This window comes from Arachis hypogaea, chromosome 12 (assembly GCF_003086295.3).
Source record: "Arachis hypogaea cultivar Tifrunner chromosome 12, arahy.Tifrunner.gnm2.J5K5, whole genome shotgun sequence".
Taxonomy (NCBI): domain Eukaryota; kingdom Viridiplantae; phylum Streptophyta; class Magnoliopsida; order Fabales; family Fabaceae; genus Arachis; species Arachis hypogaea.
Window position 1 is genome coordinate 106,033,482 of NC_092047.1, and position 62,421 is coordinate 106,095,902.

At 34.7% G+C, this 62,421-nt stretch overlaps 1 protein-coding gene, 1 long non-coding RNA gene and 1 pseudogene across 2 annotated transcripts; 2 read left to right on the top strand and 1 right to left on the bottom strand.

Annotated features, from left to right (window-relative positions):
* Positions 1 to 16,994: 16,994 nt before the first annotated feature.
* On the bottom strand, positions 16,995 to 17,590 carry LOC112729372 (uncharacterized). Its single transcript, XR_003166507.3, has 3 exons — positions 17,495 to 17,590; positions 17,338 to 17,411; positions 16,995 to 17,259 (listed from the first exon to the last, which is right to left on the bottom strand). It is a non-coding gene; the product is annotated as an uncharacterized lncRNA (long non-coding RNA).
* An 11,870-nt stretch (positions 17,591 to 29,460) lies between these two features.
* Positions 29,461 to 30,946, top strand: LOC112728059 (abscisic acid receptor PYL4). Its single transcript, XM_025778039.3, has one exon. The coding sequence runs from the start codon at positions 29,941 to 29,943 to the stop codon at positions 30,613 to 30,615; it is 675 nt and encodes a 224-aa protein (XP_025633824.1). The 5' UTR covers positions 29,461 to 29,940; the 3' UTR covers positions 30,616 to 30,946.
* An 18,113-nt stretch (positions 30,947 to 49,059) lies between these two features.
* LOC112730450 (tubulin-folding cofactor C-like) lies at positions 49,060 to 53,567 on the top strand (annotated as a pseudogene).
* The last annotated feature ends 8,854 nt before the right edge of the window (positions 53,568 to 62,421 follow it).

Sequence of the window (62,421 nt, forward strand, 5' to 3'; positions counted from 1 at the left end):
TCTTGTTTTAATTTTTTTTAAAAAAGCAACAGCAATCTCATCTAATTTCTGATTTTAATTAAAAAAAAGGAAATCTTACCTAATGATTTCTGATTTTATAATTTACCCTAATATTTTGGTAAAATTCCCAAAAATTCAATATTTTTATATTTCACAAAAAAAAAAAACTCTCATTATAAAAATTCAAGTTTGATCTATTTTTATAACTTTATTTGAATTCCATAAAAACTCGAGTTTGATTCATATTATATTATTTATACATAAAAGTTTTTTTAGTGGGTATTTATAAATACATGAGTAAGCCCTTAAAAGAGTCTAACAGATTTTTTTTTTCGATAAGGAAAAAAAGTCTAAAAGATAACCAATAGAAAAAGAAAAAATGAATTAAAAAATTTACTAATATACCACTATTATTTTTTACTAATATTTATTTCACGAAAACAAATTAAGAATTAAAAAGTAAAAATTTAGGAATAGTAAATGTCTTATTTAAGGACAAAAATAAAACAATAGCACAATCTACAATTTGTAATAATTTTTTATTTTAATTTTTGTCCTTCAAATTCTTCCTTTTCAATCAATTCAATTGGGGTAGGGGTAGGGGCATGGAATCAGTCTTCTTAATTAATGGCCCAATTGGCAATCACGTTTATTTTGCTGAGGCAGTCAAGCTCAGGACTCAAGTTGGCTACAACGATAGGAAGAGAATCAGAACTTTATTTTTTATATTTTAGGAATTTTTTTTTTCTTAAAAAAAAAAAAGGAAGAATACAACTATAACAATAAATAGTTCCACCCAATTGGGATTTAAAAGCATGCAAGTGGGATATAACTTATAAAGCCAACAATTAATATTCACATTTTTATAATCTTACAATTGTATGGACATACACATATGACTTATCAAACCTCTGTGATATCTAGAAGCCACTACCTCATTTTCTTTGAGACTTATTATATTAAATACCAATAAGTCTTTTATACACTATATTGATATATTTCTTCTTGTTATAATAACTATATCTTTTACTTTTTATATTTATCATTAATTTAATATATTTGGATACAATTTAACTCCAAATATAGTAAATTTCAGTTAATTAAAAAAGGAAAAAAAATTGTCATACAAAGAGAATATATTATATCATTTTGAATCAACTTAAAAATACTCAAGTACTTAATTAATTTGTCCTCTTAAATGAGACAAATTAAATCCTTAAATAAACACGTATTAGTTTTTAATCTATCGAAAGTAAAAGTACCATGCAAAATTAAAAAATCTTGAATTTCGACGACCTTCTTTGACATTTTAACTCTTTCTCCCCTTTTTTTTCCTATCACTTTTAAATTATTCTAAATATCTACATAAACACCTCAATTTTAAGAATGCAAATAACATAATCATTCTAGTTAACTAAAACAAAAAGATGAGATAGCTATTATCCAGTATCCACAATATTTTTTGTGAAAGCACTTAAATTGAGAATTATTACAAAAAGAGGATATCTAACAAATAATTAATAATAAAAGTTGAATACGAAATTTTATATATCTCTCTCAAACGATAATATACATATTGATATGGTAAGATCCCAAATTTTTTTAAAATTAAATTATGAGTTATTTAAAATTTATGATATTTATTTATGATTTTATTTTTTTAAAATTATTTTATAAAAAAATAATTAAAACAAACTTATGAGATTTTGAATTTAAAATTAATCAGAACTCATAATTTTTATAATAATAGAGTATTTTCTTAATTATAATTTAAAGCTTTCGTAATTGAAAAGTAATGAGAATTTTATATGGTTTAATGTGAATATTGAGATTTTGAATTTTATGTTGAATATAGAAAAAAATTTATTTGATTATCTCTAATTTTAAATTAGAGTATTTATTTAAAAATAATTTGTAAGTTGATGAATAAATAGTATTTTTATAGATAATTATTGTTGGATTAAATTTGGTTTTCAATTATTACATTATCCCTACTTTTATTAAAAATACCTACTCTATACCCTAATTTCAATAAAATTCTCAAATCGAAACTCTAATTTCATTATTACACACTCGCACTCACACTCGTACTCCCACACCCTCTTATCGCCGCCACCCCCTCACTCTCATCTTCCACTCATGTGCACACACGCCGGGAAAGAAAAGAAGAAAAGGAAGAACCAAGTAAGAAGAAGAAGATGGAAGGGAGAAGAGGAAGGAGAGGAAGACGGCACCTGTGAGCGTCACTGCCACCGTCGCTGCCATCGTGTCGTCATTGGGAGAGTCAGAACGCGAGGAGAGAGAGACGAGCTCGCGAGGGAGAGAGAGGAAGCAGCATTGCCGCCGCCGGAGGGGACCTGGATGCTCTCGTCGCTGCTAGCTCCGTCGTCGTCGCTACCATTGGAGTTGCGTGAAGCCGTCGTCGCCGTCGCATGCAATGGAGAGAAAGGACGTCGCGACAGTGGTGGATGTGCTGGAATTGTTGCTGTCGCCGCCGCTGCTGGGGCCAGCCATCGTCGCCGAATTACCGCCGCCGTTCTGCTCGCCGGAGGTTGCTGCTGGAACTGCGGCTGGAGGACTGGAGGGGAAGGCTTGCCAGTTCTGCCTCTGTTTCTGGTTTCTGTGACTTTCACCAAAGCTCTATTGCCATTCAACTCGCTGGAAATCATCACCGGAGCTACCACTGCTCCGTTCTCTCACTTATTCTTAATTACAGTAAGTTGTTCTTATTCCGAACCCTTATAATCACTGTTCTATTATATATTATTGAGGATTTTTCGATGTTAATGTTTCAGAGTTGAGTTATTGTGAGTGTATGCTGCGTTTGTTGCTGTCGCAGCATTATGGCGAAACTTCTGTGGACGTTGCAACTACCACTGCTATGAACTAAAAGGAGTTTATCGCGTAGTTGAGTCGCGATTAAGGTAGGGACTTTTTCTTCAAACATATTTTATATCAATGAATTGTTATAAATTGATATTGATGTGAAAAATGCATTTCTGTAATTGTGCGAGTCTTATGAATTAATCTGAACGGTTTGGATATATGCGATTGATTAAATATTTAAATAGCACGTGGCTGTATTGTGCGACTAATTGATAATGTTGAATTGTCTGTAGTTATGAACTGTGATTAATTCAATGCTTGATTTAGAAGGCTGGAGAATTTGATTTCTTTAACTGATCATGTTGAGTTAGTTGTGTCGAATGATAAATTGAATTATGATGAGATGATTATTGAAAATATATTGTTTGGATAATTGTTGATATAAGAGTTGATGAACGATTAAAGGAAAGATTATGGTTAATGAAAGGTTAAGTAAGAAATTAAAGAAAGTTAAATAATTAACTGAGAATCTTTTGTTTGATATTATTGAGAACAGATTGATTTGTAGCTATGAATAGTGCTTGAATTGATATCGTTGTGGTTGTGGCTGTGATTATGATTGGTTTCTTGATGGTATTGACAATTGATGAGAATTATAATTTTGCTGATTATGTTGAATGGCATGTTGAGAAGGATTGAGAAATGTTGGGTTGGATGGAACCCTCAAAGGGTGACAAAGTTCGAGTTTTAGAGGAGATGCTGTCAAAATTTTTATAAGTATTTGAGTGAAATTAAATAATAAGAATAATGGAAATTTGTGCTATTTACATAAAAACTAAAGGCTTTATTTTGAAATTTTGTTTAGTTAATTTCAATTAAAGAATTATGCCTCGAGAAGTTATAGTGAATTTAAAGTATTTAAATTTGATTGGTTAACAAAATTAATTTTACTTAATTAATTTAAATTAAAAACTATGTTTTTTTGGAGTGTGGTGAAACCTAAATAAATAAAATCTTTTGATTAATTAAAGAGAAGAGTATGTTTTGGGGTATTTTAGCAAATTTTAAAGTAATTATTAAAGAATAAGTGATTATGTTTAAATTGAGATTTATAATTGAGAAATAAAATGATTTTAAATCTTTTGGGGAAGAGTTTCAAAACATAAAAAAAATGAAGTTGAAGATGGTTTGAAAACTTGGTTACTTGAAAATATGATTACATAGAATTATGGATTTGATTATGTTTGATTGTGAATATGATTGAAATTGAGGATTATGGAAGTTTGGCTTGTTAGCCTACAAAGTGACTAATGAAAGAAAGATATAACGAGATTGAATGAGAACTTTGACTAAGTCGAGTGACTTGTAAGTGATTATGATTAATCATAAATAATTGTTATTGAGGACAAGATTTGATTCGATATTTATGACTGATGGTGCTTTGAATGACTGAATTGGCAAAGACGGTGGCGCTGTCCCACTTGTGTACTGATTTAGTATTTGTTTTGGGTAAGGATGTTGGTTTCATCCTGCTTGTTTGTGGTTGTTTGTTCCGAGCAAGGATGGTAGTCTCATCTCACTTATTCTTGGTTCCGAGCAAGGTTAGTGGTTTTATCCCGCTTGTTCGTGGTTGTGATGTAATGTGGAGACGGTGGTTTTATCCCACCCACGGTTTGAGGATAATTATCCTCGTGATAAATGCGAACATAATGAATTATGATTATGATGAGGTTTGATTGAGAAGTGATTATATAAAGTTGTAATTTTGCTTTTGATCTTGGTTGTGTATGATCTATTTCCCTTTTTATTGTATCGTACTCTCTCTGTTTGTGAAGTATGTCGAACACTATATCGCAAGACATAATTAGAAAATTGATTAATACAGACAGATTTACAGACAGATTTAGTCTTTATTACAGACGAATTTTTGGTTACCGACGAAATTACCGATGGATTTTGTCCCCCTGTAAAAGCCCGTGGAAATTATTTACCGACGGATTTTTTTCCGTCAGAAAATTACCGACGGATTTTTCCTCTGTAAATTCTCCATCCATTTCCCGCAGGCGACAAACTTTCCGATGGATTTTCCGTCTGTATTTACAGATGAATTTTCCGATATATTTTTTGTCTGTAATTTGAACTTTGGAAAATCATCTCAAACTTTGATTACAGACAGAAAATCCGTCTGTAAATCCGTCAGTAAGGTAAAATAGAATTTTTTTTTAAAATTTTTCCATTGCAAAATGAATACTTTAGGTTTGTTTTCTAAATTTACTCCATCAAACACTGTAAATTGAAAAAAGAAAGCCAAAAATCACATAAATAAACATAATATTCATTACTTGATACCTATAAAATTGGATGTTATTTTTCAACATCATTGGCCAATATCTCACTGTCTTAATAAAAAGATACCCAAAACAAATAAGATAACCATCCTAATGTTACATGAATGTCACAAATTACACTTAGCACTTAAAGATAGAATAATCTAAAATATTAATAGATAACTAAATTGCATCGGCAGCATCAACCTTCACATTGAAAGTTAATCTTGACATCTCCTGACTAAAATAGAATCAAAACCCGAATTGAAATTGGAGTGAATTGGAATGCTTGAATAAAAATATAGCATATTATTTAAAGCATTTTGCACTCCAGAAGTAGTCTCTTTTTGCATGAACAATTTTCTATAAAAGAATCAGTAAATAGAGAATCACATCTCTTCTTAGAAAGCAAGAACCATGAGCTTCTTAAAGGAGGATAAAGGAGGAACTGTAGTAAAATTTGAAGACATAATACCTCCACATAGTAGCTGAATGCAAGCTTGCTAAGTAGTAGCATTATCCAAAATAAAGTATACCTGCCATAACAAAGTACAATCATATACTTTAATACCAAAATATACGAAGAGCTAAACAAAAACTCTCAATTGAACCATTATCAAATAGTGGTTGTATACTTTAATGCCCCATTATCACTGTCAACTTCACTTCTCTATATTAAATGTACACGACAAATTTTGCTTCACTCATAAAGGTACCTCTAGAACAATTTATGCCAAAAAATTAAAACAGAGAAAAACAGAGATCAGAACAAAAATAAAATAATTAAAAAGTAAAAAAAAAACTGCAAAAAGTTTGAGAATAATATAATAATTATTAGTAACTAACACTTTGTATTTCTTATTAATAATATAATAATTATTATAAAGAGTGGATGAGTTTGAGAATTTTGACCCAAAAAAAAAATGGTTCATGTTTACCTTCTCTGTCGATAAGACTAGCAAATTTTAAGGCAAACCCTCTACTAGAATAAGCAAAAATGTGGATAAGACTAGCACATAGGTAGTGTTTGTTTGCAGAGACTAGAACTGATACTGGGAGACAGGGTCTCAGTATTGTATTTGTTGAGGTAGAGACTAGCACTGAAAATTGTGTCTCTGTCTTAATAATTTGAGTATTTCAGTGCTTCAAAAAATTGGGGACACTAGAGACTGGGACAGAGACAGAACTTCAACTAATTATTTTATCACTAAAATACCCCTAATGTAATTATCTAATTCCAACATTACCCTTTCCCAATCTGAAATTAGGGCTTGAGTTTATAACAGTCCCTCGATACATCTTCTCCTTCTTGCTTGAAGGAGGTCCTGCTCGGCGTCCATAGCCAAAGGTCCGTCCACCTCGCCGGCCTAACCAGTTGAAGGTAAGCGATTGGCACTTCCAACCTCCTCTTCCGAGGCCTCCATTTCTGACGTCTTCTCGCTTGCTCACAGATTTTGTGGTCCGACGAAGCTACAGGAGAGAACCTGCCGTGTCAGTGTGGAGGCCATCTGAGAGTTGTTGCGAGCACAGTTTCCGTTATCCAGGTTAGTAAAGCTCCCTTTCTGTGATCTGGGTTCTTGTGACTTCATTTGGTGTGGGATGCAGTTTGTATGAAGAGGTTTGGGTGTAATTTATTTTGTGGATTATGCTCTGTTTCTAGTTTACTGGGTTTGGGAAGTGGGAGAAGAAAGTTGAAGTGGAATGTATGCTTTAGTTACTGTTAAGGGGTACTGAAAAAAGCAGATTAAGAATTGAACATAGAAGATTATACATTCAAACAAGATGTGTAGAAGGTTAACCACGACAAATTGCATGGTCTATTCGAATTTATTCATTTGTTGATTATTTATTTAATTCATGAATGCAGCTGAAAGACAGTCTACTTTGTGAATTTGTTACAGTTCTATATGACAAACAGAATCCATTTTTTATGTTGTAATTAAGGTATTCATAGTTTGTGACAGTTGATGTAACTGAATCTGATACAATGTTTGTAGTTGTGTCTATGTTTATAATGTGTTTATTTTTTCTGAATCTGATACTATGTTTGTAGTTTGGTACGAAATGAAATTAATTGTTGAATTGACAATGTTACTAAGCTTGAGCTTAGGTTTTGTAATTGATACATACATATTTAGATGATGCCCTTGTTTCTGAATCCGCAAAGGGATTGCACGCTTGCATATTTTTGTTAACATTCTTGTCTTGTTATACTTTGCTACCGAAAATCAAATAACCACATCTTTAATTACTCTTTGACTCATTGTTAAATGATAACCTTACTTTTGAAAATGTCAAACTAAAATTTTCTTTTGTCACAGCTAAGTATAAGGATAAGCATAAGGTAAAGGGAGAAGGGAGTTAACCTAATTTAGAGACTGACACTGCTTTGTTGTTAACCTTGGTTTTCATAAAAATGCCAAAGTCCAAACTCCATACTCCCTTTAAAGTTTTGTGAGTTTCATATTTTTTAAGTTAATAAAAATATATGGTAAGCATTTTTTTGGATGAAATAACGTTATTAATAAATAAATTGTAATGAAAATTCTGAAGTTGTGTAAGAGTTCTTTGGAAAGTTTATGTTTTTTTTTTTTTTGAAACGATTTTGCTAGGAAGAAATGGAGCGGTCGGAAATTATTAAGTGATGCGTGTCTTTTTATGAAGAGATGAGATCCAACCATGAAGAAATAATGTTGTTCTTTGTGCTTACGCTGTTTATTTACTTTAGGGGTAGAACTAGTGGCCAACTATCGTTAGGCGGAAGAATGAATAGTAGAATTAGACGTGAGGCTTTAAAGCGTATTGTTGGTGAGGGTGATAGGAATTGTATCTGGGAGTTAAGAATGAACACAAATGCCTTTGCTAACTTGTGTGAGTTGCTCCAAGTTCAGGGTGGACTTACAGAGGATGGTCATGTAAGCTTGCCGGAGCAAGTTGCGACCTTCTTAATTATCTTAGCGCATCACAAGAAAAACCGTAGTCTACAGGTTAGGTTTTTTAGGTCCGGCGAGACAGTTAGTAAGTATTTTAATAAAGTTTTGAAGGCTGTAATACAGATTCAAGGGATGTTGTTCGCGAAGGCTACACCAGTTGCCGAGGACTGTGTTGACCCCACATGGCGAAGGTTTAAGGTAGAGCTTATTCGATGTTCTCTATGATTCATGTTTATCTGATGGATTCTCTATCTGAATATCATAGTTTTCTATGGATGGTAGGGTTGCTTGGGAGCATTAGATGGCACTTATATAGAGGTGACAGTCTCCGAGTCTGAGAAGGCAAGGTACCGCACAAGAAAGGGTAAAATCTGCATGAATGTCTTAGGAGTGTGTAACCGGGAGATGGGTTTTGTCTACGTACTCAGTGGATGGGAGGGTTCGGCATCTGATTCACGGGTACTTCGAGATGCAATAACTCGTCGTAATAGTCTTAAGATACCCCACGGTAATTCTGCCATCTCTAGAGTTAAGTATATACAACTAGATTGAGTTCATGATAGCCATCGTCTTACGTTGTTTGCGTTATTTGTGCATAGGTAATTACTATTTAGTTGATGCTGGCTACACAAATGGTTCGGGGTTTCTTGCACCGTATAGAGGGACTCGATATCATGTAAGAGAGTGGGCGCAGGGAGCACGTGCACCACGCAACTACCAAAAATATTTTAACCGGGTACACTCTTCTGCAAGGAATATCATTGAGCGATGCTTTGGTTTGCTGAAGAAGAGGTGGTCCATCTTAAGGAGCCCTAGCTTTTATCTCGTAAAGACACAATTTCAGATAATTATTGCCTGTTGTTTGCTGCAAAATTTCATTAGAAAGAGTATGGAGATGGATCCGGAGGAGGAAGGTAGCATATTGGATGAATTTACGCCCGATGGAGACGAGGAACAACATGGATTGATCGAGGTGGTCGAAAACACGAACGAGTAGAGTCACTGGCGTGACAACATATCAAATGAGATGTATGAAGAGTGGCGTGCAAGTCGTACGGAGTAGTGTTGTGTGGTTTAGGAATGTTGTAATGGCGGCAAGTTAATTTGTATGAATAGTAGAGTGTCGAGACATTGTAATAGCACATCATTTAATTTTCGGCTACTGCGTATTTGTGATATTGTTTGCTGTTTTATTTGCATTTGCCGTGGCAACGACCAGTGTTTTAACAATTGAACTACTTGACTATTTTTTCCTTATTTCATCTCTTATGGTAAAGACCAGTTTTACTAATTTTGTTTGTAGTGTAATTCTTTGCTACTCCATTCGTAATTTTTGATGACCTACTTTATTACCTTGGCTAATTCATGTTATTGTAACTTACATTATTAATGTAGGGTTTTTATTATCTTAATGTTGGTAGCAAGAAATGGAGAACAAGCGAATGTGGAGTGATGAAGAGACACTGGCCTTTGTTGGCTTCATGGAAGAGTTTGTCGTTGACGGTCAGAGGGCTGACTGTGGGCAGTTTAAACCGGGAACATTCGAGAAGCTGGCTTTGAAGATATTGGAGGCTTTCCCCAGTTGTACACTGACCGCGAAGCATTGCAAGAATAAGCACAAGCGGCTCAAGGAGAAGTACCAGTACACCGCTGATATGCTTGCTTGTAGCGGATTCGGATGGAACAACGAGAAAGAATGTGTAGAGGTTGACAGCAAAGACGTCCTTGATGCTTGGTTGAAGGTGCGTGTGTTTGAGGAATTCCATTGGGTGGTTGCCATTTTGTGCTACTTGATAAATCTGTTTTAAAAAATGCTTCTTGAGCAATAGCATTGACTACAAAATAATTAATTAAGGAAGTATTATATTCAATAAGAGATTACTATTTCACTTTTTACATTTAAGCTATGCATATAGCAATATTTCTTACATTCCGAATAGAATATAGGCAGTATGAAATTATTTATGCTAATAATAAGAAAATTCAATTTCGTCAATGATGTGAATTCATTCTAATCATTGCCAACTATAAAAAGTTTAAGCAGACTTTTATTATTTGCTAACTATTGTATTCTGCACAAATTTAACCAAAGACATTTCAAATATTTCTAATATAAATATTGGAAAAGCTTGATCTATTTAATTTGTGGCTGGTTAATCACTAACCATAGCTTTATAAAACTTCATGCCTCTAATTCCCACCTTGTACTACTATTTGAAAGTTTGTATACAAACACATGTAGTTCCATTCACTTTTGTGTTCTAGTAAAACTCTAAATAGGTTATGAAGCAAAGACTACTAATGACCACTAATACAGATTTTTTTATTCTAACTACTCATGTATTGAACCCCAAATCACCACTAATTCAGATTCGTTATTACTACGCATGTATTGTTTGACGAGTTTGATTATCTGGAATTGTGTTATTTTCTGAACATTACTGATTCTGTTGTACATGTTTCGCAGGCACATCCGACCAAGTTCTACACTCCTGGCAAGCCATTTCCTTTATTTCACCGGCTGGAAGGTATCTTTGGCAGGGATAGAGCCACGGGAGCCGGGGCCGTTAGTGGCTTCGATGTGGAGGAACAGGTTAACGAGGAGACAGACGACATTGCTGCTGGATTTGATCAGTCTGAGATGTCTCCACCTCCAGACCAAGAGGGAGTTGCAGCAATGCAAGGACAAGCATCACATTCTGAGGCCGGTGCGACCGCAGGAAGCACAAGGCTATGCGGGAGGAAGAGAAAACAAGTTGACGTACTCGAGAGGATGGCTGATCAGATTCAGTAATCATCGGCTGACCAGCAAAAAAATGCTCAGCTGATAGATGATGCCATTGTTGGTGTGAACGAGAAGTGGAAGGTTGGCGAGAAGCTCACACAGCTTGGATTCAGTGATGACGATGTGGTGAGAGCGATTCTGAAGTTTGCCCAGACTCCTAATGTGTATGCACATTTCTGGGGCTTGTCAGATTCACAAATGATTGCGCTTGTGCGTTCCATTATATGAAGTTCAAGACTAGTTAAATTTATTAAGATTGGGTTCTGGTATTAAGCTTGGTTAAGGGTGTTAACTTTTTGGAGGTTGGGTCTTAGGATTTAAGAACATTGTTATGTTTAACACGGTAAAACTTTGGTACCCTCTGTGTGTTGCTATGTTTTGGTTCCTTAACTATGGAATTTCCTTTGTTTTGATCTTTTTTGGATGAATACTTCGGTGGTTAATTATCAAGCTTAACAAGTTCCTCCATTTTCCGGTTATATTAATTTGTATTAGGATTTAACTTACAAAGATTTATTCCTAGTAAGTCTAATAATTCTGTTTCAATTCTTTTTAACAAAAATAGTGTTTTGTAACACACACATAGGCAACATGTTGATACATTTGGCAGCCAAATGACTTCATCAGAACTACATCATGAGTGTAAACATACATATCCACTTATACAAACAAAGGTGAAATTTCTCTCACAGGCAAAAATGGCCTTGAGACAATATTGGTTCAAAATATGAATTCCTTCCATCTTTTATACCAAATATGTGCTACTGTTATTCACATTTTGTTCAAAGGCCATACTACAACTTACACAACACAACAATGATCAACACAACACAAAAAATGGAGACAACAAGTTGACCGCACATTAGAAACTTCAGATACACAACATCAGCATGAAGTTTTTCCACTCGTTCGCTCGTCTTAAAATTAAAGTTAAGCTGAGAAGATCGATCATCTCCGGAGTCAGAAGGCTGGATATTTGGGCCTGCCCATCTAAACCATTCACATCGCCTTGTTGGACACGCGTAATACTTTCTACCCAGGTTGGCCACGCTATTCGAAACTTGTAACGGTGCTCTTAACCCATACTCACAAAAACGGTCTCCCGTTATGTTCCCGCTGCCGTACGTACCACTTGTTGATCTTTGACTTGAGGAAGCCATTGTTAACCACCCTACAAATTTAACAGTAACTCAAACAATTTTAATGTAGTACACACAACACATAAAAGAAGAAGAGGATTCATATATGAAACAACCAATGATGATTCAACCGAAACAAATGCAGAAATATAAAAAAAAATTTTGGTTGCAATCATGTCTCTGTACCAGTTCTTCTCATTTTTTTTAAAATAAAAGGAAAGTTTCTTAGAATAGTTTGAGCATCTAGACAAAGTATATCATCAAGACTGCTGTAGACTTGTATTGCAGGTTACACTGATTTAGAAATTGTTAACTCATTCGCCATTCACAAACAGGAGGTTACATTATAACAATATTATAAACGGTCAACTAGTTAGGATGAATATCAGATAAGAAGAAATGAACAATTTCTGTGTAGGAGGATATATCATTATTCCCCAAAAGATTTCCACTTTGCGCAATTACAACGTATATACATTTTGTATATATAATAGTTTGCATAAACCCTCTCAACCATATACAATAACAAATTAATACATAGGCAGACACAAAAAGCCTGTTTCTAACAACTGCACTAAAAACCATTGTTAGGAAGCAAAAGGGACAAATTCATTGAAACCACAAATTAGTTGATGCAGAGAGAAAATCAAGTGTGCTTAGTGCATTTGCTAGATAATCAAGTGTGCTTAGTGCATTTGCTAGGAACAAGTGTGCTTAGTGCATTTGCTAGCTAAATTAGTTGCTACTACACTTAGCAGTAGAGTATGGTCACAAAACAGCTCCTAATCTGAATTGCATTAAATTGCAAGACAATAAAATGAACCTAGAGAACCAACTATAGGATACATCTTAGGAGGATCTTTCAACTACAGCAAAACGGCCTTACAGCTAGTTTCGTGACAAACATCTCGCAAACAATTACCAGGAAAATTCTATGATAACTTGCATATCAAGTGTTAACTGTGTCACCTCTTACTTGGCAAAGTTCAAATAACAAAATTTGAGTACATATAAACACTTTATTATGAGTGATTAAAGCAGAAAGATGGTTAAGTGGACAAATAAATGGATAACTCAAATTGAACAGGTTATTTAACTGATAAAAGGTTAAATTTTAGATAGTTGCTGGAACAGATACCTGCTTAATTAAGCTCACTTCTCTTTTCAGCAGAGCAAATATTCGCCAGCAGAATTACAATTTCACAGTAGAACATACATAAACGAAATACCATTGGAAGACAAATATGAGCAAGTATTGACAGCAATTCCTAAGAAATGCCTTCACTCAATATTTTAAATTCTAAATTCAATACTATGTTCGGCAAACGGTTGAGAGGTCTGAACAGAGAAGCCGAAATTAAAGATGAACTAATTAAGGTTTTTGAGAAAGGAGCAAAACAAAAAAGACAGCAATGCAAACAAACGCTACCTCACAAACGGCGACGAACTGAGGCACAGATCCGGCACCGTCGCGACGCACACCCACAAAGATCGATTCCGCAGCGGCGTCACAAAACAGGGGTCACTAACGGGTCCACCAAGTCGAACCAGGGATCACTGCCGAGGGGCCTTCGTCGATCCGACCAAAAAAGGCTGAAAACCTGAGGTCCAAGCGGCCGCGGGTCAGGCTCCAGCCTACGTTGCCGGAAGAGGACAGCAGGAACGGTGGCTGAAAGGAGAAAGGGGGTGAGGGTTTGCCACTATCGAAAATGAAATTGTTTTTTGGGGGGGGGGGGGTTAGGGTTCTTTGCTGAAATTAAAGGGGAATTTTAGTAAGTTCATAAATTTAGTCTTCATCTTTTACTTCAAACCAAACACGATACTGAGACATAACTCAGTCTTGTACACTATCACACCAAACACAATACTATACTTATTTCTGTCTCTATCTCTTGGTCTCTGTCTCTCTGTCTCTGTCTCTTGGTCTCTGTCTCGCAAACAAACGCTACCATAGAGAACTTAATGACAACGAAGACTACTTAATTCAACTTAAGCTTCACTAATTGTTAAATTGAAGCATAACATATTTTAACTTTTAAATATATATAAAAAATATATACATCTTATATAAGCTACTTCAGTTATAGACAAAAGCAGACAATACCTGTCTGAAAATAAGGGATCGAGATCTCTTTCTTCTATGACTTCCTCAACTGCATCAAGGGTGGCTCTTACCTACGTGAAAGATGAAATTGAATGACAGAATAACTAGCAAATGAAAGAATTGGCATTTGGATATTTTGACAAAAAGGAGAAGCGAAGCTGTCGGGATTACCACCTAGACAGTTTCAGACCTTCCTGACGTTGCAAAGCGGTGGGTTTTGGCAGTGGTGTCACATGTCTTGAAAAAGATGAAAAAGCAAATGTTGTCTATAAAAGAATTTTCATGGGGAATGTTACCATTAACTGCAAAGAGAGACATAGTGATCCCTCAGGTCTCTTTGCACTCAAACAAGATCTGAGAACAACCCTATTTTAAAAAAAAAATGTCCAAACTCTATGACACTAAGCAAATATTAAAAAATCAAAAATTGACTTAAACTCTACATGAAATCATAAAATAAAACAAATACTGATCTTATTTGATGAAGTGTGCGCTGCTGCTGACCACCCTCATTACCATGAAATGGTGTAAAATCAAAATCAACAGTAACATTAATCATCCACTGCAATAAACCATACAAATACTGTAAGCAAGAAAGGAGCTATCATGAAAAAGTTTAGTTTTTTGTTCTCTTTTCTAAGCATCTAATTTATTATCCTTAAAAAAGTGAAAAAAATTGGCACCAATAAGAACTTTTCATTTTAAAAGTAAAACTTGTGTGTGAAAAGGGTAGCCATAGTACAGAGAAATGGCTAAGAATAGAAAGATAAACATTGTCTCGGTTTATTAACACAAAAGAGTTAATCTTTATAATTTTTCAATAGAGCTGCCTCAAGAAGATAAAAAAAGTATAATCTTAATTTAAACTATAATTTAAAAGGTTGTAAATGGCATAAATAATAAAAATATAAAGTTCATAAGAAAAAAAAGTTATGAATTAAGCCCTTGTTCTAATTTGTTAATCTTTTATTAAATGAATAAAAATATAAATAGATGAACAACCTGCTTAGTGTTTGCTCTAAAGAATTTGTTCTTTTCCCCCAATCTTCAGAACATTTCTTGGGAGTTTAAAAAAAGTGGCTTTATATTATAATATTAACTATTAACGAAAGATCTAACTAATCAAATTCACTCTTCACATTCATACATACAGAATCAGTACCCTCAATTAACATGTATTTTCCATATATAAAAGGATGTATCTAGTCAGAAGAGTAGTTTTATTTTTATGCAAGAGAAAGAGCAAATGGTGGTTGTGTAACCATGTACTGTTGTTAAAAAGGCTACATAATCAATTAAGAAAAAGTCACATGACCTTTTTATTTTGGTCATTCATGTATAAATTGGATAATACACTAGGAATATAAGGTTACATAATACCATATATTGATAAAACTTGTCACTTGTCCTACTTTCATCAATTAAGAAATAGGAATAACTAGAAATGGATACAAAAGGGATTATATGGAATCATTTACCTGTTCTCTCATTAAGTTGTCTTGCATCTGAGATCACCTAAAAAAAAGGTAAATTGGTAAGCTTTTAATCCACATGCATCAAAACCTATAATAAATTCATAAACAGTATAAAAATAGTACAGCAACAAGAATTAAAAACATTTGAACATTAAAAAAAATGTTGATTTATTTTATTATTTAAAATGAGAAGCACACTCATACCCTCACCTGCAGCCAATAATAGAAGCTTTAATTTTGCATCTTATCTTTGCTTACTAATACAGTAACAGAAGGAAGAGCAGCAAGGAGAATTTACCATGTAAACTGCATACAAGATGACCAGAAGCTATGCAAGGATTTGATTATGGCTATTCATGGGCCTGGGCTTTCATAACTACTACTAGCACTCAAAAACACTAGATTAAGGCTTTGTTTCTCTATAACAATTTCCTACTATAAATGAAAAATACATGATTGTCAATTCTCATAAACTGAATAAAAAGATTGGACTATGCTCCAACTCACTTCGAGCCTTCTCAGATTAAGAAACAAATAGATGCTGCAGCCCTTAAATGTTTTGTAATGCATCAACTCTATCATTTGTACATTAACTCCCCTTACCAAAAACCTATAGTTCTTAACCGTGATTAATCACATTCCCTTCAACTACAGACATATTAAAGTCACACTGAAGACACCACCATGATGTTGCATACAGCAGGTCTAAATCTGGAGGTTAGTAGCATAACAAAGAATAAAATCAAATGCAGCAGAAACCCACCATCATTATTGCTGCTTCATTGACAAGGTTTCTTATATCTGCTCCTGAGAATCCAACAATTCGGAAGACAAGTTGTTGATGTAAGAAATCAATGTATGAATTCAATGGAAAAGAGAGAAGTGAATTTGAATAGATAAGCAATATACCTTTTCAAAATCAACATCCTCTGGAAGTTGCTTTCCAGAACTATGCACACCAAAAATTTGGACTCTTTGCTTCGCATCAGGCAAACCAATGTACAGTCTTTAATCAATTAAACAATCAAGAACTGTCATTGAGTTGAGGAAGAGAAGAGGCTTCAATTCCCAACAATTATATGAATATGAAAATGCAGTGTCTGAAGAGAAAATAACTTAAATGAATAAATTAAATAAATAAAAAAGAAAACAGTAAGAATTGAAGTAGAAGATGATGATGGAAAAATAAAAATACCTCTTCCCTATGTGTTGCTCTCTCAACAGCATCAAGGTTCCTTCTTGAAGAAGCATTCTTCCTTGCCACCACACAATCTACAGAAGCAGAAGCATGATCTGATGCGAGTCCAATTCCAGGGCCACACCATACATCCTGAAAAGAAGAAGATTTTCCGTTTAATAAGTGACGCAGATGTGACAACCAAGTACCTAACGCTGTGGTCATTCACATATCTGTGGAGTCATAAGAAAATTATTGTGATTAAATAAGTGAAAAGGGGATAATACCAACCAATGATCAGCAATACCAGGAAAGGCAGAAGCAAGATAGATAAGAGTTGCGTGACTGCCAAGAAGAAAAGAACACGTCTAATTGAAGTTCAAATTCATGGAAATGATTGATCAAAATGAAATTGAAATAAGAAGGAAGTACCTCTCGAATAGCTTGAACCTTCCATCAACAATAGCAAGGAGTTTCTTGAAAGGGTTGATAGCTGATAGAGACGGATTATGGAGGTTTAATTAAAGAGGTAGATAAGTGTCTTCAGAAGCATAGTAATTGTAATGATTACCTGCAAATTCGGGAGATAACTGCTGTCTTTTGGAGATTTCAACTTTAATCTCGTCGAATTCTATTCCATTAACTCTATTGAGAAATTAAGCATTAGCAGTAGTAGTAGTAGCAGAATTCAAATTCCAGCAAAGAAATACAACGTTGAATTAAATTACTTGCAGAAGATAAGAACGACACGAGATGGTTGGGACATGCGGTCCGCATACACCTTCACCTTCAATATCTTTTTCTTTTTGCTTTCTTTCTATCTATGCCACAACACCAAAAATTGAAAAACCATGAGGAAAAAAGTTTCAACAACAAATTTTAAATCAAACTAATTACTAAAATCAGAAAAGAAACAAATCTAACTAAACCTAATCTAATCAAAACTTAAAAATCCACTAATCAGAAAACAAATCTATCTAAACTAATTACTAAAATCAAATTAACTAAACAAAATTAATTGAACTTAACAGAAATTAAAAGAATTTTGAAACCAAAACCTGGAAGCATTGACTGGAGGAGATGATGGTTGCGGCGCTGAAAAGATATGCGAGCCAGAACTGAGTGGGAATAAAAGGAGAGAGAGGCGTGGCGGTGGTGGGGACAGACACTGCTACAGGTGGCGCCGGCGCGCTGGAGCTCACCTGAGACGAAGAGAACAGGAGCTTGAGCTTGATTTGTTCTGCGAACGAGAAAGAACGAGAGAGACAGGGGATGTGTTCTACTGGTTCAGTGTTTAAAAGAGAGGAGAAGAAGGAGAAGGTAGCTGCGGTAGTTAGGGTGGCGGCGGTGGCACTATGAGTGAGGAAAGGAGAAGAAGAAGCTCGTGCGACGGAGAAGCTCGTTGAAGGAGAGAGGAACAACTCGTTTGATTGTGATTTTATGTATGTGAAAGGACGTCGATAGGGTAGGGATGAAGTTAGGTCTAAATTAAAATTTTTCGACGGAAAATTTTAAATTACAAACGGATTTTCTGTCTGTAATAAGTTAATAAAATGCAGCATTTTGTCTATTTAATTACAGACAGAAAATCGTCTGTAACCATTTTCCACGAAAAAAAATTAATTTTACCGACAGAATTATTGACGGATTCTATTTTCCGTCTGTAATTTATGTTAATTCATTTTTTTGTTTTCCGACAAAAAAATCCCTCTGAAATTCTGTCTGTATTTCCGTGGGATAAAATCCGTCGGAAATATCCGTCTGTAATAACTAGTTTTCTAGTAGTGAAGAGTGTGCCGAAAACTATATTCTAAGAGTGTGACAGACACTATATCCCAAGAATGTGGGAGCACTATATACAAAGAAGTATGTCGGACACTATATCTCAAGAGTGTGTCAGGCACTATATCCCAAGAGTGTGAGAGCATTATATACCGAAAAGTGTGGCAGACACTATATCCCAAGAGTGTGTCGGGCACTATATCCCAAAAGTGTGGGAGCATTATATCCCGGGAGTGTGGATGCATAACAGAGAGACAATATCTGGGTTAGCTACTAGATGTGTCGGGTTTTGACAATTTAACGGACACGTGAGCTCACGGAAAGTAGGACAGACATGCATCATACTGCATTTATTTGAAATTTCTTGGGTCTGCATAATTATTTTAGTTTTCCTAATTGATATTCTATTAACTGCTAATTATACTACTAGTTATAATTATTTGTTATGTGTGATTGTTTGATTTCTGTTGATTGCTTATGTTTGTGGCCTGTTGGTTCGGATTATGGTGGAGTGTGGTAGTTTGTAAGTGATTGATTATGTTTTGGGTTGGAGGCCGTGATTGATTATGTTTTAGGCCGGAGGCCATGGTTGATTATCTTTTGGGCTAGAGGTCATGATTAATTGACTTTATGATGGTTTGAATGCTGGATGCATTATGGGCCAGAGGCTGTATTTGATTTGAGTTGCATTTATTGATGAGTTGTGGTGATTTTTTGGGCCAGAGGCCGTGATTGTTTGGGCTGGAGACTGTGATTGTTGGGACGGAGGCCGTGATTGGATAAGTTATACGTGTTGGTAAGTTTGATAAAATTGTTTCTTTGATAGGTAGTGAAATACAAAATATTGTTGAGATTGGAGTTTTGATGATTTCTGATTTTGAATGGATAATCACATGACTTTGAAATAAAGATTGAGGTTTAGTGAATTAGTGAGTAAAGAATTTGATGTAATTAAGAATGAATGAAACTAAATTAGCAAGAATATTTATAAGATAAGTAATGATCACTACTGTAAGCGAATTTTGATTTTATAACAATTCTGAAATCTATCTAGTGAGACCATGTAATTAGGTTTTCACTTCCTACAACCTTATCTTTTTCAAAAAACAGATGAAAAGTCTATGAAGATTTGACCGAGCACTCGATTATATTTTAATTGTTTTATTTCCTTAGATATTTTCCTTCGCCTTTGTTATGGTTATTTACATTTTGTAAAGAGAGATAGGAATTGTGATTTTTATGATATGACTTTTATATATATATATATATATATGGTTCTATAATTATTCTGATTGTGGATGTAATAATATTATGATAATTTATATGTATGTTTGAATGTATGAAAAAGGAGAAAAATGTATTTTTTGGTTTTTAAAAAAAAATCGCTAAAATTTTTAGTTAAAAGTTCCTATTTTATTATTATTATATATAAAAATAATCGTAATATTCTCGCTATCAGAATGACACAGTTAAAAGCGTGACATTATGATAATAAGAATGTTACAGATAATCATTAGAATATATATATATATATATATATAGATTCCATTTATAAATACTACCCACATTTAACACACTTCTATCTAAGAAATAATTATATGAATTGTAGATCAATTCTCAAGATCATTAAATATATATCTATATATGAAAATCTATAAAACAAAAATATTGATATTTAATTTGATGCTTGTACATTTAGTTAGGAAAACTAGCATTATTTTGAAGGGACCCCCATATGGGTATAAGTGAATGTCAAAGTTCTAAATCAACCAATGATGGAAATTAAACGATATATATCTATCTACCCATACTTTGGTCCCAGCTTAAGGGTCATATTGGGCTAGTTTTGTGGCACATCACATATATTCACTTACCAACAACTACTCAACTAGTCATAGCATCAATTGCATAGATAAAAGGGAAACACATACATGAACACATGTTGATATTAATTTCCATGTCATGTGCACCAAATAAAATTGGACCCAAAGTTCATTTTGGTCTCTAGCACCAGATCAAATTCTCATCTCACTTTAAGAGTTTACATATAGTCAATTTAATTTTTACAATAATATATATAATATTGCATATAATTATATATTGATGTACATACACTAGCTTGAAGTCTGAAAAAAATTATAATGAAGATATTTTTTACAATAATAAAAAATTAAACATGTTGTTTTGAAAACTAGGGAGATATTTAATTAGCCACGAGTTTTATGCAATTAACCATGTTTAAAAAATAAACGAGATTTTTTTGCTTAGTTTTTTTTTTGGACTGATGTAGGGTTATTTAGCCATACCTGTGAACGGATTTTTTTACACATATTATATTATTCTTAATTATATAGACATAGCTTTTCTTGTTAAAATAGAAGAAAAATTGGCCTATAATTCCTCTATATAATTATTCCAATTTCCAAGTTTTGGGGCAGAAAATTGTTAACTAAATATTAATGTTACTGCAACGGCGCACCGAGTCACGTAGAATTTGAGAGTTGAGACACTTTGAACAAAGAAAAAGGGAAAAGCACAAAAAAGGGTGTGGCACATCACGTTAAAGCACCAAAAAAGTCATTTGCAAATTGGGATGAAATGAAATGTTATATCAATACACAGATAGCTTATGCGCCTGCTTTGCCTCCGTTTTCTACTCTGGAAAATTCGATGGAAATTGCCATATATAGGACTAAAATTTATTCTTAAATTTTAATTTTAATTTTTAATTAATAACAATGCTATACATATACATTTAATTTTGAACTACATATAGTCGCCATATAAACCTGTGAAAAAATGTTGTACTTAATATATTTAATCAGTTTATTGATGATGATATTTTTATAGACCTAAAAATGGTTGGTCAACCTTTCACTTGGTCTAATAGGCGACAAGGAGATGATCATATAAGAGAGAGGTTGGATAGATTTTTAGTAGGTACTCTATAGCTGAGGCAACACAGAGAGGTCCAGGACAGGTTCCTGAGACAGACCAGGTGCCAGATGTTCCTAACAGACGTAGAGTGGAGCGGAGACATCGTATTGGTACACGAGCCAGTGATCGTGAGTAGAGATGGATCGATGATGCGATTGACGCCATAGAGAAAAGGGGTCGAGGTCGTCGACGAGGTAGGAGGCGCAATCGAGAAGGAGGGAGGGGTGGACATATTAGGAGAGGCGGGGATGACAGTGGTGAAGGTGGAGATGACAGTGGTGGAAATGATGATGAGGGTCGAGCTGAAAGTGGTGGTGGAGGTGGAGAAGATTGTGGTGGTGGTGGTTGTGGTTTAGAGGGTGGATTTGATGTTAGTAGAGGTACTGGCGGAGGTGGAGATGGTGGCAGTAGAGGTAGAGGTGGAGGTGGCTTTTAGTGTGGTGCTTTAGGGTTAGGGGATGGTGGAGGGTTTGGAGGTGACGGAGGTTTTGGCAATTATTTTGTTGGTGTCCCTAGCAGTGATATGGCCCTACATGAGAGTCAGACATTCATGAGCTTGGGTGAGCTCCTTTAGGATTTGCTAGGCAGCGATGGCCTTGATAGTGACTTCGGAGAAAAAGATTAGCATCATTATCCAGGAGGATGAGGTATCCCGATGTGGACTGCAAGTCTCCGGACAGCAGACACCCCCTTGATGTGGACCTGAACGAGCCTCCGTCAGGGCCTTTGGACGAGACATTTGCATTGGGTGGCACTCCTCCCTCGGTAGTTGCAGCTGCACCCCCGATCGTGCAAGTCTATCTAGGCCACCCGAACTGACCGGAGACGAGGATGAGGTACCTCTTGCTCAGAGAGCGCAGAGGATCAGGCGCCCCCGTCGCTGCCTCACAGGATCACATCTATTCTGACTATTCGGATGACTGTTATGTTATGTGTTATTATGTTATCGTGCTATGTCATTAGTATTGGGTTGTTGTATTCAGAAATAGGTCATCATGCTATGTTATTATGGTTGTTATGTTATTATGTTATCATGTTAACATCTTAATATGTAATTATTCTTACCATGTTATCATGATATGTCATTATATAATACTTGAATGACTTTGGAAGGTATATATTAATGATGTTCTTAATCGATCTATGTTGAAAGTTCACGAGAAAAAAAGTGAAGGTAACACCGTGCTGAAAAAGAAAACACAATAACATCAATAACGACAGTTTGTTCGACAAGACAATAATAAAAACAACTAGAAACACGGAAAAGATAACACATCTCTCAACAAGCATTGCTAAACAAAAATAAAGCGTAATACAGTGGATATATGAAAAGGCAACACAATAAAAAAATACTAAACTCTGCCCACTGCTCCAGACCCCCCGGTGACTCCTCCCTGTGAACAATTCCGCCGAGTATGACCACGCTGTCTGTATAGCCTACACTGCTTTGGTCTATTCGGATCCGCTTCATCCATATTGGTGCGAATTCTTGTGCTCCTTGGATGATCCTGATATGCACGCCTCTTACTGGGATCAGGGATGACGGTTGGACCATCATATGGTGGCCATAAGCCTTCTGGAATCGGTAGATTGAATCCCATCTCGTAAACATTAAAATCCATTCTGAGGCGATATACCTCATGAAAATAAGTTGCCCAGCTCAGGTGGGAATATGCACAGCAAGCTACTGCATGTCGACATGGGTAATGAAGTGCCTGAATAAAGTACCCGCAATTGCAAGTCCGATCTCTCAACGAGACTCTGTAAGTACCAAGTGAGAAGTTACCTGTCGGAGTAGTCTCGGCCACATTGAACTCCAAATTATCCCTATCATATAGGGTCATTATGAAACACCTCGATGCCTTTAGATTAGCCTACATTGTCTTAACCAGTGACTGACTAAATTGTTGACATGTCCCCAGTTGTGCCTTAGCCTCTCGTCCCTTGTGAACAAAGAGCTCAGCCAATCTCTCATAGGTGGTCTTCACCAAGAAACAAACTGGAGGGTTCTTGACACCCTTGAGTACCGAGTTAACACACTCGAAAATATTTGTAGTCATATACCGAATCTATGACCTTCATCTCGGTGCTAAGTCCACTTGTCATACTCCATCCTATTATCTCATTCACATATTGCCAGGTCTTCAATCCGGAGGATGTCAAACCAATAATAAAACTCAGCCTCAGTCTTCGCATAAGTAGTGTTGACTAGAAACCTCCTCGCATTCTTTCCCTTGAAACTCAGCACGAAATTTGCTGCAACGTCCTTAACACAGAATGCATGATAAGCAGCAGGTGGAATACAGCCACCATCAGATGCCTCCAAGGCGGCATTGATACCGTTGTGCCTATCTGATATCACGAGAATGCCAGGCTGGGGAGTCACGTGTTGCCGTAAGTGAGATAAGAAAAATGGCTATGACTCCTAGTACAGATTTCGAAAACCACAAACTAACCGGCAAGTGCACCAGGTCGTACCAAGTAATACCTCAGGTGAGTGAGGGTCGATCCCATGAGAATTGATGGATTAAGCAACAATGGTTGAGTGATTAACTTAGTCAGACAAGCAAAAAGGAGTGTTTTAGGTTCCAATTATCATAAAGCAATAAATCAGAGAGTTAAGAAAGCAAGTAATGAATGGTTAGTGAAAACAGTATGAAGAGAATAGTTAAGGCTTTGGAGATGTTAAATTTCCAGAGTAATAGTTCCTACCACTCACTTTAATCATGCAAGGATTCAATTCATGGCAAACCCTAATTGATTAAACCTGAATTCCTTAGAAATTTAATCTCTTCTAACCAAACAAACCGCCAATTCCTTGGTCACTTAAATTAAGTTAGAAGTTTAAGTCTAATCCTAGTTTATGAGCCACATAAATCCTAGGTACCTAAAAATAAGATGATTATATGTCACATAATACATTAAGTTCAGGTAATTTGAGAATTGTGAGGAATTGATTTCAAACTGTTATTCAAGTAATTTAACTTTTCCAAGATTCAACAAGAATTCAGTTAGAAAAAAAGTTATCTTCCAATATACTCTAACTCCTAGGATGAAGAACGAAACCCATCCTTGAAAATAAACCAATGCATTGATTAAGAGAAGAGTGACAATAGTATTAATCCATTAAAGTAACAGAGCTCCTAACTTTAACAATAGAGGTTTAGTTGCTCATGGTGCGAAAAAATCCTAGCAGAAAAAAGTGTAAAGTGTGGAAGATGAGAAGAAGAGCTAGGTCAAAATATCTTCTCCTTTTATATCTAATCCTAATTTATGTAAAATATATTTTCTAAAACCTATAAATATCTTTTCTTAATTAAAAACTAAATAATAAATCAACTTAATTATTAAGATTTGGTGCAAATCACATGGAAGCCCTTCAATTTCAGTGTATTGGGGCCAATCTTGAGCTGGGTGAAGTTTGGCGCCACGTACTTGTAACGTTGCATGCATTCCCAAGCTTCCTGGTGCCAAACGCCGGGATGTGGCGTTTGGCGCCATTATGGCCGAAATAAATTGGAGCTTTATTGTGATCCTGGCGCCAAACTTGAGCTAAATAAAGTTTGGCGCCACCTCTTGCATATAATTGACTCATTTTTTTTTCTTTCTGAATTCCGCTAAATTCGTCCGAATACTACCTGAAATCAATTAAATTGCAAGACAACTCAAAGTAGCATTTATGGTGGCTTAAAAAACCTAAATTTTTAATTCAACAAATTCAAATGCAAATTCACTGAGAAACGATAAGAAAGATGCTCACGCATCAACTCCACATTTTCACCCTCCACTAGGGCAAAAGCAATAGGGACGATATTAGAATTCCCATCCTGAGCAATTGCAACCAGCAAAGTTCTCCCATATTTGCCGTACAAGTAGGTCCCGTCAATACTGACCAAAGGCTTACAATGCTTGAATGCCTCGATGCACGGTGAGAATGACCAAAAGAGTTGGTGGAAAAACGCATGTGACTCGTTAACCTGGCCTCCAACTTGCATAGGACTCGTCTTCAAAACCGCATACTGCTTGGCATCGTTATCTTCACACCTAACACCCATCTTGGAAACTCATTATAGGCCTCCTCCCAATCCCTATATATCTGCGCGATGGCCTTCTGCTTCGCCAACCAAATCCTCCTGTACGCCGGTCAAACCCAAATAAGCCTCCGTCATATTCTGCAGAACTTTGATGGATACAGCCGCATAAACTCGGATCATAGGAAGGATGAAAGCAGATATCACATCATAATCAAACTTCCTATGATCACTGGAGATTGAGATGGCCAAATATGTATGAGGTCTGTTATACCGTCTGACCTCCCAGATATCCTTCCACTGCCATAGAGTGATCCGATTCATCCATCTGCAGCTGTTTCTAAACTCCTTACACTTTTCGTAGTACGTACTTGGCATGGTTTGATTCAAGCACTTTGTACTCAACCCCCAGTGCTATAAGTCTTCACACATAAGACAACTTCCTCTTTATTTTAAAACTATTGACCGACTTGGAACTCAGCTAGACTTGCGGTGTCCTATGAATCTTTGGCCCCAAAACTGGATTCCACATCTGAGAAAAGTGCGGCGGGTACTACTAAGTTCTCGAGCTCGATGCTCCACCAGCCCCAACAGGAATACTCCTGCCTATATCATCATCACTCTCATCATCAATCATAGCGGGTTCGACCTCATCGTCATCCCCTAGCAAGTCTTCCACCGCATCTAGTACTCCAACCTTTCTAAGAATCAGAATCATAACAGGAGTATTCATGTTAGCACCTATTTTCGCATTCTCATCATGGTGTAGATCGACTGCGAAAGATGGAGATGCCACCAAATCTCCCACAGTTGTCATTACAGGTAGAGATGAAGACGCAACAACAGGGGTTGAACTGGAAGCTGCTGCCATTGGTATTGATTGATAATTCCGGTTCGATACTCCTGAGTTAGAGACCACATCCACAAGCTTAGCCAATAGTTCAGCCATTCTCACCTCGAAAAACTGGCAACGATAGTGAAGTAAAACTTGCAAATTTTTGTCACTGTCTATCACAAACGAGTCGTATTTCACCCCATCGCGAACTACAGAAATCGAAATTCTGAAATATAAATTCTCTATCTGTTTCATTCCCTGCAGTCTCAATTTCTGTAGTATAGTATTCTGAAAATCAACAAGACTCGTAGAAGCTCTAATAAAGACACTCAACGGATCATTATCAGTAAATTTTATACCCGATCGTATTTTTTTCTTTATCGTGCCTTTGTAGTGCACAAGAACTAGAAAACTCTCTTCACTAGCCATTGTGAATTTACTTCAATTCAACACTCTACGTTAATGCCCTATTTATATAGCATATGCTCTTTAATAAGTAAATCGAATGAAATCAATTCGATTTTATCGTATGCATTATTGCTTTGATAGTAATTAGCTTCGATTTACCATGATCTACTTCTTGTGTAAATCGAATCATATTTATTCGAATTACATGCATGAACATCCAACGTAAATCGAACCATATTAATTCAAATTGCATATATCAACCTTCTCCAATGTAAATCGAATCATATTGATTCAAATTGTATGATACCCTAATAAATCAATTTCATTATTTTGATTTACAAAAAAATCATACTAAATCAATTTAAATTGTTTCGATTTACATAAAATAAAAGTAAATCGAAATAAATTGATTCGATTTACATAGAATTAGAACATTCACATCCACTCTTCACATTTAGGATATTCACATAAATTTCAAACCCTAATAGTTTGTTTGTGATTTGCCTTAAATACACATACAAAATATTGCATGATGAAGAATTTTAATTTTAAATATGTTTCCAGAAGTTTGTTTATTCGGAAAAAATATTAGTACTATACTTAAAGTAAAGATGGAGGAACCGACTGAAATTTTTATTCCTGTACTTTGCATCTGCTGACTGTGGACTAGCTAGTATAGGGTTAAATTTATTTTTAATTTCTTAATTAGTTGTAATATTGAGGTTTGAGTGTAATGTGTATTTTTATTTTTTTTATTTTTTTTTAATTGTTCTTTTGCAAACTTTGTTCCTGAATTCTGATCTCATAGCTTACGATCTTGCTTGCAAGTTGATCGTCAAGTTGCATATAATGTGAGAGAAGTTAGGGCATTCTAGCCTCCATGTTTGCGAAAATTACGAAACTGCCATTCTTTTCTTTGTTGACAAATAAATGAATTAGGGCGTCCATCATGCATAAAGTCAAGAATATCCCACGGCACTTGTAAATTTAATCCTATTTTATATATTTTTGCTTCATTTAATTACTATTAGTGGATATTCTAAAAAAGATGTAAATTTTTTTATTTGTATTATCTTGCTAAACCACTAAAGATTGTACAAGTTTTTGTTATTATTTTTCTAATACTGAACAGGTCATAGTCTTCAAAAGTTGTAACACACTAATTATATAGGTCTCACCATGCAGGAAGATGTGTTTTTTTTTTTTAAATGGACAAAAATGTGTATATATATATATATATATATATATATTTGCTTTTGTTATATATAAAATAAGTTTACTATATGCAATAATGTGAAAAGCGAAATGTAAAGTAGAGAAATTCCAAATGAACTTACTTTGAAATTTTAATATTTGATATATATATGTAACCCTGCTCCATGACTATGCACATTACATGTGAAGGACGCATTAGTTTTGAGTTGAAGTTTTTAGCATTAAGCAAGACTCTCATTAATTACGACCTTAGTGGGATTTTTTTCTTTAATTTGGTTAACCATGGTATTTCTTAATTCAGTCGGAGGGTAATAATTAATTTATTGCGAATCAGAATTTTATTTAAAAATTTAGTATTAACTAATAAATTTTTGTATACAGAAATAAAAATTCTAAATACTTGATTAAATAGATAAATAAAATAATTATTCGACCAACTCAAATTTATTATTTTAGTAAAAATTTATAAGAAATGAATTATATGATAACTTAGTCGTAAACATCCCAACACATTATTGTTGCCTGCCATTATATATATGTGGCTTTAATTTATTCACAAATTAATTCATATTCCCTGGCCTTATAAAAATAAGGCAAGGACTTATGCAAACAAGTGAAATATTTCCTTCTTGAGTAGGAATATAGTTAAAAGAGATAATGATGGGAGTAAGGATACTCTTCGCTGGAAAAACATGTCCTAATGTCCAATAATATAATGTGTTGGTATAGCATGGGGAATCCATTATTTATTAAATTAATATAGATTTTAGATATTTTTACCCTGATATTTTTAAATGAAAGATATATTATCAATTCCATGTCGTTTTAATTTATTCCCTGCTTTTCATTATATTAAGCAGTTTTTTTTTTGAGTTTGTTTCATATTTATGGGCAATTGGGCATCTTACTTTTTGATATATGTAAATTAGGGCAGTGCATGTGTTATAATTTTTTATGGTAAAAAAATTACTTTTATAAAACACCAGCTTGAATTTCTAAAATATTCAAATTAAAAAATCTTTATTTTTTTACCAATTAAAATAAATAAAAACTAATTTATGAAGAGAGACATTTTAATATTTTCTAATTTTATAGAAAATTTTAAGTTTCAAAATCACCTGTTTAGAATTTGAAATAAATGCACCCTTTTGATTAAGAATCATTTTGTAATCTTATTATTATCTCTTCTCATTTTCCTTTTGCAGTCATTAATAATATAGTTATTAAAAAAAATTGTCTGCATTTTGACTAATATTACCTCAAATGCAAGATAGATAAAAAAAAAAGTACCATCTAACAATAAAAAAGTATAATTGAAACATAAAAACACATTGGTAACCCCTCAACTTTGCTTTCTTTGATCAATCCAATTGTTCATATATAAGACTATTGTTTGAATTATCAAATGTACCTCTAAATTGGTAAATATGTAAAATTCCTTTGTTCATGAAGAAAGAGCTAGTAGGATCATTCATGAGATTGCATAAAAGTTGCATATGTATTCACATGAACATAAATGAAAAGAGAGAAACCCATTTTGGTAAATTGAAGTAGACCAAGTTGGTCCCTATTTTAATACATGACCCCCACATGAACCTCATTTAACCCCTTTCATCTTTTGAAAAATCCAACCCCACACACCACACCACACCACACCCCCACACCCCTCTCCTCTCTCTCTCATCGCCCACAGACACCATATATAGGACCTACGATAAAAAAAATACTATATAACCCTAACATCAATACCAACCCAAAACCCCTCTTCCTCTCTTTCTCTCTTCATTCCTAAAACAAAATCTCTTTCAAAATATCAAAATCTCATTAAAACCCTAAATACTATTCCTCATATTACTCATTGATTAAATTTAGTTAAAGTTTAAAAACTTCTTGTATAACTATATAAGTCTCTTGTAATAGGCTAGTACTTTAAACAAATCGAAGTGACAAAAGCTGAACAGAAAAAATGCCTCCAAATCCACCGAAGTCTTCTATGCTAGTCCACCGGATCAACCACACCGCTACCACCGGTGGTGTGGCCACTGTCACCGGATGCAATCATCTTAAGAAGAATTCTTCACCGGCCGTCGTCATCCCTGACGCTGTGGCGAGATACCACACGCATGCTGTGGCGGCAAACCAGTGCTGCTCAGCGGTGGTGCAGGAGATCGCCGCGCCGGTTTCCGCCGTATGGTCCGTCGTCCGCCGCTTTGACAACCCTCAGGCCTACAAGCACTTCGTGAAGAGCTGCCACGTCATCGGCGGCGACGGCGCCGTAGGTACAGTCCGTGAGGTCCACGTCATCTCCGGCCTCCCCGCCGGCCGGAGCACCGAGAGACTCGAGATCCTCGACGAAGAAGAGCACGTCCTCAGCTTTAGCGTCGTCGGCGGCGACCACCGCCTCGCGAACTACCGATCCGTTACTACGCTTCATTCCTCCGGCGGCGGAGATTCCTCCGGCGCCGGCACGGTGGTTGTGGAATCCTACGTAGTGGATGTGCCTCCGGGGAACACAAAAGAAGACACGTGCGTTTTTGTGGACACAATCGTAAAATGCAACCTTCAATCTTTGGCGCATATCGCTGAGAATTTAACAAGACGAAACTGCATCAACAACAATAACACCAAGTTCTGTACCTAATTTTTTTTTTTCCCTTAATTTTTAATTTTTGCATTTTTAATTTATAGTAGTTCTATTATAACTAAGATATAAATATTTATGTGTCTATATATTATATATATTCGGAATTATTATTAGTTAAGTTTTTGGACTTAACACATTTTGCTTGGGTTAGTTAGGGGGTGGGATATTATTATTTCTTGTTACAGCTAAGTTAGTTGGTGACTCTCTAAAGTATAATCCCCTAACATTATTGCTACATGTAAAGTTGATGATCTACAAAATCAACCAATTTTGGGTTGGTGTAATTGTTGATTAAGTGATATGATGAAATATGAATATAATTTGTGAATATTGGTTTGATTGTCCTTTTTGATAATATGTATGTAGAATAATATATCATATATACATTGTTATTAAAGTAAGAAAATAGTATATGTAACAATTTGTAAGTGGAGTGAAAGGGTTAATGCGATTGGGAATCTATTTATTAATTAGTGGAAGGATGGTGATGAGATGAAGAGAATTGCACTAAGTACATTCATTGATAAATTAATTTGGTGATGAGCTTGTGTGAATTTAGTGCTATATTGAACATAAAAAAATTTGGGTAGTGTTTTGTTATGTCATGAATTGCAAGTTTCCACATGAAATAATATATTCTTGAGCATTTTAAATTTGAGCTCCCATTACTCCCATCACAAGCTAAGGCGAATCTATGGATGAAGATGGTGCTGTTTCCTTTTCCGGTATATGGATTATATTTTTGCCTTTCGCTTTTCCTATTGCATATAATTAACCATATATATAAATATAAATTAAATATATAAAGTTTAATTTTAATCTATTCTCAGTATAAGTTAAAAATATTTTATACATATATTCAATTATATATCACCGTATTATTAGTAAATAACTACTAATTATTTAAATGAATAAATGTAATTGAGTGATTATGTAAAATATTTTGTATTGTAAATCAATCAAAATTAAACTTTTATATATATATATATATATATATATATTGGTAAAAATTTATATGAGTGCATAGATATATACTTATTAAAATTATCATCATCCGGTAGATTTATGAGGTTATTTCAAATTAATTTGATATATCTCAGGTGCACATTAAGGACGATTAGTATAGCTTATTAAGTGCATCTTTTACTTTTCATTTTTGACATATATATATATATATATATGATCCACTGATTGCGGAGTATATATATTTCTTTTTCAATACAAGCATTTTATATCTTTCGAATTATATATGACTAGTAACATTTCTAGGAGAGGTCCTTTCGGGTACGACGACTTTGAATTATCTTTACATTTCTAGTCATACACAAAAATAAATAAATTTATGAATAAATAAGAATATTTTAAATGAGAAAGATAGTGAAAATATTAGTTTTTTTTTAAAAAAAAAAAACAAATGAAGCAAGGCATATTAAAAGGTATATACTACGATATATCTACCAAGCTGTCGTTAGCTGTAAACAAGATTATATAACTTCAATTTGAAATTATATATATATGTATTTATTCATTTATGTATTATTATTATTATTTATGAGGCAGAGAAGAGTAAAAGCATATGAAAGAACGATACATACATGCAAGTTGCATAATAATAATGGTACTATATAATGTGCAGACGTACTTTAGTGTTATTTTAATTGAACAAGTTGCATTGCATATTTTTCTATATTGAATTCAAGTTGGTGAGAGAGAGCGTGGAAAGAGAAAGAAATGAAATCAAAGGGGGGAAGCATTGAAGAAGGAAATGCTTAAAATAGAGAGAGAAAGATAAGAAAAGGGTGGCATCATGTTTGTTTGAGTGTGAATCATGAATAGTATTCATCGTCGCTTTCTGCAACTTGCCCATGCAAGTGGCACATATTTAATAATATTTTTTCTTTTTATTAAATCTACAAAATAGAAAAAATATGCACTTATTTTCAGAAACAAAAATAGTAGTCATTGAATCTATCATTCGAATAGAATAAATATTAAAATATAAAATATACATTAAAAATAAATTAAATATAATTTTTTATTTTAAAAAATAAATATTATACATTAAAAATAAATTAAACATAATTGAACACATATGGTCTTAATAATAATAATCCCTGTTCCTTGCACCATCCTTTTTGTTTGTCCACTTTTGGGGATGAGTTGAATATTGAATATTGAATTTTTGAATATTGAATATGAAGAATATTAATGGCTATCTTCAACTTAATTCCATTCACCTGTCACGCTACCTTCTCGAGTGTTTCTTAAGTTCTTTCACATTTTTTGTTAGGCTTTCTAAAGATAAGGTTTAAATTAAATTTTTGAATAATTTTATTCTTTATATAGAGTTAATAATATATAAAATTGAATTAGACATGCTAACTATATTAGAGCCCATTTTTATATAGTTGTTATAGAGACATCTCTGAAATGGTCCAATTTTATTTAAGCTTTAATTTATTAAAAATTAATATGTAAAACTTTAATTATTCTCTTTGAGCTGAAAATAAAGTTAATTGACAATTAATTCAATGGGCAAACCATAAAAAATTCTCTCTAAATGATTAAATAGTTGACTGGACTAATTTTTTAAATATGATAAAAATAAAAATATTCTCAAAATATTTTAAATTATAATAAAAAATAACAAAAAAATTAATTTCTTATAAGTAATAAATGAATTATATATTTAGCAAATCGCTTCTGTATTTGATTTGAAATTTTAATAAAAAAATTTGGATAACTATATATGTATAAAGTGCATGCAAAAAAAAATCAAAATCAAAATTCGATTTCTAGATTTTATTTTCATATTACAAATTAAAAAATATCTATTTATCTTAAAATTATTAAATTTTAAAAATAAAATATCTTATTTTTTTAATTATATTTATAATAAAAATCATATTAAAATTTAATTTTTAAAGTTTTTTTAAAATATATATTTAATAATTAAATACTCTTGTTATGTTTTAAAATATTTTGAGATTATTTTTATTGTTAATGTATTTGGAGGATATTTTGTAAGTAAATTAATAATTCAAAATCATTTTTGGTGGTTTGTTCTGATTCAATAGTAGATGGGTAAGTTTTTGTAATTTAAGTATAAATTTTTTCATCCATAAAATTTAAACTTAAACAATTATTTCAGCATAAATATTAAACTACTTATTACATTTACCATAGGTTAAGTAATCTTCTTTATTTTTAACTCCCATATGCTAAGAGGGAAAAAAAAAAATCTTTCTTGCTCTGGGAAAAATCTTGGATTCTTGGTATCCATTTCAAGTAAAACGATAAATAAAAAAGTTAACGATAAAAAATATTTTTCATTATTACTCCGAATGAATTTAATAGTTTTTAAAACTTTCACTGGAAAATTTTCCTACCCTCTATATATTATTCTGAAAATGACCTTACAACAAATCACTGACCGTATTATTCAATTCTTTTGCATTGTATCACTCATTTTGTCACTGCTGTGTCAAGTACAACTACTGTAAAGCCCCAACAAACGGGTAAGGTTCATAGATATTCAATTACTGGATTTCAATTAAGCTATATAATATAATTATTAGTCATATTTAATTTAGAATCAAGCAACATTAACAAGCATTGGATTAATAATACAGGGATACTACACATCCATGTAACCATGTAACTAAATTGGCTCAACACAAAAAAAACTTAGTATCATTAAATGAAACGTGAAATACACGCGTCCAACACACACGAAATCGCTCTTCTTCTTCTTCTTCTTCTTCTTCTTACGCTCGTTTGCGCACGGAGTGTCTTCTTCTTCTTCGCCCTCTTCTTCATGTTCCTCCTTCTCCTCCTTCTCCTCCTTTTTCGCATTCCTTCTTCTTCACGTGTTTTCTCCTTATCGTCATTCTTTTGTTCTTGTTGCTGCTGTATTTTTTTGTCTTTTCCTCCTTCTCTCTCTGGTGAAGAAGCAGTAGAAGGTGAGGAAGAAGAGTTTTGAATAGTGCAGAATGAACCGAACACAGTATTCATGGTGAACCGAACATAGTACTCATGGTGAACCGAACACAATACAATTGTATAGTACTGAGTGAACGAAACATAATCCATTATATAAAATCAAATTCAAACAGCTTTCTGCAGAATGAACCGAACACAATACTCATAGTGAACCGAACACAGTACTCATGGTGAAACAATTGTATAGTACTAAGTGAACGAAACATAATCCATTATATAAAATCAAATTCAAATAACTCTGCCTACAATTTACATATTATCAATTCAATTCAATTCAATTCAATTCAATTCAGTACACCTCCGTCCATTTAATTCAATTCAAATTAGCAATTGCATTCCATTCAATTCGATTCAAAATTGAATAATCCAAACTTTGTCAGTTTGATTCGTTTCATAAGAGTAATCCAAATTGCTCTCCTGTTTACCAAAAAATTATGAACCCCTAAACACTGAACCCTAAACCCTAAACCCTAAACACTAAAACCAGAACCCTGAACACTGAACCTTGAACCCATAAACCCTAAATCCCTAAAACCCTAAAACCTAAACCCTAAACCCTATACCCTATAACCTAAACCCTAAACCCTAAACCCTAAACCCTGAACCCAAACCCTGAACTCTAAACTCTGAATCTTAAACGCTAAACCATAAACCCTAAAATTTGAACCCGAACCCTGAACACTGAACTCTGAACCTTGAATGCTAAACTCTAAACCCTAAACCCTAAACTCTAAATCCTGAACCCTACCGTAAACCCTAAATCCCTAATATCCTGAACCCTGAACCCTAAACTCTAGATCCCTAAATCCTAAACCCTCGACCATAAACATAGTGAACCGAAATTAATACACGGGACGAACCGAAAGTTTGAAACACACTGAACCCCTGTACACTGAACCCTGAACTCATAAATCCTAAACCCTAAAACCCTAAACCCTAAAATCCTATCGTCATTCTTTTGTTGTTGATCTGCATTGCCTCCATCATTCTCCTTTGGTCGCGTTCATCTTCTCGTTTTCTTATTTCGATATGGTTGTATTTATCTTCTTCCTATTCTTCTTCATTTTCTTCTTCGATCTGTACTTCTGAATCGAAACAATAAATGACTCAACTTCAAATCAGGAGAGCAATTTGGATTACTCTTCTGAAACGAATCAAACTGACAAAGTTTGGATTATTCAATTTTGAATCGAATTGAATGGAATGCAATTGCTAATTTAAATTGAATTAAATGGACGGAGGTGTACTGAATTGAATTGAATTGATAATATGTAAATTGTGGGCAGAGTTATTTGAATTTGATTTTATATAATGGGTTATGTTTCATTCACTCAGTACTATACAATTGTTTCACCATGAGTACTGTGTTCAGTTCATTCTGCAGAAAACTGTTTGAATTTAATTTTATATAATGGATTATGTTTCGTTCACTCAGTACTATACAATTGTATTGTGTTCGGTTCACTATGAGTACTGTGTTCGGTTCACCATGAGTACTGTGTTCGGTTCATTCTGCACTATTCAAAACTCTTCTTCCTCATCTTCTACTGCTTCTTCACCAGAGAGAAGGAGAAAAAGACAAAAAAATACAGCAGCAACAACAACAAAAGAATGACGATAAGGAAAAAATACGTGAAGAAGAAGGAACGCGAAAAAGGAGAAGAAGGAGGAGAAGGAGGAACGCGAAGAAGAAGGCGAAGAAGAAGAAGACGCTCCGTGCGTAAACGAGCGTGAGGAGGAGGAGGAGGAGGAGGAGGAGGAGGTTTACGTTGCAGCAGAAGGTTTACGTTGAGCAAAAATTTAGGTTGTAGCACGTTATATATAGCGCGTGTATGATAAATGAGTGAGGGGTGGGGACGCGCGTGTGGAGGAAATTACTTGGTTAACAACCATGTAAAAAAATACATAGATGTAGAGCTTTTTCGTTAATAATATAATTTATATTAATTTTTTTTATTAACAGAAATACTTTAAAATATTGTTTAAAGATATTTTTGTGAGGTTGCATTATTGCATGAGCATAATTTTAACACGAGTTTAACTAAAAAAATTATTTTTTTCAATTTATACCAGCTAATTTTTTAAATTCTTTTTTATTTTAGATTTTATATCTTAATGCAAAATTCTTTAAAAATTGTGAGTTAAAAAAAAATAATTTTACGATAAAATATTTAATTAAAAATTAATTTTCTATATTTATTCTTCTAACACCTCACATTTTTTTTTTTTTGATAATCTTCTAACACCTCATTGAAGTACACACAAATAAATGTAAATAGATAGAGTTTGTCAACTTTATTTAAGGCACATTTACATATTGTTAAATTTCACTAACATTTTATCCGTATGTCTAAATATGAGATATTGACATTGACTATACATCAGCAAGCATTTTTTTTTTTTTAAATATTTTCACTTCTTTCCCTTTATTATTATTCTTCTAATACGCTTCATATATCACTGATGAGCGGATATTTTATACGCTTTTTGGGGATAATTTCATATAGTTTAGAGTATGTTTGAGTTAGTTTTTAGTCTATTTTTATTAGTTTTTAGGAAAAATTCATATTTCTGGACTTTACTATGAGTTGTGTGTTTTTCTGTAATTTCAGGTATTTTTCTGGCTGAAATTGAAGGAGTTGAGCAAAAATCTGATTCAGGCTGAAAAAGGACTGCTGATGCTGTTGGATTCTGACCTCCCTGCACTCAAAGTGGATTTTCTGGAGCTACAGAACTCGAAATGGCGTGCTTCCAATTGCGTTGGAAAGTAGACATCCAGGGCTTTCCAGAAATATATAATAGTCCATACTTTGCACAAGGATAGACGACGTAAACTGGCGTTCAACGCCAGTCCTCTGCCCAATTCTGGCGTCCAGCGCCAGAAAAGGATCAAAAGCTGGAGTTGAACGCCCAAACTGGCATAAAAACTGGCGTTCAACTCCACAAATGGCCTCTGCACGTGAATTGCTTAAGTCTCAGCCCCAGCACACACCAAGTGGGCCCCAGAAGTGGATCTCTGCATCATCCATCATAGTTTATCCAATTTTTGTAAACCTAGGCTACTAGTTTAGTATTTAAACAACTTTTAGAGACTTATTTTGTATCTCATGACATTTCAGATCTAAACTTTGTATTCTCTGACGGCATGAGTCTCTAAACCCCATTGTTGGGGGTGAGGAGCTCTGCTGTGTCTCGATGAATTAATGCAAGTATTTCTGTTTTCTATTCAAACACGCTTGTTCCTATCTAAGATGTTCATTCGCGCTTAACTGTGATGAAGGTGATGATCAGTGACATTCATCACCTTCCTCAAACCATGAACGTGTGCCTGACAACCACCTCCGTTCTATATCCGATTGAATGAGTATCTCTGAGATCTCTTAATCAAAATCTCCGTGGTATAAGCTAGAACTGATGGCGGCATTCATGAGAATCCGGAAAGTCTAAACCTTGTCTGTGGTATTCCGAGTAGGATTCAAGGATTGAATGACTGTGACGAGCTTCAAACTCCTGAAGGCTGGGCGTTAGTGACAGATGCAAAAGGATAATAAATCCTATTCCAACCGGATCGAGAACCAACCGGTGATTAGCCGTGCTGTGACAGAGCGCGTGAGCGTAGTTTTCACTGGAAGGATGGAAGGTAGCCATTGACAACGGTGATCCACCAACACACAGCTTGCCATAGGGGGACGTGCGTGTGTGAATCAGAAGACAGAGGAAAGCAGAGATTCAGAAGACAAAGCATCTCCAAAACTCCAACATATTCTCCATTACTGCACAACAAGTAATCTTTAATTTATGCTCTCTTGGTTATTCACAATTCAACTGATAAACATAATTGACTTCCTGACTAAGAATTACAAGATAACCATAGATTGCTTCAAACCAACAATCTCCGTGGGATTCGACCCTTACTCACGTGAGGTATTACTTGGACGACCCAGTGCACTTGCTGGTTAGTTGTATCGAAGTTGTGACAGACTGTAAAACTAGATCAGAGTATCTGGCCTAAGAAGCCATTACCAGAGATCACAATTTCGTGCACCAAGTTTTTGGCGCCATTGCCGGAGATTGTTCGTGTTTGAACAACTGACGGTTTATTTTGTTGCTTAGATTAGGAAAAAAATTTCTCTTTTTTTTTTTTTTTGGTTTAGAGTCTTTTATTATTTATCCCTTGTTAAAACACTTTAAAATTTATAGCTCAGTTAATTAGAACGTGGTGGTTATGTTCATGGTAATTGGCTATCATATTTTTTAAAACCTTTTTCAAAAATAATTTTTCTATTAAATCCTGTGCCAAACTTTAAGTTTGGTGTTTTCTTATTGATTTTTCTTAAAATTTTCGAAAATTTCCATAACTCATTTGGCTAGAGCGTTAATCTGTGTTCTTGGTAATTGGGTTAGAGTCTTTTATATTCTTTTCAAAACCTTCTTTTTCATAAATAATATTTTCTCTATTAAATTTTGTGCCAAACTTTAAGTTTGGTGTTTTCTTGTTGATTTCCCTTTGATTTTCGAAAATTTTGGTGGTTTTCTAAAAATTTTAAGTTTGGTGTTCCTTTGTGTTTTCCCTCCAAAATTTTCAAAAACAAGGAGCATTAGATCAAAAAAAAAAATTTTTTAAAATCTTTTCCAAATCATATCTTTTTCAAAACTTTCTAACCACTTTTTCTCTCCTCACTTTTTCGAAAATCATAATTTTTGTTATTTTTATTTTTGGTTAAGTTGTCCTCTTTCCATAAAATAAAATAATTAAAAAGGTAAATCAGTCCAAGTTATATCCATATATCCATCATGGACATAAATGGAGATGAACAGTCCAGGAGGACTCTGGGGTCATATTCTAACCCTTCTACTGCTTCATATGGGAGTAGTATCTGCATACCCTCCATTGGAGTCAGTAGCTTTGAGTTGAATCCTCAGCTCATTATCATGGTGCAGCAAAGTTGCCAGTATTCCGGTCTTCCACAGGAAGAACCTACAGAGTTTCTGGCACAATTTTTACAAATTACTGACACAGTACATGATAAAGAAATAGATCAGGATGTCTACAGACTATTACTGTTTCCATTTGCTGTAAAAGATCAAGCTAAGAGGTGGTTAAATAACCAACCTAAGGCCAGCATAAGAACATGGAAACAGCTGACAGAAAAATTCCTGAATCAGTATTTCCCTCCAAAAAGGATGACACAGCTAAGGCTGGACATCCAAGGCTTCAAGCAAGGAGATAATGAATCTCTTTATGATGCCTGGGAGAGATACAGAGAGATGCTACGAAAATGCCCCTCTGAAATGTTTTCAGAGTGGGTTCAGTTAGACATCTTCTACTATGGGCTTGCAGAAGGAGCTCAGATGTCTCTAGACTACTCAGCTGGTGGATCTATCCATATGAGAAAGACAATTGAAGAGGCTCAAGAGCTCATTGATACAGTTGCCAGGAATCAGCATCTGTATCTAAGCAGCAACCTTTCCATGAATGAAGAGGTTAAAACAGTAACTGCTGAATTCAGTACTGTAAAACAAGCTGCTGAATTCAATCAGCAATTGGATTTTCTAACAAAGCAGCTAGCTGAATTCAAAGACAGGCTACAGGAGACAAGGATAGCTAATATACATATGGACGAACAGTTTAAGCAAACAAAGCAGCAGCTATCAAGGCAAATAGCAGAAGAATGCCAAGCAGTTCAATTAAGAAGTGGGAAAAAATTAAATACCCCACCTCAAGGCATCAAAAATTCAAGAAATGAGCGACCCACCAAAGATTCACCTGAGGACAGTAAGAGCCCAGGGAAAAATAATTCTGGCACTAAAACGCCAGAAAATGGGTGGAATGCTGGCGCTGAACGCCCAGACCATGCCCAAAACTGGCGTTCAGCGCCAGAAACAAGGCAGGATTGGCGTTCAACGCCAGAAATGGGCAAGAGTCTGGCATTGAACGCCCAATTGGGGCAGAATCCAGCGTTGAACGCCCAAAAGGGGCACATTTCTGGCGTTCAGGCGCCAGGAACAGACAGTGAGCTGGCGTCTAACGTCACTCCAGCTTCTGACTCTGGCACTCAATTGCCAGTGAGGGATCAGACACACACAAGTGCTGACAACAACCCCTCTAAAAAGGCTTCTTTAACCACTAAGGTTGAGGAATATAAAGCCAAGATACCTTATCCTCAAAAACTCCGGAAAGAGGAGCAGGATAAGCAATTTGCTCGCTTTGCAGATTATCTAAGGACTCTTGAAATAAAGATTCCATTTGCAGAGGCACTTGAGCAAATACCTTCTTATGCCAAGTTCATGAAAGAGATCTTGAGTCATAAAAAGGAGTGGAGAGAAACAGAAAAAGTTCTCCTCACTGAAGAATGCAGTGCAGTCATTCTGAAAAGCTTTCCTGAAAAGCTTAAAGACCCTGGGAGTTTTCTGATACCATGCATATTAGAAGGTGATTGCACCAAGACAGCTTTGTGCGATCTTGGGGCAAGCATCAACCTGATACCTGCATCTACTATCAGGAAACTTGGCTTAACTAAAGAAGTTAAACCAACCCGGATATGTCTCCAACTTGCTGATGGTTCCACTAAATACCCATCAGGCGTGATTGAAGACATGATTGTCAGAGTTGGGCCATTCGCCTTTCCCACTGACTTTGTTGTGCTGGAAATGGAGGAGCACAAGAGTGCTACTCTCATTCTAGGAAGACCCTTCCTAGCAACTGGACGATCCCTCATTGACGTCCAACAGGGGGAAATAACCCTGAGAGTCAATGATGATGAGTTTAAGTTGAACGCTGTCAAAGCCATGCAGCATCCAGACACATCAACAGACTGCATGAAAGTTGATCTCATTGACTCTTTGGTAGAAGAGATCAACATGGCTGAGAGTCTCGAATCAGAGTTGGAAGACATCTTTAAAGATGTTCAGCCTAATTTGGAGGATTCAGAGGACATGAAAGAGCCTCTGAACTTTCTTCTGAAAGAGGAAAAACCTCCTAAACCCGAGCTCAAGCCACTACCACCATCCTTGAAATATGCATTTCTGGGAGAAGGTGACACTTTTCCAGTAATCATAAGCTCTGCTTTAAATTCACAGGAAGAGGAAGCACTTATTCAAGTGCTAAGGACACACAAGACAGCTCTTGGGTGGTCCATAGGTGACCTTAAGGGCATAAGCCCAGCTAGATGCATGCACAAAATCCTATTGGAGGACAATGCCAAACCAGTGGTTCAACCACAGAGGCGGCTAAATCCAGCCATGAAGGAAGTGGTGCAGAAAGAGGTCACCAAATTACTGGAGGCTGGGATTATTTATCCTATTTCTGATAGCCCCTGGGTGAGCCCTGTTCAAGTCGTCCCAAAAAAGGGAGGCATGACAGTGATTCATAATGAAAAAAATGAACTGGTTCCTACAAGAACAGTTACAGGGTGGCGCATGTGTATTGACTACAGAAGGCTCAATACAGCCACCAGAAAGGATCATTTTCCTTTACCATTCATAGACCAGATGCTAGAGAGACTAGCAGGTCATGATTATTACTGCTTTTTGGATGGCTACTCAGGCTATAACCAGATTGTAGTAGATCCCCAGGATCAAGAGAAAACAGCATTTACATGTCCATCTGGAGTGTTTGCTTATAGAAGGATGCCATTTGGGCTATGTAATGTGCCTGCAACCTTCCAGAGATGCATGCTCTCTATTTTCTCTGACATGGTGGAAAAATTTCTGGAAGTCTTCATGGATGACTTCTCAGTATATGGAGACTCATTCAGCTCCTGTCTTGATCACTTGAAACTTGTTCCGAAAAGATGCCAAGAGACCAACCTAGTTTTAAACTGGGAAAAGTGTCACTTCATGGTGACTGAAGGAATTGTTCTTGGGCATAAAATCTCAAACAAGGGAATAGAGGTGGATCAAGCAAAAATAGAGGTAATTGAAAAATTACCACCACCTGCCAATGTTAAGGCAATCAGAAGCTTTCTAGGACATGCAGGATTCTATAGGAGGTTTATAAAGGATTTTTCAAAAATCGCAAAACCTCTAAGCAATCTGCTAGCTGCTGACACGCCATTTGTGTTTGACACAAAGTGCCTGCAGGCGTTTGAAACGCTGAAAGCTAAGCTGGTCACAGCACCAGTCATTTCTGCACCAGAATGGACATTACCATTTGAGCTAATGTGTGATGCCAGTGATCATGCCATTGGTGCAGTATTGGGACAGAGGCATGACAAGCTTCTGCATGTCATTTATTATGCCAGTCGCGTTTTAAATGATGCCCAGAAAAATTACACAACCACAGAAAAGGAATTACTTGCAGTGGTTTACGCCATTGACAAGTTCAGATCCTACTTAGTAGGATCAAAGGTGATTGTGTACACTGACCATGCTGCTCTTAAGTATCTACTCACAAAGCAGGATTCAAAACCCAGGCTCATCAGATGGGTATTGCTTCTGCAAGAGTTTGATATAGAAATAAGAGACAGAAAAGGGACAGAGAACCAAGTAGCTGATCATCTGTCCCGGATAGAGCCAGTGGAAGGGACGTCCCTCCCCTTTCTTGAGATCTCTGAGACGTTCCCTGATGAGCATCTATTTGCCATTCAGGAAGCACCATGGTTTGCCGATATTGCAAACTATAAAGCTGCAAGGTTCATACCCAAGGAGTACAATAGAATACAAAAGAAGAAATTAGTTACTGATGCAAAGTACTACTTGTGGGATGAGCCCTATCTCTTTAAGAGATGTGCAGACGGAATTATCCGTAGGTGTGTCCCCAGAGAGGAAGCACAGAGAATCCTATGGCATTGCCATGGATCTCAATATGGAGGCCATTTCGGAGGTGAGCGAACAGCCACCAAGGTCCTCCAATGTGGCTTCTATTGGCCCACACTCTATAAAGATTCCCGAGAGTTTGTACGTAATTGTGACAGTTGCCAAAGAGCTGGTAATCTGCCTCATGGTTACGCCATGCCTCAACAAGGAATCTTGGAAATAGAGTTGTTTGATGTATGGGGAATTGACTTCATGGGACCTTTCCCACCATCATACTCAAACACTTATATTCTGGTGGCAGTTGACTATGTATCAAAATGGGTTGAGGCTATTGCCACACCCACCAATGATACTAAAACAGTACTGAAGTTCCTCCAGAAACATATCTTTAGCAGGTTTGGTGTCCCTAGAGTACTAATCAGTGATGGGGGCACTCACTTCTGCAATAAACAGCTTGACTCTGCCATGGTTCGGTATGGGATTCGCCACAAGGTGGCCACTCCATATCATCCACAAACCAATGGGCAAGCTGAAGTCTCTAATAGAGAATTAAAGAGAATCCTGGAACGGACAGTAAATACCCGTAGAAAGAATTGGGCACGGAGCTTGGATGATGCTCTGTGGACTTACAGAACAGCATTCAAGACCCCTATAGGGACCTCTCCATACCAACTGGTGTATGGTAAGGCATGTCACCTGCCCGTGGAACTGGAACATAAGGCCTACTGGGCAACCAGATTCCTAAACTTTGATGCCAAATTAGCAGGAGAAAAAAGATTGCTCCAGCTAAATGAGCTAGAGGAGTTCAGATTCACAGCTTTCGAAAATGCCAAGCTATATAAGGAAAAATAAAAAAAGTGGCATGACAGAAAGCTGTCATCTAGAATCTTTGAACCAGGACAGAAGGTTCTGTTGTTTAACTCTAGACTCAGGCTATTCCCCGGAAAACTGAAATCCCGGTGGAGGGGACCATACGTGATTACAAGTGTATCACCATATGGTTATGTGGAGCTTCAAGATATTGATTCTGATAAGAAGTTCATTGTCAATGGACAGAGAATCAAGCATTATCTTGAAGGCAACATCGAGCAAGAATGCTCAAGGCTGAAGCTAGATTAAAAGCTCAGCAAGGTCCAGCTAAGGACATTAAAGAAGCGCTTGTTGGGAGGCAACCCAATTTTTATTTATTTTCATGGTTTTTCATGTTTTATTCGGTCCATGATCAAGTGGAGTCACAAAATAAATATTAAAAATTGAAAATGGAATAAAAAACAAGCAGAAGAAAAATCACACCCTGGAGGAAGCAGTTGTCTGGCGTTCAACGCCAGAACAGAGCATGGTTCTGGCGCTGAACGCCCAAAATGGGCAACATCCTGGCGCTGAACGCCCAGAACAAGCATGATTCTGGCGTTCAACGCCAGAAATGGCTAGTAAATGGGCGTTGAACGCCCAAAATGGGCACCAACCTGGCGCTGAACGCCCAGAGTTGTGTGCAAGGGCATTTTGTATGCCTAAATTGGTGCAGGGATGTAAATGCCTTGACACCTCAAGATCTGTGGACCTCACAAGATCATTTCAAGATCTGTGGACCCCACAGGACCCCCACCTTCCCTCCTCATAATCCTAGTTTTTTTTTCCACATCTTCTTCTTTATCTATTCCCTCTTCTTTTGCTCGAGGGCGAGCAACATTCTAAGTTTGGTGTGGTAAAACGATTATGTGAAGGATCTATAGCTCAGTGGTAGAACATGTGGCTGCAAATCAAAGAGATACCTCAGGGGATGCACTTTCCTCCACATAATTATTGGAAGCAACTGAGGATAGAAATACCAAAAATCACTAGGAATCAAGCCACAAAGGCAAGGAAGAGACATAAAAGAGCTCAAGAACATCATTGGTGCCTCAAGAAGGAAATGCCATCATCACTAAGGTGGACTCGTTCCTTGTTCTTACTTTCTCTGTTTTTCGTTTTCTCTATGTTAAGTGCTTATCTATGTTTGTGTCTTCATCACATGATCATTAGTAGTAATTAGTGTCTAGTTTGATTTTATCCCCAATTAAGTTATAGTCTATTTTTCTCATCATCAGCAAACATGAATAAAGTAGTAGATCTTTTGAATAAGAGGCAATAAAATTTCGAGTTTTAATAAGAGAAAGTCTAATTAGTTAAATGTGGTGGCAATGCTTTCTGTCTTCTGAATGAATGCTTGAAAAGTACATATGTCTTTTGAATTTGTTGTTTAAGACTGTTAAATATGTTGGCTCTTGAAAGAATGATGAACATGAGACATGTTATTGATAATCTGAAAATCATAAAAATGATTCTTGAAGCAAGAAAAAGCAGCAAAGAACAAAGCTTGCAGAAAAAAAAAAGCAAGCAGAAAAAGCCAAAAGCTCTTAAAACCAAAAGGCAAGGGCAAATAAAAAGGATCCCAAGGCTTTGAGCATCAGTGGATAGGAGGGCCTAAAGGACTAAAATCCTGGTCTAAGCGGCTAAACCAAGCTGTCCCTAACCATGTGCTTGTGGCGTGCAGGTGTCAAGTGAAAACTTGAGACTGAGCGGTTAAAGTCAAGGTCCAAAGCAAAAAGAAGAGTGTGCTTAAGAACTCTGGACACCTCTAATTGGAGACTTTAGCAAAGCTGAGTCACAATCTGAAAAGGTTCACCCAGTTATGTGTCTGTGGCATTTATGTATCCGGTAGTAATACTGGAAAACAAAGTGCTTAGGGCCACGGCCAAGACTCATAAAGAAGCTGTGTTCAAGAATCATCACACTGAACTAAGAGAATCAATAACACTATCTGAATTCTGAGTTCCTATAGATGCCAATCACTCTGAGCTTCAATGGATAAAGTGAGATGCCAAAACTGTTCAGAAGCAAAAAGCTACTAGTCCCGCTCATTTAATTAGGATCCGAGCTTCAATCAAAAAAACTCTGAGATATTATTGCTTCTCAACCTATTAGTCTTCTATTTTATTTGTCTAGTTGCTTGAGGACAAGCAACAGTTTAAGTTTGGTGTTGTGATGAGCGGATATTTTATACGCTTTTTGGGGATAATTTCATATAGTTTAGAGTATGTTTGAGTTAGTTTTTAGTCTATTTTTATTAGTTTTTAGGAAAAATTCATATTTCTGGACTTTACTATGAGTTGTGTGTTTTTCTGTAATTTCAGGTATTTTTCTGGCTGAAATTGAAGGAGTTGAGCAAAAATCTGATTCAGGCTGAAAAAGGACTGCTGATGTTGTTGGATTCTGACCTCCCTGCACTCAAAGTGGATTTTCTGGAGCTACAGAACTCGAAATGGCGTGCTTCCAATTGCGTTGGAAAGTAGACATCCAAGGATTTCCAGCAATATATAATAGTCCATACTTTGCACAAGGATAGACGACGTAAACTGGCGTTCAACGCCAGTCCTCTGCCCAATTCTGGCGTCCAGCGCCAGAAAAGGATCAAAAGCTGGAGTTGAACGCCCAAACTGGCATAAAAACTGGCGTTCAACTCCACAAATGGCCTCTGCACGTGAATTGCTTAAGTCTCAGCCCCAGCACACACCAAGTGGGCCCCAGAAGTGGATCTCTGCATCATCCATCATAGTTTATCCAATTTTTGTAAACCTAGGCTACTAGTTTAGTATTTAAACAACTTTTAGAGACTTATTTTGTATCTCATGACATTTCAGATCTAAACTTTGTATTCTCTGACGGCATGAGTCTCTAAACCCCATTGTTGGGGGTGAGGAGCTCTGCTGTGTCTCGATGAATTAATGCAAGTATTTCTGTTTTCTATTCAAACACGCTTGTTCCTATCTAAGATGTTCATTCGCACTTAACTGTGATGAAGGTGATGATCAGTGACATTCATCACCTTCCTCAAACCATGAACGTGTGCCTGACAACCACCTCCGTTCTATATCCGATTGAATGAGTATCTCTGAGATCTCTTAATCAAAATCTCCGTGGTATAAGCTAGAACTGATGGCGGCATTCATGAGAATCCGGAAAGTCTAAACCTTGTCTGTGGTATTCCGAGTAGGATTCAAGGATTGAATGACTGTGACGAGCTTCAAACTCCTGAAGGCTGGGCGTTAGTGACAGATGCAAAAGGATAATAAATCCTATTCCAACCGGATCGAGAACCAACCGGTGATTAGCCGTGCTGTGACAGAGCGCGTGAGCGTAGTTTTCACTGGAAGGATGGAAGGTAGCCATTGACAACGGTGATCCACCAACACACAGCTTGCCATAGGGGGACGTGCGTGTGTGAATCAGAAGACAGAGGAAAGCAGAGATTCAGAAGACAAAGCATCTCCAAAACTCCAACATATTCTCCATTACTGCACAACAAGTAATCTTTAATTTATGCTCTCTTGGTTATTCACAATTCAACTGATAAACATAATTGACTTCCTGACTAAGAATTACAAGATAACCATAGATTGCTTCAAACCAACAATCTCCGTGGGATTCGACCCTTACTCACGTGAGGTATTACTTGGACGACCCAGTGCACTTGCTGGTTAGTTGTATCGAAGTTGTGACAGACTGTAAAACTAGATCAGAGTATCTGGCCTAAGAAGCCATTACCAGAGATCACAATTTCGTGCACCAATCACACTAGATTTTGAGCTTTGACTCCGTCTTGGGTCTCTTGTATCTTCCTCTCTCCATTTATGAATGTCCCTATTTAGCTGGGGAGGGAAAACTTATATGCATATTCATGAACAATTAGATCATAATTTTTAATTTGCACTAATAATAGATAGGTTAATAATATAATACTTTTAATAATATAATTAATAGTGGATATTAAATATATCTATATTAATTAGACAGGTTTAACACACTACATTTTGACTCATCAGCAATGAGTTTAAGTCTTAGTTAAATAGTTTTTACTTTGATCATCATGGATTTTGAGGTAATAATAATATTGTTAAACCTGATGAAATTTTTGTTAGATCTAGCCCTAATAATGTTATAAACGTTACTTGATACATTATATCTTTTTCATTAAGATACAACTTGATCATCACATCATGCACTTGAAGTTTTGTGATGAGAGTTCAAATAATGGAAATATATTGACACTTTTTCTTCTCCTTCATGCAAGAAAAATTAAAAGTTGTCAAACCTCGGATAAGTTTGCATCAAAAGAAGTGATGGAAAAAAAAGAATGCCATGCATTTTCTTGTCTTCACGGAACTTGTTTTACTTTTGACTTCATGAGATCTCCATTAATGAACAGCCTGAGCAGTATATTTATCTTCAACTCATCCTTATCCAAAGATATTGCTTGGTATAATTGAAAACAAAACTTTATTTGTATAAATTAAATAAATTTATGCAAACATTTAAAAAAATATTTAAGAAAACAATTTGATTAGATGACAATATAAAATTTATTATATTATAAGTATATCAAAATTAAACCACGAAGGTCTAGTATATAGTATTGGTTATCCGATCATTAGTCCCTTAATCAAGGGGTAAGAGTTCAATTCCTAAAACTTAGGGATATAAGTACTTTTTTCGTCCTTAAGATTTTGGTCCAAAATTAAAATCGTCTCCGACCTTTTTTTCTTATTAAAATCATCCTCAACGTTACAAAATGTTAAAAAATCGTCCTTTTGTCCAGGAAAAATATTTTGTGGACAATTTTATCCTTACATAAAAATTTAATTGATGTGGTGTCATTTGATCCACCAATCCCGTTCAGACAATAACAACGAGTCGGAATCATCTTCATCCCCTGCCTTCGAGTCCACATCATTCTTCCTCACCCGATTCTCGAACCTCAAATCCTCCATCGAATCCCAACTCATTCACTCCCATCACAGCTCAAACACCATTTCGAGCAAATCTCAGCATCAATCTTCCATTTGGAGAAGCTTGTTGCAGAAAATTCCTACTTCCTTCCCTCTTACGACGTTCGATCCTCCCTCAAAACCATCGCTGATTTGAAACACACACTAGAAACCCTCATCTCCCAGCTTTTCCCTAAGAAGAAGTTCTCCTTCAAGAACAAGGATGCCACCAAAATAGACACTACCAACAACAACACTGTTACTCCACAAGAACCCAAACAGTCCCTACCTCTCAATCGCGACTCCCCGGGGTTCAGGAACAAATTCGACGAGCTTTTGGTGGGTGATTTTAGGGGATCGGAGGTTGGAAAATTCACGGTGTCTGATCTCAATTCCTGCGAGGTTAGGATAATTGGTTGTGTGAGGACGCTCTTCGTTCACAGGTTGAAGGATTCTAGGGTTTACGTCGAGGTTAGGAGCAGGCCCATAATCGAGGACAGTAATGGGGTGAGGTTTGCGTCGTACTGCTTGCGCTACGAAGGGATCAAAGAGGATCTTCGTGGTGCTGGTCTTGATGCAGAAACTGGGAATTGGGGGAATGTGGACGATTTCAAGTGGTTGAGGGCGGTGCAATCTCCAAATTGGTTGATTTTGCCGGAGAATGTAAGTGTTGGAATCGTTGATATATTCAATTTGGAAAATGGGAAGAAGGACGGAACTGATGATGATGATGGGATGGGATGGGATTTGGGATGGAGGGTCAAAGAGTAGGAGAAAGGGACATTGGGGGTGGGTTTGCGGGTGGGGGTGGGAGAGAGACGAAGAGATGCTAGGTGTGGGTGGGGTGGGATTTTATTTTTTTATTTAATATTATTTTTATTAATAGTTAAGGATAATTTGGTCAAAAAAATATAATTGAAGTAGAAAAGGACGATTTGATAACGTTTTGTAATGTTAGGGATGATTTTAATAAGAAAAAAAGGTTAGGGACGATTTTGATTTTGACCTCAAACCTTAGAGACGAAAAAAATACTTATCTCTAAAACTTATTACTAGATGTATAATCTTTAACTGCGATGGAAGTTTTAAGTGATAAAGGAATTAGTCACTATTGGCCACGATAAACACCATGATATAGACAAAAAATATATATATATTAAAATTAAATTCATAATAAAAGATATAAATAATAGAAAAGATACTAGTTACCATTATAGAAACTTTAATAAAATAAAATTAATAAATTAAAAAAATAAATATTTAATCATTATTAAATTTCTAGCCTTCGTTATGCATAAGTCCTACTACATTAATTCAAGAAAAAATTAATATTCATTCTTTTATTTTACCAATTATTCACCTTACCCCTTAGAAGAAGTTCATCCATATGGTTGTATATGGGGATGATAAAAAAACTCAGAAACTCCGAATTTTTTATATCCACAAATTTCCACAGGAATGGAATCTGCTTTCGTGGATAAATAGGAATAAATGAGGTAGAGATTGAGATATCATGTACTTTAGAGATTGGCAAAATTTTTGCGAAGAAAATATACTTAAGTTAAATGCAATCCTAATTCATTATTTACTTAAATGAAAATTTTTTATTTTATTTATATATTAAAAATTATATATATATATATATTAATTATGTTAAATTTATATTAAAATTGTGTTTTGATTTAATACATTTGATTGTGTTAATTTTTTTTTAAAATTTAATATCAGTAAATACCTGCGAATATTTGCTTTTTTTTTCACAGAAAAAAAATAAACAGTGGTCTGTAACGGAAATAGTAAAACAAAAACAATTAAGACATGAGTCGTATCAATGCCAACCTTTTAAATTGAGGAATGTGTAACCATTAAGGTATAACTAGTATTTTTATTAGTAAAAACACTACTTTTAAAATTATATTAATTTTGTCATAATGATATTATAGATTATCGCACAACAAATTTATAAAATCAAATTATTTTTATAAAAAGATTGTAGGAGACAAAAATTTTTATCGATTAAAAAGACCTAAATCTCTGTAGATAAAAAAAATAAATAATAAAATTTTTAATTATTATTTTCATATAAAAGAGTTTAATTCTTTATTAATAATTAATTTTAATATTTATTATCTAAAATTTAAAAAAATTTATTTAATGTGTATATTTTTACATTTGATTAGGTATTAAGTTTGTTATATAAATAGAAATAATTAATTTTTATACTTATCATTTAAAAATAATATTTTTTTCTCTCTATGCATATAAAAATATAATTAGATATTAGCATATAAAAAAATTATATTGATAGTTATAAATTAACTCAAAAATTTTTTTAAACAATTGAATCTTGATTCTAATTTTTAATCACAACATTAATATTCTCTCCAAATTATATGTAATAAATATTTGAAGGAAGAGAAATAAAAATATAGATTAGAAAGATAAGTAGTAAAAATTTAAAACTAAATAAAAAAATATGTATATAATAATAATATTTTTAATTTGAATTATATTATCTTGTTAATTTTACTTTTTGTAAAATAGAAAGGTAAAGAAAATTAGAGAATGAAAAAAAGAGAGAAAAAGATAAATAAGAAGAATCAGAGAGAAATTTGTTAATTTTGAGAAGAAAAATTCTATTTTAATTGTAATGAAAATATATCTAGTGATATATTTTGGTTTGTCAAAATATTAATATAAAATATAAATTATAAATTATATATAAAGTAAAAAAGATAGAGAGAAATAAAAAAAGAGAGAAATAGATAAGAGAATGTAGGAAGATAGTTTATTAATTTTAGAGAAAAATATTTCTTCTCAATTTTAATAAGAGAGTATCATGTGATATATTTTGATTATTAAATTAGTTAATAATATATAATATAGTTATACTTCAATTTTAATTTTAGTATTTTAATTAATTAAATATAATTAGAGAATATTTTATCATATATTTTGATGGTCAAATTTGTAATTAGTCATTGATAATGATATATAAAAAAATAGAGTGTGTGAAAAAATGATAGAAATAGAAGAAAAAGAAAAAAAGAGAAAAGAAAAACTTTTTAATTTAAAAAATTACTTTTGATTATAATAAAAAATAATATATAATAAATTTTGATTGTAAAATTAATAATATATAATAGATAATAAAAATGGATGCATTTATGATTAATGAATGAGATGACAAAATTGTATAAAGTTCTCCCACAATAATTCAAGCAATATAAGTGTACGTGCTTGACAACTACTTTAATTTTGGTATGACACAATTCTTAGGAAATGGGTTGTTGATTTGAGTAATTTTTATCAAGACGATAATTTCTATATAATTAATTTATTTTTTTATATATAAATTATATATAAATTTTAGTTTAATTTTTTTAAAATTTTATTTTAGTTTTATTTTATTATAAAAATATTTTTGATTTTCCTCTAATATTTTACTTAGTTTTGTTCTGAGTGTTTGCGATGCAATTTGAATCGATTTTAAGTCAAAAATTTATTCAATCCGAATATTAATTTTATTTACGGTGTAGTTTGAATTTGATTGAATTTACAGTTTTGTAAACTAAAAAATTTAAATATACATAAAAAATGTTAACATCAAATTTTAAATAAGCTAACTAGTTGCATAATAAATTTGGAACTAGTTGCACTTAGTTGCGGCCTAATAAATAAGGCCATTACTTACCCGATATACAATATTAACGGATATCGGTTCCATACCTTACAGTGGTCGATTGGAAAGAAAACAAATAACACTGGAGTTTGGGTTCGTGAAAATTCAGATGGGGTTTATTTTGATTGGTTTGGTGTGTTGTGCAACAAAATTGAATTACGATATTTCTGTCGCATTACGTATAAGATGTGCGTGTTTAAATGTAAATGGTATGATCCAAGTTTGCGACAAGGAACACGAAAGCACAAGGACTACGATATCACTGAAGTTAATGTAACCAGGAAACATAGGCACTACGATCCTTTTATACTACCTCAAAATGCACGACAGGCATTCTATTTACCTTTTCTGGTTCATACAAGTCTAGTTGGGTAGTTGTGGTTAAGACTAAGCCAAGAGGCCACATCGAGTCTGATGATAGGATAGAGGGTCGGGAACCTTACCAGATTGAGGATCCAACTCCTTCAAAAACAGTGGTTGATACCAATGAGACAATCAGCCTTAGATTTGCTGTTATGGGTGATGACATCATTGACCTTGGACTAGATGTCGACGCACTTCCACCAGAGGACGACGATCTTCAAGAAGAAGACGGGATCAATAGTGACGAAGAAGAGGATGACGAGTTCGATGATAATCAGAAAATTTCCTCGAAAGAGGAGAATGGTGATGAACCAGAGAAAGAAGATGATGAATCTGATTAGGGTTAATATAAACATAGTTATGTGATATGGATTTGTTTAAGAAACTTTGAGTATTTGTAATATATATTTCAGTGAATGTAAACATAGTTTTGTGAATTTAACATAGTTAGCATTGTTGAAAATTCTTAGAATTTCTTAACCCTTGACCATCCATATTAAATCATTAAGAAAGAAATACTTGAATGCAGAAGCATACCTGAATTCATGAGCATGATTAAAAGAGTTTGGTTCTTTGATCTTTCTCAACCAAAGCCTTCTTTATCCCTAATAGGGTTGAATTGCAACTCATCTTATGAAAAAAAAAGTTACAGAAGCGGCATTGATATGTTGGGGACCAAAATCTTAAAATCACTATTTATATTTGAATGTGGCACCCATTAAACTCTAAAGCCCAAATACAATAGTATCTCTAGTTTTATTCTCATTTAATTCCAAATAAAAAATAATAATGACTTATTCTATTAGTATTTATAACAATAAATGAGATCACCTATATAAGTCATATAATATGAAATAGGCAATGTAATTATTATCAATTATATGTATTGCCCATAAATAGATTAGAAAATTCACTACAAGAAAAAAAGCTGAGTACCGTCAGATTTAGCGCCGGACGTTAGCAGCGAGTTTTTTGTCGGATTTTAGGTCTGATAAAAGGTAGCTTAGATTTTCCAAAAATATTTACCGTCGGATTTTATGTTCTGACGCTAATTCCGACTGTGATTAGTGGCGCAAAATATGATTTTATCGGTGCCACAGTTACCGGTGAATTTAATGAAATGATGCATTGCACCAATTTACCGTCGGATTAATCTGACGATAAAATGGTATAAGATTCAAATGCAAACCCTTCCTCCCTCACTTGTCCGAGTTCACTCACTCACTCACTCTCTCTCTCTCTCTCTCTCTCTCTCTCTCTCTCTCTCTCTCTTTCCTCTTGCACTGCTGTTAGAGGAGGTACTGTCGGCATTGCCATCACCTGCTGGAGCCGTTGGTGCCACCATCGCTGGACGTTGTCGCCCCTGGAGCTGTTGGTCACGACTGGGAAGGTTGGGGACGCTGCCGTTGTTCTTGGTGGCCACTGCTGTCGGTGTCGCCGTCACTACTTGTACCACCACTGCTCCAAGGTCCTGTAGCTACTATCAAAGGTAAGTTTGGCATAATTTTTTAATTTTATTAAGATTTTTATGTGAGTTTAGGATTTTTTTGGTAAATAGTTTATGAAATTATTGATTAAATTAGCTTAATGAAGTTTATGATTAGGATTTGGTATAGTTTTGTTTACTATTTTCCAGATTTTTTTGTGACTTTAGGATTTTGTTAGGTATTTTACCAAATTGTTGATTAAATTATGGTAATGGAGTTTGTGGTTAGGGTTTGGTTTTGTTATGTACTTTATTATCAAATTATTGATTAAAATAGAGTAATGCAGTTTGTGATTAGGATTTCTTATATTAGTTTAAAGTATATAGAAATTATAATTAAGTTAATATAGGTTAAGTAGGGTGAGATTAATAGTGTTCGATTTTGTGTAGTTTGTTGAATTAATTAGTTTCACGTTGTGAGTTTAATAAGTTTCTTTTTCATTAGAACGGTGCTATTTCTCTGAGAATAATTGGATTTTGCTTCTTCCGTATTCTGTGCATCCATGTTTCAGGTAGGTTTTCTTTCTCAAACTATAATCAATTATTTAAGTTTTATGTTCAACTTACTTTTCCTAGGATAGCGATTTAGGACGGAAGTGAGAGAAGGTCGCGTAGAGGTGCCTTCTCGAAACCCTTGTTTGCTGGAAAATTATGGAGTTATAAGGGGTTGCACACTAGAACGATTAGGATTTGATATGTTAGTGAATTTGTGTTTGTTCTAATACATGCTTGCAATTGTTTTCTTTGTGAAAATTGTTATAGATGTCTCTGAGTTAAGGAAAAGTTCTGCCAAAATTTTGTGCGATTTGTTTTAAAACTTATTTGGTTTGCAGAAGATTCTAATTATAGGACATGCTATGCCGGATTTTGTAAAAACTTTAATAATTTTGTTTTGTTCATCGAATTCTAGGGTGTGTGATTCAAAATGATTCCAAGTCATCATCTATGAATGTATGATAGAGATAACGGTGGATGGAGGGATTAAAACCTAAATTCTTTGAGGGGGTTGATGCGTTTGTTGGGCATGTGTTCAGCATGGAACCCTTTAGGTCTGAAGGGGTATCTAGGTGTCCATGTGAAAAGTGTCGGCTGACTAAGTGGTTAGAACCTGCAGATATAATGCTTTACCTTTACCGTAATGGATTCAAAGATGGGTATTAGATGTGGACAGAGCACGAAGAAGTGGACAAACAGAAAATTAATAGATCTGGTTGAATTTTAATAGGTCTGACTATCGATTAACGAGGGTTCGGGTTGAAAGAGAGCTAAACATTGAAGACATGACTTGGGAGGGAAACCAACAGAGATACAACGAGATGGTGTTTAATGCAACAGGTGTTACGGAGCAGGAAGAGGCTGAACAAGAGTCTAATCCAGAGACAAAGATATTTTATCATCTGTTAGAATTTACTGCGAGATCGTTGTTTGAGGAAAGTGTTCATTCGGAGTTGTCTGCATGTGTTAGAATGATGACTATTAAGTCGGAGTTAAATTATATGCAAGAGTCTTTTGATCACTAGGCCGTCTTTTTAACAAATTAGTACTTGTCAGGACCTCTGGCATCCAAGAAACCACTACAAAACAAAGAAGCTAGTTTCGAAATTGGGTCTAAAGTCGTTGAAAATTGATTATTATTTGAATGGGTGCATGCTGTATAAGGGGGATGCAGACCTAGCTGAATGCAAATTTTGTAAATCACTGAGGTTCTAAGTCGAGAGAGAACAGATTGGTAAATGCTGGTTAAAGAGAGTTCCAATGAAACAGATGCATTACTTACAGTTGATCCTTAGGCTGAAACGATTGTATATATCAATGAGTTCGGCCCGTCACATGACCTGACATAGTAACAACAAGAGAGATGATGGAACTATGATGCATCCATCACACGGCGAAGCCTGAAAGAAATTTGATCGGGTCCATCCTATGTTTGCAAGCGAGCCTAGAAATGTTAGACTAGCTTTGTGCTCTAATGGGTTCGCACGAAACTCCAATTTCAGTAACGCGTACTCGTATTGGCCTGTAGTCGTGACACCTTATACCCGAATCCCAAAATTTGCATGAAGGACCCATACATGTTCCTAACTTACATCATACCTGGTCCCAGCAATCCAAAGGCCCAAATAGATGTCTTCTTGCAGCCCTTGGTGGATGAGTTAAAGGAGTTGTAGATTGATAGTGTAGAAACGTATGATATTTCGACGAAGACAAATTTTTAACTGCGGGCTGCCTTGATGTGGACCATTAACGACTTTTCTACACACGGCATCTTGTCAGGTTGGTCTACTCAGGTCAGAATGGCATGCCTCATTTGTGTGGAGGATACGAAGGCATTTTGGTTGCCGAATGGCGGTAAGAATTCGTGGTTTGATTGCCATCGAAGATTCTTCAACTATAATCATCCTTTTCAGCCCAACAGAGACTCGTTCAAAAAAAAATACAACTGAACATGAAGAGGCACCCAGAAAGATGAGTAGTGGGCAAGTTTGGCATCGTGTTAGTAGAATCCCAAAGATCGTCAAAAACGGGACAGCTTTATGACCTTCGGGATATGGTAGGGAGCATAATTAGACTAAACGAGTATATTTTGGGAGTTGCCTTATTAGAAAGACAACTTGGTTCGACATTGTCTTGATGTGATGCACATTGAGAAAAACATGTTCGATAATATCATGCACATAGTAATAGACGATGAGCGAACAAAGGATAATGACAAGGCACGGTTAGACTTGATGGACATTTACATGCAGTCAAATATGAACTTAAGGAGACTTGATAACAGGCGGTGGGCTAAACCAAACGCGGTGTTCACTCTAACAAAGGAGCAGAGGCAAAATATTTGTAGGTGGATTAGGGGATTGAAGTTTTCTGATGGTTATATCTATAAATTGAGTAGGTGTGCAAACGTGTCACAGGGTAGGCTTGTTGGGTTAAAGAGCCATGATTGTCACGTTTTCATAGAGTCTTTGCTTTCGGTCGCATTTAGAGAACTTCCAACCAACATCTAGAAACCCCTCACAGAACTAAGTGAATTCTTTCGGGAGTTATGTGTTACCAAACTTAGCATTAATGATCTCACAGTCATGGACAAGAACATTCTCATCATACTTTGTAAGCTAGAGAGGATATTCCCTCTATCCTTTTTTGACATTATGGAATACTTAGCAGTCCACCTACCGTACGAAGTAATATTGTGTGGGCCGGTACAATTTCGGTAGATATACCTATTTGAGAGAATGATTGGTTCATTCAAGCACACCATGCGTGAAGAACAAGGTTCTGATTGAGGGCAGCATCTGCGAAGCATTCCTAGCTAAGGAAACAACCACATTTTTCTCATTCTATTTTCATCCTCATGTTGAGTCATGTAAAACAAGGGTTGCAAGAAACGATGAGAGGGGAGAATCATCATCGAGTGGAACAACATACCCAATCTTTGCCCCGGAAGGAGCTGCAATAGGTGCGGGCAGTGACTACTGGTTAGAGCAGAAGGAAATCGATGCCGCACATCTGCATGGGTTACTTAACTGTGACTAGATTTCATTGTACCTCATGTGAGTTTATTAAGCCATCGTAAATGTTGTAATCAGTAACATTCTAACTTCTTAATGTAATCAAAACTTCTTTATCCTTTTTTATCATATAAGTTTTTCCAAGAGGTAAATCCTGATACCTCATTGAACAATTTTTCTCGTTGGTTTAGAGAATACGTCAGCGAGCAGCTATGTGATACAATAGATCTAAAACTAGTTGCACTTAATTGGGGCCCAACGAATAAGGGCACTAGCTACCCGATGTACACCGTTAATGGATATCGGTTCCATACCTTACAGTGATCGATAGGGAAGAAACCAATAACAACGAAGTTTGGGTTCGTGGGGATTCAAACGGGGTTACTCTGATTGGTTTAGTGTGTTGCACAACATAATTGAGTTAGAGTATTTCTGTCGTACTACGTACAATGCGTGCGTGTTTAAATGTGAATGGTATGATCCAAGTTCGCAATAAGGTACACGAAAGCACAATGACTATGATATCACTGAAGTTAATGTAACAAAAAAAATAGGTGCTATGATACTTTTATTCTACCTCAAAATGCATGACAGGTGTACTTTTTGCCTTATCCGGGTTCATTGAAGTCTAGTTAGGTGGTTGTGATTAAGACTAAGCTAAGAGGTCACATCGACTTTGGTGATAGGACAGAGGGTCAGGAGCCTTACCAGATTGATAACCCAACCCTTCGAAAATGGTGATTGATACTGGTGAGCCGATTACCCTTAGCTCTGTTGTTACAGATGATGATATCATTGACCATGGATTACAGGACGACGCACTATCACAATAGGACGACAGTCTTGAAGAAGAAGATGGGGTCGACGTGGGCAAAGAAGAGGAAGACGAGTTCGATGATCAGGAAACTACCTCGGAAGAGAAGGATGGTGAACCAGAGGAAGAAGATGATGAATCTGAAGAGGGTTAATGTAAATATAGTTCTATGATATGTATAATTTTTTACCAAACATTGAGTAGAACGTATTCCAATTAACATTATTTCAGATATATCAATTACCATATATCATTCTATACTTTTACATTGTTTGTTTGATATTTCACTTCAGGCTTAAATTACTATTTCAATTATGTTTGTCATCAGCTTACGCTTTAAATGGAAGGAAAATAATTATTTTTTAAAATAATAAAAATCTATTTCCGTCGACATTACCGTCAAAATTATCCGACAGTAAAAGCCAATAGATTTTTTTTTAAATCTCAAAAAAACGTTCTGTCAGAATTACCGTCAGAGAGATCCGACGGTAAAAATAGCGCAAATTTGTGCAACATAGCGTCAACGTTATTGTCGAATTACAATAGATTTTGTCATTCTACCCTCTATATTCCGCTGCTAATTTTGACAAAAATTAGCGTCGGACTACAAAAATCTGACAGTAAGTGTTTTCCAGCGAAGTTTATACCATCGCATTACTTTCGTCGGTAAATTCGACGGTAAACTTGTTACCGTCAGATTTATTTAGAAAATCAGTCGGTATATCCGACGGTTTTCGGCGACTTTCTTGTAGTGATTATAATTTTCTAACAAGCATTGTTTCAGATATTTTAGCTATCATCATTCTGTATTTGTAATTTATGTTTACTGTACTTAACATAAGGTCTAAAGTACTATTTCAATTGTTAATTATCAGGGTATATTAGAGATAGACGGAAAAATAAAGATAATTAAAAAAATAAAAATGCTATCGTTGGAATTACCGATGGTAACAGCCCAGTCAAAATTTTTCAAAAAAATTTAAAATTATTTTCGTCGGTATTACCGTCAGCTTAATCGCCAGTAATATGACGGGGGAAAACGGATGATGTGGCGCCAATATTACCGTCGAAAAATTTTCAACGGTAATGCCCAACGTATTCCGTTTTCATGCTAACTATATTCTGTCATTAAATCTGATGTTAATTACCGTCGTACGAAAAAATTTCGATGGTAAATATTTATCGGCGAGATTTATACCGTCTGATTTAGTCTGACGATAAATCTGATGGTACTCAATATTTTTTTTATAATTAACAATGATATAACAAATTTCAACAATATCTTGAAAAACTAACAATAACATAACAAGAGAAATAAAATTATAGGTTAGTTAAAATAAATAAATAAATCTCATTATGAACATAAAATATTTATTAAATAATAATAATACATAAATAATATAAAAATATATAACAAATTGAGCCTATTATAAGTAAAATTGTAAATATAATAATAAAATAATAATATTATAACATATTGTGCGGTTTGAATTGGATTGGATCAGTTTTGAAAAGTAGGTCCAAAATCCGATCCGGTCTATGTGGTTTGCAAAAAATAGAATCCAATCAAATCCAAATTAATGCAGTTTTAGTTTGTTTTTGGTTTGGATTGGATTGAATGAGCGGATTAATTTAGATAAATTTGGATTTAAACACCCTAACGTATAAATCTAATTAAACTTATCAATACATTCAAAAGTTTTGTAAATTAAATGCTTGATGGCATTAATTAATTTTTTGTATGCAATTTTAATTTTTCAACACTAAAACTTATAAAGAAAGTTAAACCATTTGTAATTTTTTATACAAGGGATCTGTCCAAATATTACGAGTTAGAGTAAAATAATTGTGTTAGAGATATAATTATTCATATATCTTTTTTTATGATTGACTTAAATTTTTAAAAAAAATGGTATCATGACATATTATCGAAGTTTCTATGACCAAAAAATTATAATTCAATTCTTGTAAGTTTTCAAAAAAGAAAAAGAATTTATCCTAAGACAAATTAATAAGAAAAAAATTATGCAAAAATTCAACCAAATTAGAAAAAAAAAAACTCTTATTTAAAAGACGTGTTAAAAATATAACCATTTACATGTCTTTTCTTATCTCTTAAACGTTAAAAAAAAAGTGGTATCATAATAAATTGGCACATGTGATTTATATTTCGGTTAAGTGGTATATTGGTACATATGCATGTACTGTATGCTTTGGCTAATTTGAATATATTTACAAAATAATATTTTTATATTATAATCTAATTATGTATTATTACAATTATTGCATGTGTATTTTCTACTATTTAAAAGTCTGTTCAAATTCTTAAATATAATTGAATAATATAACGCTTAACATAATTGTATACTATTATATTGTGCATACTAACTAAATTCCTTAATTATTTTTCTTTTTATTATATATTTATCCTCAACCAAACACATAACCCAAAAAAAAAATAAAATAAACACTAGTATACTAAAAGAGTAAATTGCAAACGTAACTCTTACCAGAAACTCTTAAAAGTTGCAAATAAATCTACCTAGTATGTGGTTACCTTAGTATGTTAACCCACTAAAAAAGAAAATTTGATATATGAAGCATGCATATACACATGAGGGAATTAAGAAAGTGACACTACTTTGTTGGTTTCTCTTATCTCTTCCTCATTTGTGTTTTGAGGTAGAAAAGGACTAAAGATAGTGGAGAGGACAATAAGGGATTCGACCATTCTTCAAGCAATGTCATTGGTTGTGAAAACGTCAACAACATAACCTTAATATATATCATTTAATTGGTCCTTCCATCAAAACACTACTCCACATATCATATCATATCAAATCAAAGTTCCAAACAACATAATTACTATAGAATATATATTTTTTAAAAAATAGTGCTTCAAATAATTGCCATCATATTAAACCATATAAAATAAGGTAAGATATATATATAGTAAAGTTTAGTAGATGAAGCATAAAATATCTTTCTAAATGTATTGAGGGCAACCGGATTTTTTTTTCTTCTCTTAATATATAATATGGGTATTCTAAATAGTTTAATATTATCTCATAAAAAGGTTTAATTATCCTACTGGTCTTTATAGTTTCGTAAAAATTTTAATTAGGTTCCTATACTTTTTTTCTTTTAATTAAGTCCTTGCACCAATTTTTTTTTAATTGGATCCCTACACTTTTTTTTCCTTTTATTTAGGTTCCTGTACCAATTTTTTTTTAGTTGGGTCCCTATAAAATTAAGCCAATTACTACTAAGAGGGACTTAATTGAAAAAAAAATTGGTGTAAGGACCTAATTAAAAATTTTACGAAACTATAGGAACCAACCGAGTAATTAAACCTAAAATTAATTATTCTCTAAATTTAAATTTTA

Excerpts from the sequence above, each read along its gene's own strand:
- LOC112728059 (XM_025778039.3), top strand. The coding sequence starts at position 29,941 with ATGCCTCCAAATCCACCGAAGTCTTCTATGCTAGTCCACCGGATCAAC.